The following is a 72089-nucleotide window of genomic DNA, read 5'->3' on the forward strand; positions in this document are numbered from 1 at the left end:
TCTTTAACGACAAATTGTCCGCCCCAGTAGCTGAGTGGTCAGCGTGACGGATTGCCGTCCTCCGGGCCCGGGTTCGATTCCCGGCTGGGTCGGAGATTTTCTCCGCTCAGGGACTGGGTGTTGTGTTGTGTTCATCATCATTTCATCCCCATCCGGCGTGCAGGTCGCCCAATGTGGCGCCGAATGTAATAAGACCTGCGCCAAGGCGGCCGGACCTGCCCCGCGAGGGGCCTCCCGGCCAATGACGCCAAACGCTCATTTCCAACGACAAATTAACTTCGGTGACGATTGCTTTTCCGAAATTTCCATTAGGTACACGCGGATTAATTTTTCACTGTCATTAAGGTCGATAAGTGAGTGGGAGGTTACAACGTGTTCGATCGTGTTCAGACCTGGCGAGTTGGGTGGCCAGCTCGTCAATTGGCTCTCGCCACTGAATTCCTCAAACCACTCAATCACGCTCCTCGCCTTGTGACACGGCGCACTGTCTTGTCGAAAATTGTCAGTGCCGTCAGGAAACGTGAACCTCACGAAGGGGTGTACGTGGTCTGCAACTAGTATAAAATACTCCTGGACGGTCCTGGTGCCTCGCAACAGCTCCACTGGACCCATGGATGCCCAAGCGAATGTTTCCCACAGCATAATGGAACCGCGACCAGCTTGTCTCCGTCCCACACTACAGGTGTCAAGGAGCTGTTCCCCTGGAAGGCGACGAGTTCGCGCCATCCCATGGGCACGATGAGAAAGATATCGGGATTCATCAAACCGTGCAACCCTCTGCCACTGCACCAACGTCTAGTACGGATGGTTACGGGCCAGCTACACTCGTAATTGCCGATGTCGTTGTGTTAACATTGGCATACGTATGCCAATTTATTTATTTACAGACGAATGGAAAAACTAGTAGAAGCCGACCTCGGGGAAGATCAGTTTGGATTCCGCAGAAATACTGGAACACGTGAGGCAATACTGACCTTACGACTTATCTTAGAAGAAAGATTAAGGAAAGGCAAACCTACGTTTCTAGCATTTGTAGACTTAGAGAAAGCTTTTGACAATGTTGACTGGAATACTCTCTTTCAAATTCTAAAGTTGGCAGGGATAAAATACAGGGAGCGAAAGGCTATTTACAATTTGTATAGAAACCAGATGGCAGTTATAAGAGTCGTGGGACATGAAAGGGAAGCAGTGGTTCGGAAGGGAGTAAGACAGGGTTGTAGCCTATCCCCGATGTTATTCAATCTGTACATTGAGCAAGCAGTAAAGGAAACAAAAGAAAAATTCGGAGTAGGTATTAAAATCCATGGAGAAGAAATAAAAACTTTGAGGTTCGCCGATGACATTGTAATTCTGTCAGAGACAGCAAAGGACTTGGAAGGTCAGTTGAACGGAATGGACAGTGTCTTGAAAGGAGGATATAAGATGAACATCAACAAAAGTAAAACGAGGAAAATGGAATGTAGTCGAATTAAGTCGGGTGATGCTGAGGGAATTAGATTAGGAAATGAGAAACTTAAAGTAGTAAAGGAGTTTTGCTATTTGCGGAGCAAAATAACTGATGATGGTCGAAGTAGAGAGGATATAAAATGTAGATTGGCAATGGCAAGGAAAGCGTTTCTGAAGAAGAGAAATTTGTTAACAACGAGTGTAGATTTAAGTGTCAGGAAGTCATTTCTGAAAGTATTTGTATGGAGTGTAGCCATGTATGGAAGTGAAACATGGACGGTAAATAGTTTGGACAAGAAGAGAATAGAAGCTTTCGAAATGTGGTGCTACAGAAGAATGCTGAAGATTAGATGGGTAGATTACATAACTAATGAGGAAGTATTGAATAGGATTGGGGAGAAGAGAAGTTTGTGGCACAACTTGACCAGAAGAAGGGATCGGCTGGTAGGACATGTTCTGAGGCATCAAGGGATCACAAATCTACGTAGTATTGGAGGGCAGCGTGGAGGGTAAAAATCATAGAGGGAGATCAAGAGATGAATACACTAAGCAGATTCAGAAGGATGTAGGTTGCAGTAGGTACTGGGAGATGAAGAAGCTTGCACAGGACAGAGTAGCATGGAGAGCTGCATCAAACCAGTCTGAGGACTGAATACCACAACAACACACAACAACGTATTCGGGGGCCCATCGTTAGCAGTGTTTCGTGCACTTCTTCTTCCGCTCATCATTACTGATGTTAGTTTTGCTACAGTTCGCCGCAGTTTACCAGTCTCCCGTCCCTACGGCGTCCGACATCTGTAATGAGGGCTGCCCGCTCAACACCAACACGTCCGGACGTGGTTTAACCTTGGTTTCGCCGCGTGTTGAAGACATTCACCATTGCATTCCTCGTACATCCGAGAAGTAGCGCAGTTTTAAAAATGCTCTTACAGAGCCTCCGAGCCATCACATTGTGCCCTCGGTCAAAATAAGACAGATAACTCGCCTTTCCTATTCTACACATGGACAGCACGTTCACTGTTACTACATGCACTGTGCGGGTGTCTGATTCGCATTCACTCCTTTCGAGGTGCCACTGCTATCCCCTGGACGTGGTAATATGGATAGTAGCTCTGTGGTCATTATGTTTTGGCTATGTACACACGTGATCATAAATTAAGGATAATTGCAGAATGTGGTGCCACACAAAGTGGCACTACACAAAACTGGCGCTAATAGCATAGGCACATACGGAATACACACGACACAGATGTGTTAAGTTCACGGTATTGGTGATAAGTTGAGAAAACTGTCCCGAACACATGTGCTACAAAACGCCACTGTTTCATGCGCATGTACCCCGACATCAGTATGGGATATGATCACCATGCACACGTACACAGGCCGCACAACGGGTTGGCGTACTCTGGATCAGGTGGTCGAGCAGCTGCTGGGGTATAGCCTCCCATTCCTGCACCAGTGCCTGTCGGAGCTCCTGAAGTGTCGTAGGGGTTTGAAGACGTGCAGCGATACGTCGACTGAGAGCATTCCAGACGTGCTCGATAAGGTTTAGGTCTGGAGAACAGGCAAACCACATTCGCCTGATATATTCAGTTTCAAGGTACTCCTGCACGATGGCACCTCTGTGGGGCCGTGCGTTATCATCCATCTGGAGGGAGGTTGGACCCACTGCACCCCTGAAAAGGTGGACATACTGGTGCAAAATGACGTCCCGATACACCTGACCTGTTCATCTGTCAGAGACATGCAGTGGTGTTCGTGCACCAATCATAATCCCACATCACACCATCAAACCACCGCCAACATCAGGTCCCTTTCAAGGACATTAAGTGGTTGGTATCTGGTTCCTGGTTCACCACAGATGAAAAAACGGCGAGAATCACTGTTCAGACTATACCTGGTCTCGTCCATGAACCTAACCTGGGACCACTGTTGCAACGAACATGTACTGTGTTCTTGACACCAGGCCTTACGCGCTCGCCTGTGACCAGGGGTCAGTGGGATGCACCTTGCAGGTCTCAGGGCGAATAAACCATGTCTGTTCAGTCGTCTGTAGACTGTGTGTCTGGGGACAACTGTTCCAGTGGCTGCGGTAAGGTCCCGAACAACGCTACCTGCAATACTCCGTGGCCGTCTGTGGGCACTGATGATGAGATATCGGTGTTCTTGTGGTGTTGTTCACTGCGGAAGTCCCGTACTGTAGCACCTGGACACGTTTCCTGTCTGCTGGAATCGTTGCCATGATCTTGAGATCACACTTCATGGCACACGGAGGGCCGTGCTACGACCAGCTGTTTTTGACCAGCCTCCAGTCGCCCTAGTATTCTACCCCTCATAGCGTCATCAGTATGTGATCTTTGAGCCATTTTCAACACACAGTCACCATTAAAACATCTGAAAACCTCTGCTCACTTACTCGCTGCACCGTGCTCTGACATGCACTAACACCCCTCTGCGTATGTGGACTGCTGCCAGCGCCACCGTGCGACGACCGCAGGTCAAATGCACCGCATGGTCATACCCCGAGGTGATTAAAACCCGCAAAGCACCCACCAGAGCGTTGTTTCACCATGTATCATCATTATCCTTAATTTATGAGTGTATACTGATTGTATGATTAGCGAACTTGTGCATTACTTGTAGAGATGATTTCTGTCGTTCATGTGGGACTACCACGTATGTACTAGTACACCGAACAATATAACGTTCATATCTCATACTTTTTCGTAAGTTTGTTGTTGTTGTGGTCTTCAGTCCTGAAACTGGTTTGATGCAGCTCTCCATGCTACTCTGTCCTGTGCAAGCTTCTTCATCTCCCAGTACCTACTGCAACCTACATCCTTCTGAATCTGCTTAGTGTATTCATCTCTTGGTCTCCCTCTACTATTTTTACCCTCCACGCTGCCCTCCAATACTAAACTGGTGATCCCTTGATGCCTCAGAACATGTCATACCAACCGATCCCTTCTTCTGGTCAGGTTGTGCCACAAACTTCTCTTCTCCCCAATCCTATTCAATACTTCCTCATTAGTTATGTGATCTACCCATCTAATCTTCAACATTCTTCTGTAGCACCACATTTCGAAAGCTTCTATTCTCTTCTTGTCCAAACTATTTATCGTCCATGTTTCACTTCCATACATGGCTACACTCCATACAAATACTTTCAGAAATGACTTCCTGACATTTAAATCTATACTTGATGTTAACAAATTTCTCTTCTTCAGAAACGCTTTCCTTGCCATTGCCAGTCTACATTTTATATCCTCTCTACTTTGACCATCATTAGTTAATTTGATCCCCAAATAGCAAAACTCCTTTCCTACTTTAAGTTTCTCATTTCCTAATCTAATTCCCTCAGCATCACCCGACTTAATCCGACTACTTTCCATTATCCTCGTTTTGCTTTTGTTGATGTTCATCTTATATCCTCCTTTCAAGACACTGTCCATTCCGTTCAACTGCTCATCCAAGTCCTTTGCTGTCTCGTAAGTATATGTAGTGAATTAGAGCATTTTCGTCGTCTTTGTACTCGGCCACTTGGCTTGGTCTGTTCATATCTATGCTAGAAGGATGGCCACATGAAACCTAGCCCCATTTTGCCGTGTGTTTCTTTTGAAAGCAAAGCACCGATTCGCCTTGAAATGCATGCTCTAGCTAAATTTCTTAGCATTTTTCAGTGATCAGAAAAGGACGCCGTGGTACACTTGTGGAAACGCAGTTAGGAACAGTAGCTTGATTTCAGATCCACCTCAGCTCATTGGTTATTAAGTTTTCCATTGACAAATACAGGTTGAACATAAATAAAACCGACACATTGCAGCGACGGAAGTGGAGGAAAATGTCCCATGAACATGTGTCCGGAGGTTCATCGTTGCCGCAGTAGATGGCGCTGACGAATGAGAACTGCACTTTCACTTGCACCATATTGGCGGGCCACTTACTAGAATTGTTGTAGGGTTCGCCTCAATGTCCTGTAGAACCTGGTCCTTCAGACCTGGTGTTCGCACAGTGCGCCCCCTCCCTGCACGTTCGTCTGTGTAAAAGGACCCACGATCGCACAAACGCCCAAAAAGAGCTTGAAATGTTGTGTGATGTGGTTTGTGTCTGTGAGGGTACTTGTTTTTTTTTATCGACATTCTGCCTCTCAACCGCTTCCATATGCTTGGTCGTACACAAACACAATCTCGGCTTGTTCCAGACACGAATACGGGGTCAGTCTACTGCTTACATTACGCTACAGCCCGAAACATACATGGAACGCAAAGCACATTGTCACAGAAACTGTCATTCGTCAGCGTCATCTACCGTGGCAACGATGCATTTCCGGACACATGTTCATAGCACCTTTTTTAGTCCATTTCCATTCAGGAATCAGTCCTCGCAGTTTGTCGGTTTTATTAATGTTCATCGTGTACAAAAGATGGGTAGCACATTTGCCCTGCACGAACAGAGCCCATAAGGAAAAGATCATCACACATTTATTCTTTGTTTAGGCGATGTGTGTATCAAATATTCAATGTATGCTTGATAAATAATCCCTGTTGCGCTTTCGAAGGATCTGCCGCGTCAGTATCATATTTTCTGGGTTGGGTGGCCTTTGTCAGGTTTTCATATTTGAAAATGCGGTATAAAATTAGGTTGAAAGTTGTTCAAAACTCATTTTGAACTTTCGCTTGAAGTTTTACAAGAATTGTTATTTTCTGATACTGTGATAAACAGACACAAATGATTAGAACGCTAGCATCACAAAAAAAAGTGTCCGAAATGTAAGTACATAGCTGTTACGTTTCATTTGTTAATTTTTGTGACCATACTTTTGCACAGCACGAATTTTATGATGCTTAGATTATTCATTTGTGTACTTTCTTTTCGAGTGTGTGCCATCTATTTCTACTTTTACTAACGTCTGTTCCATTTATCAGTTGCCTCAGAACAATGCGAAGATGAACGTGGGAAAAAAATCTGTTTTATACAAACACGTCGATTTAGTCGCAACACCACCGTCGTACCTGGTACAGCACTGCGAGCAGACACGACAGCACACTTAGTACCCTGCTAAATACTGGGCGGAATGGGGATAAGAGGTGCTGGGCGTAACCAATATTATTCAGCTGTGCTGTTTTTGTTTAGTATTGGATGGTTGACTAGGAATTCTTCTATTTTGCTATGATATTTATCATCTGGACTAGGCCTGGACTGGACCTGGACTCTGGCCGAAATACTAAATGTCTTTTTCCAAAGTTGTTTCACAGAGGAAGATTGCACTGTAGTTCCTTCTCTAGATTGTCGCACAGATGAAAAAATGGTAGATATCGAAATAGACGACAGAGGGATAGAGAAACAATTAAAATCGCTCAAAAGAGGAAAGGCCTCTGGACCTGGTGGGATACCAGTTCAATTTTACACAGAGTACGCGAAGGAACTTGCCCCCATTCTTGCAGCGGTGTACCGTAGGTCTCTAGAAGAGCGTAGCGTTCCAAAGGATTGGAAAAGGGCACAGGTCATCCCCGTTTTCAAGAAGGGACGTCGAACAGATGTGCAGAACTATAGACCTATATCTCTAACGTCGATCAGTTGTAGAATTTCGGAACACGTGTTGTGTTCGAGTATAATGACTTTTCTGGAGACTAGAAATCTACTCTGTAGGAATCAGCATGGCTTTCGAAAAAGACGGTCGTGTGAAACCCAGCTCGCGCTATTCGTCCACGAGACTCACAGGGCCATAGACACGGGTTCACAGGTAGATGCCGTGTTTCTTGACTTCCGCAAGGCGTACGATACAGTTCCCCACAATCGTTTAATGAACGAAGTAAGAGCATATGGACTATCAGACCAATTGTCTGATTGGATTGAGGAGTTCCTAGATAACAGGACGCAGCATGTCATTCTCAATGGAGAGAAGTCTTCCGAAGTAAGAGTGATTTCAGGTGTGCCGCAGGGGAGTGTCATAGGACCGTTGCTATTCACAATATACATAAATGACCTGGTGGATGACATCGGAAGTTCACTGAGGCTTTTTGCAGATGATGCTGTGGTGTATCGAGAGGTTGTAACAATGGAAAATTGTACTGAAATGCAGGAGGATCTGCAGCGAATTGACACATGGTGCAGGGAATGGCAATTGAATCTCAATGTAGACAAGTGTAATGTGCTGAGAATACACAGAAAGATAGATCCTTTATCATTTAGCTACAAAATAGCAGGTCAGCAACTGGAAGCAGTTAATACCATAAATTATCTGGGAGTACGCATTAGGAGTGATTTAAAATGGAATGATCATATAATGTTGATCGTCGGTAAAGCAGATGCCAGACTGAGATTCATTGGAAGAATCCTAAGGAAATGCAATCCGAAAACAATGGAAGTAGGTTACAGTACGCTTGTTCGTCCACTGCTTGAATACTGCTCAGCAGTGTGGGATCCGTACCTGATAGGGTTGATAGAAGATATAGAGAAGATCCAACGGAGAGCAGCGCGCTTCGTTACAGGATCATTTAGTAATCGCTCAGTAGCTCGGTACGGGCTTTTGTCAAAGTTTCGAGAAAATACCTTCACCGAAGAGTCAAGCAGTACATTGCTCCCTCCTACGTATATCTCGCGAAGAGACCATGAGGATAAAATCAGAGAGATTAGAGCCCACACAGAGGCATACAGACAATCCTTCTTTCTACGAACAATACGAGACTGGAATAGAAGGGAGAACCGATAGAGGTACTCAAGGTACCCTCCGCCACACACCGTCAGGTGGCTTGCGGAGTATGGATGTAGATGTAGATGTAGACCTCGAAACTGGACATTGTTTTTCACTGAGAGTGAGCCTGCCGCAGTTAAAACCGCCGAGCATCCTTCACGGACCGTTTGAAAGCTTCGGCCTGTCACTGACTGAAGAGAAAGGCCCAGAGAGAACTCAGTGGAAAGCTGTAGGGTTCTTCAGTTCAACGAACACTGTCTTTGAAGGGCTGGTTTCCCCGTTAGTCCTGGCCCGGGGCTGTAAATTGTCAAAAATGATTAGTACACGGTCATTTAAAGATGATGCTATGGTATCGTGTGCTGTCGATAACGCGTGGTGCCAGCCGACATCTGGGTGGGTATTGGCAGTAACAGTTGTGACTGCACTGCTAATCTACGACAACTCTGCGACACATCCTCTTCACCTGGCCCGACCAGCGCCAATATGGAGCCGACTTGAAAGGATGCCACACCGACCTATATGGCGTCTTATAGTTTCTCTCTGCCTTAGTAGTCGAAGCCTTATAATTCAACCTCCGTTGTTTATTGTGGATATCGAACCGGCCTACCGCAAGGATTCACCTTGGATTGTGCTCTGGACGTGCTGTAATTCGAGCTAAGTAAAAGAAGTTTATGAAAACTTCCGGGCAGATTAAAATTGTGTGCCGGACCGAGACTCGAACTAGAGACCCTTGTCTTTCGCGGGCAAGTGCTCTACCATCTGAGCTACCCAAGGACGACATCCCCCAGGTTGTGGCTAAGCCATGTCTCCGCAATATCCTTTCTTTCAGAAGTGCTAGTTCTGCAAGGTCTGCAGGAGAGCTTCTGTAAAGTCTGGAAGGTAGGAGACAAGGTACTGGCAGAAGTAAAGCTGTGAGGACGGGGTACTGGCAGAAGTAAAGCTGTGAGGACGGGGCGTTGGTCGTGCTTGGGTAGCTCAGTTGGTAGAGCACTTGCCCGCGAAAGGAAAAGGTCCCGAGTTCGAGTCTCGGTCCGGCACACAGTTTTAATCTGCCACACTCCGCTGCAGAATGAAAATCTCATTTTAAAAGAAGTTTATTATACACTGCATGTGTATCTCATTATTATGAGAATGGTGCAGCCTATATGAGCCAATGTCTGGTGCAGTTGTTACATCGGTTGCTGCTGATACAATGGCAGGTTATTAAGATTTTAGTGAGTCCGAACGTGATGCTATAGTCGGCGCACGAGCGATGGGACACAGCATCTCCGAGGTACGAATAATGCGAGGATTTTTCCGCACGAGCATTTCACGAGTGTAGCGTGAACACTAGGAATCAGGTAAAACATCAGATCTCCGACCGGGAAAATATCATGCAAGAACGGGACCAACGACGTCTGAAGTCTATCGTCAACGTGACAGAAGTGCAACGCATCCGCAGATTGCTGCAGATTTCAATTCTGGGCCATCAACAAGTGTCAACTTGCGAGCCATTAAACGAAACATCATCGATATGGACTTTTGGAGCCGAAGGCCCACTCGTGTATCCTTGATGACTGCACGACACAAAGCTTTACGCCTCGCATGGGTCCATCAACACCGAAACTCGACTGTTGATGACTGGAAATATGATCATACAATGTAAGCTTTCACGGCCGGTATTGTCTTCATTTAAAACTTCCGGGCTGACAGGCCGTGGTCGAAGTATAAAACTGTCTCCTGACGCTTCGTCTCCAACTGCGGGAGACATCCTCGGAGGTAAAACGGCGTTTTACCTCCGAGGATGTCTCCCGCAGTTGGAGACGAAACGTCAGGAGACAGTTTTATACTTCGACCACGGCCTGTCAGCCCGGAAGTTTTAAGTGAAGACTCGAAATATGTTGCCTGGTCGGACGAGTCTCGTTTCAAATTGTATCGTGAGGATGAACGTATACTGGTATGGAGACAACGTCATGAATCAGTGGACCGTGCATGTCAGTAAGGAACTGTACAAGCTGGTGGGGCTCTGTAATGGTGTTGGGCGTGTTCAGTTGGAGTGATTTGGGAGCCCCCATACGTCTGGATACGACTATGACCGGTGAAACGTACGTAAGCTTCATGTCTGATTACCTGCATCCATTCATGTCCATTGTGCATTCCGATGGACTTGGGCTATTGGAGCAGGACAATGCGAGACTCTGCATGTCCAGCGTGGTTCCAGGAACACTCTTCAGAGTTTTCTCTTCCACTTGCCACCAGACTCCCCCGACATTAACATTATTGAGCATATCTGGGATGCCTTGCAAACGAGCTGTTCAGAAGAGATCTCCAACCCCTCGTATTCTTACGGATTTATGGACAGCCATCCAGCACTACTTCAGACTTTAGTCGAGTTCAAGCGACGTAGAGTTGCTGCACTTCGTTTGCGGGTGCCCTACACGATATTAGGCAGGTGTACCAGTTTCTTTGTCTCTTCAGTGTATACCTGTTACAAAACTATAAAAGCGTCTTGTCTGTATGTCTGTTTGAACGCGCTCGTCTCCAAAACTACTAGCCCAATTTTCATTTGACTTTCACAGGTAACTTAAGTACAGCTGAGGGAAATGTACAGCTTGGGGACAATGTTTCATCAAAATCTGACCACGAAAAAAGAAAAAATATAATGATTTAAAGTTCTATCCGTACTAACATTATAAATGTCAAAGTAACTCTGTCTGTGACATTTTCACAACTAAACCACAGAACCGATTTCCATTAAATTCGTCATAGGGATAGCTTGAATCCTAAGGAAAGACATAGCCTATTCTATACGGTAAAAAATGGTGATACATCAGTGAACATAAACGATGTTAAGAACTATTAAATTTTGCTGTAAAACGTACATGTTTTACGATGTGCAGCAACTTCAGTAGCACAGATCATAGGTGTACGCTCCTGTCCATGCCCCTATGTACGCAATGCTCGGCACCGACGCTGCACACGTCACCGCATCGTGCGTTGACACAACGTGGAAGGGCGGGGGGTGCGGAACACACCACGAGCATTGCTTAGCCAAACCGGCAACACGTGAAGGCAGCTCACTTTATTATACACCCGACGAATTAGGTGCTCACCAGCTCTCACCGTAACGAAACTACTGATGCACAAGAGTAGCTGCAGGTGACAGATGGTCTTACATAAACATTTCCACTGCGCTATTGTTAAACGGGGTAATGTTGGAGCGTCATAAGAAGAAATTAAAAAAAATGGACAGTATCCATGCTACATAAACATAGCAACGGTGCTTGTAAGACTCAAAAGTCAGAATATTTAAAGATAGATATGTGCGCTCTGGCCGGCCGCGGTGGTCTCGCGGTTCTAGGCGCGCAGTCCGGAACCGTGCGATTACTACGGTCGCAGGTTCGAATCCTGCCTCGGGCATGGATGTGTGTGATGTCCTTAGGTTAGTTAGGTTTAAGTAGTTCTAAGTTCTAGGGGACTGATGACCACAGCTGTTAAGTCCCATAGTGCTCAGAGCCATTTTTTTTTGTGCGCTCTGCACATGATAGGTTAAGATATGTCATACAGTGAAGGTGTGTGCGAAAGAGACAGTTGTTTGTAGGCGCTGTGGCAGTGATGGGTCGTGTGTGACAACAATCTCAGTTTCACGAAGCAGGCGGGCTGTTTAACTACGTTTTATTATCCGGTAAATATGTGGAAACACCTGGACTTGGTAAAAGTTAACAGAAAATGGTTCAAATGGCTCTGAGCACTATGGGACTTAACATTAGTCCCCTAGAACGTAGAACTACTTAAACCTAAGTAACCTAAGGACATCACACACATCCATGCCCGAGGCAGGATTCGAACCTGCGACCGTAGCAGTCGCGCGGTTCCGGACTGAGCGCCTACAACCGCTAGACTACTGCGGCCGGCGAAAGTTAACTTCAAAGTGACGGCAAACGTTTAAACAAACACTGGACTTCGGAGACGTCTTCTGATAGAACGGCGTCACGGAAATACCTACTGCTCGTCTGCCTCAACATCTGCTAGTGAGGAAAAGAATAAAAGAAAATCGTTACCTCCCAGGTTTTCTTGGCATGGGTGGTCATAGTGAGCTTCCGGAAGTTCCACAGAGCTATTGTTTCCATATCGTGCAGACTATTTCGACGGCCGACTCAGCCGTCTTCTTCAGATGTTGCGACTTTTGCTGTTGTGTGCAATGGCTGCATAGCCCCAATTAGGCTGTGAAGTACTGTTGGTAACAGGCAGCATAATTTCGATAGGAAGGCCGTACTACTGTGAGAAATGGAAGCTGTGACGTCAGCGAGAAGCGGCGAATGTCAATATGTGTCTCGTGTTGTATCAGCAAAATGTTGTATATATATAAAACAAAATTGGTTTTGCTTTGACGTCGTTAAGAGCTTTGTATTTAAGTACACTGAAATCTTATTATGTTTTACTAACAAGGGAACCTCCCCATCGCACCCCCCTCAGATTTAGTTATATGTTGGCACAGTGGATAGGCCTTGAAAAACTGAACACAGATCAATCAAGAAAATAGGAAGAAGTTGTGTGGAACTATGAAAAAAATAAGCAAAATATACAAACTGAGTAGTCCACGCGCAAGATATGCAACATCAAGGATAGGGTAGACACAGGGTAGCCGTGGTGCCGTGGTTACCGTGAGCTGCTGTGAAACGAAAGGTCCTTGGTTCAAGTTTCCCTCGAATGAAAACTTTAATTTTTTTTATTTTCAGACAATTATTATCTGTCCGTCATCACTTTTTTGGCAGTGATTATCACATCCACAAGAAACCTAAATCGGGCAAGGTAAAAAAATCTTTTTACCCATTCGCTAAGTGTACAACTTAGGTGCGTCGACAACATATTCCTGTCATGTGACGCACATGGCGTCACCAGTATCTTACAGAATATATCATACGTGTTTTCCTGTGGAGGAATCAGTGGACCTATGACCTTGCGATCAAATGTTTTCGGTTCCCATTGGAGAGGCACGTCCTTTCGTCTACTAATCGCACGGTTTTGCGGTGCGGTCGCAAAACATAGATACTAAACTTATTACAGTGAACAGAGACGTCAATGAACGAATGGAGAGATCATAACTTTGCGATAATAAAGAAAGTAAACTCTTCACCCGAGGGAATACTTGAACCTAGGACCTCTCATTCCGCAGCTACCTACGCTAACCACGGGACCACGGTGCTCTTGGGCTTATACTCTCCTTGATGTTGCCTATGCTGCGAATGGAGTACTCAGTTTGTATATTTTGCTTATTTTTTTCATAGTTCCACACAACTTCTTCCTGTTTTCTTGATTGGTCTGTGTTCAGTTTTTCAAGGCCTATCCATTATGCCAACTTGTAACTAAATCTGAGGGGGGTGTGATGGGGAGGTTCCCTTGTAAGTCTTTTTTTGAGTGAGTTCGAAGCAAGATACTATAGTTTATTGTTTCATATTCATTATGATTATGAAGCGTTGTGTACCGAAAGGTAATGAGAATCACACGTCAGGAAACAGGGTTCATTTGCTCAAGTTTCCTCAAGACGACGTAATGAGCCAGAAATGGCTCCATTCAATTCCAAGGCAGGATTTCACACTTACTTATTACACTCCTGGAAATTGAAATAAGAACACCGTGAATTCATTGTCCCAGGAAGGGGAAACTTTATTAACACATTCCTGGGGTCAGATACATCACATGATCACACTGACAGAACCACAGGCACATAGACACAGGCAACAGAGCATGCACAACGTCGGCACTAGTACAGTGTATATCCACCTTTCGCAGCAATGCAGGCTGCTATTGTCCCATGGAGACGATCGTAGAGATGCTGGATGCAGTCCTGTGGAACGGCTTGCCATGCCATTTCCACCTGGCGCCTCCGTTGGACCAGAGTTCGTAGTGGACGTGCAGACCGCGTGAGACGACGCTTCATCCAGTCCCAAACATGCTCAATGGGGGACAGATCCGGAGATCTTGCTGGCCAGGGTAGTTGACTTACACCTTCTAGAGCACGTTGGGTGGCACGGGATACATGCGGACGTGCATTGTCCTGTTGGAACAGCAAATTCCCTTGCCGGTCTAGGAATGGTAGAACGATGGGTTCGATGACGGTTTGGATGTACCGTGCACTATTCAGTGTCCCCTCGACGATCACCAGTGGTGTACGGCCAGTGTAGGAGATCGCTCCCCACACCATGATGCCGGGTGTAGGCCCTGTGTGCCTCGGTCGTATGCAGTCCTGATTGTGGCGCTCACCTGCACGGCCCCAAACACGCATACGACCATCATTGGCACCAAGGCAGAAGCGACTCTCATCGCTGAAGACGACACGTCTCCATTCGTCCCTCCATTCACGCCTGTCGCGACACCACTGGAGGCGGGCTGCACGATGTTGGGGCGTGAGCGGAAGACGGCCTAACGGTGTGCGGGACCGTAGCCCAGCTTCATGGAGACGATTGCGAATGGTCCTCGCCGATACCCCAGGAGCAACAGTGTCCCTAATTTGCTGGGAAGTGGCGGTGCGGTCCCCTACGGCACTGCGTAGGATCCTACGGTCTTGGCGTGCATCCGTGCGTCGCTGCGGTCCGGTCCCAGGTCGACGGGCACGTGCACCTTCCGCCGACCACTGGCGACAATATCGATGTACTGTGGAGACCTCACGCCCCACGTGTTGAGCAATTCGGCGGTACGTCCACCCGGCCTCCCGCATGCCCACTATACGCCCTCGCTCAAAGTCCGTCAACTGCACTTACGGTTCACGTCCACGCTGTCGCGGCATGCTACTAGTGTTAAAGACTGCGATGGAGCTCCGTGTGCCACGGCAAACTGGCTGACACTGACGGCGGCGGTGCACAAATGCTGCGCAGCTAGCGCCATTCGACGGCCAACACCGCGGTTCCTGGTGTGTCCGCTGTGCCGTGCGTGTGATCATTGCTTGTACAGCCCTCTCGCAGTGTCCGGAGCAAGTATGGTGGGTCTGACACACCGGTGTCAATGTGTTCTTTTTTCCATTTCCAGGATTGTATATTGGTCAGTTCCGCAAAAAATAAGGATATCCGGATACAAGAACCACTCGATACAACGACAGGCACGTTCGTTGCACCAGAATGTGATTTGATATATACGCGATCAAAAATACACCTGAAACACGGATAGTTGTTTTAGTCTCATCGATGACCTTTGTAACAGCTCTCCCTGTACGAGGTCTCGCAAATAAGTCCTCACATAAGCAGATACGCAAATAGCTAATGGAGGCAAACTCGCGTAGTCCTCTTCCACTTGGGAGTAACAACTGGAGTGATGAATCTCCTTCGTTACTTTGTGTAAATAATCTCTGGCTTCTCTGCCTTAAATCAGAGATTAACTTAGACAAATGTAATGTATTGCGATTACATAGAAAGAAGAATCCTTTATTGTATGATAATATGATAGTGGAACAAACACTGGCAGCAGTTACTTCTGTAAAATATCAGGGAGCATGGGTACGGAACGATTTGAAGTCGAATGATCATATAAAATTAATTGTTGGTAAGGCGGGTGCCAGGTTGAGATTCATTCGTCCACCAACAAAGGAGGTGGCTTATAAAACACTCGTTTGACCTATACTTGAGTATTGCTCATCACTGTGGGATCCGTACTAGGTCGGGTTAACAGAGGAGATAGACAAGATCCTAAGAAGAGCGGCGTGTTTCGTCACAGGGTTACCATAAGCGTGATAGCGTTACGGAGATGTTTAGCAAACTCAAGTGGCAGACTTTGCAAGAGAGGCGCTCTGCATTGCGATGTAGCTTGCTGTCCAGGTTTCGAGAGGGTGCGTTCCTGGATGAGGTATCGAATATATTGCTTCCCCCTACTTATACCTCCAGAGGAGGTCACGAATGTAAAATTAGAGAGATTAGAGCGCGCACGGAGGCTTTATGGCAGTCGTTCTTCCCGCGAACCATACGCGACTGGAACAGGAAAGGGAGGTAATGCAGTGGCACGTAAAGTGCCCTCCGCCACTCACCGTTTGGTGGCTTGTGCAGTATAAATGTAGGTGTAGATGTAGATGTAGATGTAGAGCAGGAACTCGAGCTTAAGCTCCATCCTCAAGAGCTTATGACCGTCGTAGCTACTGTTATGATGAGTTTATATGACGACTACCCTGCGTACGAATGATCGACCAACGTTATAACGTCATGGGACTAGTATCATATCGATTATACCGACCCTAATAGCGTCACAAGTTCCTTGAAGAGATTGACGCAGTTCTCTCAATGCCAAAAGCTAGCTTCCATGCAACAGCAAAATTGTAGCCAATGTCTAGGTTAAAGTTATTGTTGCACACTCTGATCGCTATGGAACCTTTAGGTTGATTCGTGGGACAAGATTATATGTGACTCTTTACTTAGCAAATCACGAATTATAGTTGCCGTTGTTATTCTCTACAACGTTCGCAAGTGGTACTTGCAGTTTGTCCGTTATTATTATCGCGATGTTTACCTTCCAAAAGACGTGGTCTTAACATCGCAGCCATTGCCTCGATCTTTGGCGACATATAGTTACCATGACGTAGATGGACAGGCCGATTATTCGTTTCGTCATACACAAGACGGGTAATATACAGCCGGCCGCGGTGGCCGAGCGGTTCTACGCGCTTCAGTCCGGATGTCGTTAGGTCAGTTAGGTTTAAGTAGTTCTAAGTTCTAGGGGACTGATGACCTCAGATGTTAAGTCCCATAATGCTCAGAGCCATTTAAACCATTTGGTAATATACAGTATGCAAAGTAACCAAGCAGAAAGAATGTAAAACCAGGAGCGAAGAGCCCGGACTATGAAGGATGTAAGATAAGGATACAGGCTTACCCGTTTGCTGTCCAACTTGTATATCGAAGAAACATCGACAGAATAAGAATATACGATCAAAAGTGGGATTAAAATTGATGGTGAAGGAATATCAACGATAAGATTCTCTGATGACGTTGCTATCCTCAGTGCGGGAGAGAAAGAGCTACAGGACATACTGAGCGAAAGGAGTAACTTACTGATCACAGAATTCGGACTGAAAGAAGACAGACGTAAGCAAAATTTAATGAGGAATAGTATTTATGAGATTAGTGGTAAAATTAGTGTCAAAATTGCAGACCGAGTTCGAAGTGAAGGAATTCTGCTACCTTGGGAGGAAAACAACGTGCGATGGACTAAGCAACGAAGACATAAGAAGCAGACTATCACAGGCAAATTGCCGGCCGAAGTGGCCGCGCGGTTCTGGCGCTGCAGTCTGGAACCGCGAGACCTCTACGGTCACAAGTTCGAATCCTGCCTCGGGCATGGATGTGTGTGATGTTCTTAGGTTAGTTAGGTTTTACTAGTTCTAAGTTCTAGGGGACTAATGACCTAAGCAGTTGAGTCCCATAGTCCTCAGAGCCATTTGAACCATTTTGAACAGGCAAATTGTACATTCCTAGAATGGTACGAAACATTTCTCTCAGTCTGAGGAAAAAATCTCCAAGAATGAACATCAGGCGCACAGCCACGTATGGAAGTGTATCATGGACTTTGGGCGGAAACTGAGAAGAAGAAATCAAAGCGTTTCAGATGTGGTGCTGTAGAAGAGTGCTGAAAATTTGCCGGACTGATAAAATAAGGAACGAGTAGTTTATCCGTAGGATCTACGACGAAGCATTGACAAAAAGAAGGGACGGAATGATAGGACATGCTTTAAGACATCGGGGTAAAACCTGTATGGGAATTTTAAGATAGGAATATGTCCAACAAGCAACTGAAGGATGTCGAATGTAGACGCTTTTCTGAAGATGAAAGGTTGGCGCAGGAAAGGAATTCGTGGTGGATCACGTAAAACCAGTCAGATGACTGGGGGGTCAAGAAAAGGTCTAAAAAATAGTAACTACGAGACATCCGAGGTTTGGAACGGGACATTTGCACACGAAGTGACTAGTCAGGCTTACTCTCAGAGCCATTTTCGCTCTTGCGTAAAACTACCTCGCCGGCCAAGCATAACTAAAATCAGTGCTGCAACGCAGCGTTTGTCGTCACCCCAAAAGCCGTCAACGCCTGTCATTTTGGATCTGGCGCCTTCTCCAACTCCTTCGCTTCAAATTCGATGTCCGCCGCTAATATCGCCAGTGATACACATTCGAAATCTTCGCTTGCTGCCGCCACTCGTTCTCTCGACGCCTCCCACGTCTATCTCTGATCGACAGAAATCGGTTTCTCTGCTAACACCGCATCAAAAGTTATCTACACCTCCTGTCTACCATATTAACAGAAACCTACACTTTCATTCAAAATTCATTATCCACATCTATATCTTCCTCGTTTACGATGTACCCCACCATCACGGCAGTTCTCCTTAACATCTTCACATTCTTCAAGACCACCAAACACATATGTTTCTGCGTCTGACATTTCCTAATACGCAGTAGCTCCACTGCCAACGCTGGTATCGTATGCAAAGGGCCAACATCAACAGCAGCTCCATCAGCTTCATCATATCATCCGAGAGACGGAGACATCATGCTGCAGTAAATCCAGTTTCTCAGACCGACCAAATGACGTCAGTAGCCATGTCACATAAGAATCTCATAGGATTTAGCGCGAACGCTCTAGTCGGCCCAGAAGCAAAAATTATCTTGGACAGACCTGATGTCACTCAACCAGTGGACTATAATTCCTTCTCACAAACATTCCACTCCTTTATGATATTGCAATGGCTGTGTTATTTCGATTACAATGCTAAGTCCCTTTGTACATGCATGCATGCCCAAAGGAACTTTGCATCGTAATTTAGAATAACAAAGGCACTGCAATATCATATTTATCTGCCGATACCGGGCAACCGACTTTCCAGTACAGCGTCTTACCTGTACAGGAATATACATAATGGGTGTACGAGTACAGGTCATAACGCATGGATGAGACATATGGAAGTTTTGGGGAGGCCGTGAGTCGTGTACGGAGAGCTAAATGGTTTGCCAGCATGGTAGCTCAGTGTGTTCCATCAGATGGTAGAAAAAAGTGGTAAGGCGACCGCTCGCGATAAGTGGATGATCCGGGTTCGAGTCCCGGTGCAGCACAAATTTTCACTGTCGTCATTCCATTCTACAGATGATGGTTATCCTTATTAGCAATTTCAAATTCATTTAATGTATTTCATAACGGCTGCAGTCGCCTCAGTGCCTGTTTCTTTGGACATGGGTGCATGTCCAAAGAAACTTTGCATCGTAATCAGAATAACACAATATCGTCGTTTATTGAAACAAGGGCATACAAGAAACTGATGACACATAGTCTGTACTTTGGGTACTAACTTATCATAGCCTGAATTGGAAAACCTGGGCTGTAAAATAATGAAGTGCCTTAATTCGAGCCGGCCGCTGTGGCCGAGCCGTTCTAGGAGTTTCAGTCCGGAACCACACTGCTGCTACGGTCGCAGGTTCAAAACCTGCCTTGAGCATAGATGTGTGTAATGTCCTTGGGTTAGTTAGGTTTAAGTAGTTCTAAGTCTAGGGCACTGATGATCTGAGATGTTAAGTCCTATAGTGCTTAGAGCCAGCCCTTTTTGCCGGCCGTGATGGCCGTGAGGTTCTAGGCGCTGCAGTCCGGAACCGCAGGACTGCTACGGTCGCACGTTCGAATCCCGCCTCGGGCATGAATGTGTGTGATGTCCTTAGGTCAGTTAGGTTTAAGTAGTTCTAAGTTCTAGGGGACTGATGACCACTGAAGTTAAGTCCCATAGTGCTCAGATCCATTTGAACCATTTTGAAAGAAACTTAAAGAGGAAAGTATGAAAGCCCACAACCAACTCTACGACAACAGCGAAACGTCTTACAAAAAAATATTCCATTACGTGGCGCTTGAGCGAGGGGGGAACTTGCAGCGCCATTAACAAAAACTGGAGCGACCGCCCTAAATATGATCCGCTTAGCGTATTAATTACGGCTGCCTCTAGGCCGCCTGTTCTGGACATAGTTTTAAGGCGGTTTTCCGGATCAACGCCAGTAAATACCAGATTCGTTCCCAAGTTCCACCTTAATTACACTATGGGCGAATACTTTGAAAAACGATGTCACATTTGACCATGCAATTACACTAGAAATACACGAAAGGGGTACACAGATTAGTGCCCTGGAGTGTGGCAGCTGCTTAAAAATACCTTCAAGAAAGGCGCTCTCATCGTAATAATAGCCTATATGCAGATACGACCGGGTATCCGCGCAACTGGAGAAGTACCACAACGGTACTGACCCGACATTGCCTGGTAAAAGGTGTCGGACAGGAAGGAAGGAATCCATTTTATGAATAGGCATCGCCATTTTCTTTTGGCTGGTGTGGTGCCGGTCTGTGGCGCAGACACACAGAAGTGCAGACTTGTAGCTGGAAACACCCGAAGATCTTGTTTCGCAGAGGTCATAATTAAAGGTTTATGAATTCTTCGCATTGTCCATTTGGACTATCTGTTTTTACTGTCATTTTTAATAAAGATTGGACATCTTAATCGATCACTTTTTGTTCATTGTAGGGATGTGTACCTCAGAATTATGTTGCTGCTTAATTTGCAGCAGGAAGTTGCGAAGTTTAACAATCAATATCCTGTTCAGTAAAACACCGCCTGCAGAATTCATTTGGTGAGAGATGGGGGGGGGGGGGGGTGGAAGAAAAAACGAAGCGCACAGCACGTAAGGCACTTGTGTCTGAGAGGGCGCGCCGTAAAAATTCCTGCGTGCGCTGCGCCGCAGACGTCGTCGCTGTCATCCGACGTGGAGGTTCGTGACCGGCGGGCGCAAAAATGGCGCAAAGAAAAGAACGCGGCGAGCGGCGGGCAGCGGCCAGCGGGCGGTCATTGCGGATGCAGGCGACGCGGCCGCCCGCCCCCCCTGCCGGTCCAGCTTCCAGCTTCCAGCTCCAGCGCCACCGCCGCGCCGGGCTCCAGTTGCAGCGGCCGCCTGCGTTATGGAGGCGGCGCCGAGGCAGCAGCGAGCGACCTTAACAAGCCGGCAGCGGGCCATACATTTATTCATCAGCCCGCCGTCCGCAGCTCGCAGTTTCTGCTCTCTCTCTCCTGCACCTCCTCCTCCAGGCGCCTCTCTCCCTTCCTTCTTCCTCCTCCTCCGTCGCTTCCGCCATTTTCGTCGCCGTCCGCCATGGCTCGCAGTTTCTTGCGGCGCCCCCCGCGCGGACGCAGCCGGCGTTCCGCGCATTCTTCATCCACTCACTGCCCCCCCCCCTCCCCCGCACCGCCCCTGAGCGACAGCGAATCTTGCGCGTACAGCACGCCATTCATGCCGTACCAGCTTCCGCTGAATCGCTTAACAATTACGCCCAATAATTCATTCACCGCCCGTTGTCCCGCGCGGAAAAAGAGAGAAATCCGAATCCCGTCTTGTCCCGTCCTTTTATGGAGCGAAGAACACAATATTTTACCGGCGCGTTGTTTCCTGTCTCCTCAGAACAAAGAAACTATAGGAAAACAAAGAAAATTAAGGAGAAAGGAATACACTCCTTCGTTGTGGAGCTGTCGTGAAATGAAGCTTCTAGTGACGTAAGAACAACTTGACGGTCAAAACTCCAGATTCACGAAAGTAAATAGCTGCATATTTTATTACAGTAATAAAGGGTGGCCCTAGGGAAATTGATTATTTGCAAATATCCGAGAAATGCGGACACGGAGGTATGCATTTAGCAGGGTAACTCGGAGATTTGCGTACGCCACCAGTGCAAGGTTGTTCGACACCCCTCCTCTCCTTCCCCACATCGCTTTCCTCATCCGTAACTTTCCCGACACTGTCACTACGTCACGGGTCTCCACATGTTCATTATTTACATAAAAATATGGCATTTCAGTCATTGATCGCTATTTTTTATTTTTAATGACAGGTTTCAGGCTAGCTGCCCATCTTCAGATCATATATTGCAGTTACAGAGTAACCTGTCAGTACAGAACTATTGTCATAACAGCGAACCAATACTTCTGTACTGACAGGTTACTCTGAAACTGCAATATACGATCTGAAGATGGGCAGCTAGCCTGAAACCGGTCACTGAAAATAGAAAGTAGCGATCAAAGCCTGAAATGCCATATTTCTATTCAAAGAACGATCGCGGCAATCCCAATAAGAAAATCATGTCTAGTTTTGTTCATTATTTGTTGTTTGTTGTTGTGGTCTTCAGTCCTGAGACTGGTTTGATGCAGCTCTCCATGCTACTCTATCCTGTGCAAACTTCTTCATCTCCCAGTACCTACTGCAGCCTACATCCTTCTGAATCTGCTTAGTGTATTCATTTCTTGGTCTCCCTCTACGATTTTTACCCTCCACGCTGCCCTCCAGTACTAAATTGGTGATCCCTTGATGCCTCAAAACATGTCCTACCAACCGATCCCTTCTTCTAGTCAAGTTGTGCCACAAACTTCTCTTCTCCCCAATCCTATTCAATACCTCCTCATTTCTTATGTGATCTACATATCTAATCTTCAGCATTCTTCTGTAGCACCACATTTCGAACACTTCTATTCTCTTCTTGTCTAAACTATTTATCATCCATGTTTCACTTCCATACATGGCTACACTCCACACAAATACTTTCAGAAACGACTTCCTGACACTTAAATCAATGCTCCATGTTAACAAATTTCTCTTCTTCAGAAACGCTTCCCTTGCCATTGCCAGTCTACATTTTATATGCTCTCTACGTCGACCATCATCAGTTATTTTGCTCCCCAAATAGCAAAACTCATTTACTACTTTAAGTGTCTCATTTCCTAATCTAATTCCCTCAACATCACTCTACTTAATTCGACTACATTCCATTATCCTCGTTTTGCTTTTGTTGATGTTCGTCTTATATCCTCCTTTCAAGACAATGTCCATTCCGTTCAACTGCTCTTCCAAGTCCTTTGCTGTCTTTGACAGAATTACAATGTTATCGGCGAACCTCAAAGTTTTTATTTCTTCTCCGTGGATTTTAATACCTATTCCTTTTTTTGTTTCCTTTTGTTTGTTAACAATACTGTATTGTCAGTTCTTGAATATACTGAAGATACCGTCAGTAATCATGTGATTACTTTCATTTGAAAATGCGGTTTGAAGAAGTCAAGAAGACTTTGACCATACACGAGTGGCTTTGAATAAGTAATGCTTTTCTGAAAGTAGGCTGCTTTTATTGAGGATTGCAATACATCGTATTATTCCCCACTCTTTTGATCACAAAACCGTACCTTTCAACATAATGTTTGTTCATTAGGATGGCCGTACGCTACCTTACCGGGAGGACCTATATGCCTCATGTTACCACTCTACTGGTCGCCGTCAGGACCAGCGTTTTGTTGCATTAATGATCTCCCCATCACCCATTACTGTTTCCCGCATTGTGCAGCCCTCATTGCGCCAAACAGATGGAATTCGACAGGTGCATAGGCAGCGAGGAATCCAGGGGATACACATCTCCGAGTTGCCCAACTGATCGTCGATTACGTCAGCACTATCAGCAGAGTTGCCAAGTTGTGCAACGAGGAGCTTGGTTGTAATTCGTTGATCACTTCGCACGTTCCAACACTACAGGAGTCACAGCGGGGTGCGGTCGGCCGGTATGCGTGAGATCCGACAGGTTTTCGCCCCCTGGTTGCGATGATGACAAATACCTCGCCCAACGAATCACCGTGCTTTTGTTCACTGTCAGGTCTTCGTAGAAGTTCCGAAAGCACCCATGGAATATCTGCGATGCTGAAACTCAATGACAGCTCTCTGCTTGGAACGCACCTACGCTACAGACGCCATTTTGAAGGCTACGAAATGGTTCAAATGGCTCTGAGCACTATGGGACTTAACTTCTGAGGTCATCAGTCCCCTAGAACTTAGAACTACTTAAACCTAACTAACCTAAGGACATCACACACATCAATGCCTGAGGCAGGATGCGAACCTGCGACCGTAGCGGTCACGCGGTTCCAGACTGAAGCGCCTAGAACCACACGGCCACACCGGCCGGCTGAAGGCTACGTATAGTTCCGCCACGTATCAGAACGTCATAAGCTACAGGGAATGAAGCGGCAATATTCCACGACGTCCCACCACAGATTATTCATTTAGTAAACTGCCACTGGAAAAAGGTCAGTAGTTCAAAATGGTTCAAATGACTCTGAGCACTATGGGACTTAACTTCTGAGGACATCGGTCCTCTATAACTTAGAACTACTTAAACCTAACTACCCTACGGACATCACACACATCCATGCCCGAGGCAGGATTCGAACCTGCGACCGTAGTAGTCGCGCGGTTCCGGACTGAAGCGCCTAGAACCGCTCGGACACTCTGGCCGGCAAGGTCAGTAGTAAATGAAATTTCTGGCGATAGGATTCCCATTTGAGTCATGTCTATTGTTGCTGTATCAACAAACACCAGCACTTTAACTGTCACAAAAAGGTGCAAAACAATTATATCTGCCGTGCAACAATGTTAACTGAAGAAAAGTAAATAATTTTTTTTAATGTTTTGTGATTATGATCGCATACGGCATGAAGATCAGTGTAACTGTAGAGCAATGCCCAAGTTTTAACAAATAGGGATAAAAATCTTATATATAGACAAATTTAGCTTTTCATTAGAACGTGTATAAGTATTGCTACAGCTGGATGTCAAGATTGGAGCAGTTGTCTTGTCCAACAATAACAGAGAACTGGGCGACAGTCGACGCCACTTTGCTGCTGACTATTATGAGAGTGTCTATTCACAAGCTCAAAACGTTTATAGAATATTTAATACTTCTGTTCACGGTTTTGATCGATAAAGATAGCTAACAGCAGATCATTTGCTACCATCGTTGCATCTACCCAACGAGAAGATTCAGAGTGGCACATTCCTTGCGCCTCAAAGTACTATATTTCGTGATCTCGTACGCTCATCGTTGTCGTCTTCTAGCGCTACCTGGTTCACTGACTTAAGAAGGGTGACTCACGAGTCATTTCCTCAACTACGTTGCCTGTACTGGGCCCTCTGTTCATCTATTTCTCTAAATATATATTAGAGTTTAAACTGTTGTCTCAACGATGGTAATACAATATGTTACATTACTTTCTCGGGTGCGGAAGCGAAAATTTCAGGAGTGGTGTCATTTTTGTAATGAGTTTATTACCAGTTAAACACAGCTTGATGTTTGAGTCACTATTAACTATTATGACCACGCGCCTTGGCATCACTGTGTCATCTTCACCTGTAGTATTTTTGTTACATATATGTTTCGTATCCAAATTTCACCTGTTTCATACATCTTGCTCACCAGATGGTAGAGTTTTGTCAGGACTGGCTCTCCCAAGGCCGTCAGTAGTTCCAATGGAATGTTGTCTACTCCGGGGGACTTGTTTCGACTCAGGGCTTTCAGTGCTCTGTCAAACTCTTCACGCAGTATCGTATCTCCCATTTCATCTTCATCTACATCCTCTTCCATTTCCATAATATTGTCCTCAAGTGCATAGCCCTTGTATAGACCCTCTATATACTCCTTCCACCTTTCTGCTTTCCCTTCTTTGCTTAGAACTGGGTTTCCATCTGAGCTCTTGACGTTCATACAAGTGGTTCTCTTATCTCCAAAAGTCTCTTTAATTTTCCTGTAGGCAGTATCTATCTTATCCCTAGTGAGATACGCCTCTACATCCTTACATTTGTCCTCTAGCCATCCCTGCTTAGCCATTTTGCACTTCCTGTCGATCTCATTTTTGAGACGTTTGTATTCCTTTTTGCCTGCTTCATTTACTGCATTTTTATATTTTCTCCTTTCATCAACTAAATTCAATATTTCTTCTGTTACCCAAGTATTTCTACTAGCCCTCGTCTTTTTACCTACTTTATCCTCTGCTGCCTTCACTACTTCATCCCTCAAAGCTACCCATTCTTCTTCTACTGTATTTCTTTCCCCCATTCCTGTCAATTGTTCCCTTATGCTCTCCCTAAAACTCTGTACAACCTCTGGTTCTTTCAGTTTATCCAGGTCCCATCTCCTTAAGTTCCCACCTTTTTGCAGTTTCTTCAGTTTTAATCTACAGGTCATAACCAATAGATTGTGGTCAGAGTCCACATCTGCCCCTGGAAATGTCTTACAATTTAAAACCTGGTTCCTAAATCTCTGTCTTACCATTATATAATCTATCTGATACCTTTTAGTGTCTCCAGGGTTCTTCCGTGTATACAACCTTCTATCATGATTCTTAAACCAAGTGTTAGCTATGATTAAGTTGTGCTCTGTGCAAAATTCTACCAGGTGGCTTCCTCTTTCATTTCTTAGCCCCAATCCATATTCACCTACTACGTTTCCTTCTCTCCCTTTTCCTACACTCGAATTCCAGTCACCAATGACTATTAAATTTTCGTCTCCCTTCACTGTCTGAATAATTTCTTTTATTTCATCATACATTTCTTCAATTTCTTCGTCATCTGCAGAGCTAGTTGGCATATAAACTTGTACTACTGTAGTAGGTGTGGGCCTCGTATCTATCTTGGCCACAATAATGCGTTCACTATGCTGTTTGTAGTAGCTTACCCGCATTCCTATTTTCCTATTCATTATTAAACCTACTCCTGCATACAGGGAGCGAAAGGCTATTTACAATTTGTACAGAAACCAGATGGCAGTTATAAGAGTCGAGGGACAAGAAAGGGAAGCAGTGGTTGGGAAGGGAGTAAGACAGGGTTGTAGCCTCTCCCCGATGTTATTCAATCTGTATATTGAGCAAGCAGTAAAGGAAACAAAAGAAAAATTCGGGGTAGGTATTAAAATCCATGGAGAAGAAATAAAAACTTTGAGGTTCGCCGATGACATTGTAATTCTGTCAGAGACAGCAAAGGACTTGGAAGAGCAGTTGAACGGAATGGATGGTGTCTTGAAGGGAGGATATAAGATGAACATCAACGAAAGCAAAACGAGGATAATGGAATGTAGTCAGATTAAGTCGGGTGATGTTGAGGGTATTAGATTAGGAAATGAGACACTTAAAGTAGTAAAGGAGTTTTGCTATTTGGGGAGAAAAATAACTGATGATGGTCGAAGTAGAGAGGATATAAAATGTAGACTGGCAATGGCAAGGAAATCGTTTCTGAAGAAGAGAAATTTGTTAACATCGAGTATAGATTTAAGTGTCAGGAAGTCATTTCTGAAAGTATTTGTATGGAGTGTAGGCATGTATGGAAGTGAAACATGGACGGTAAATAGTTTGGACAAGAAGAGAATAGAAGCTTTCGAAATGTGGTGCTACAGAAGAATGCTGAAGATTAGATGGGTAGATCACATAACTAATGAGGAAGTATTGAATAGGATTGGGGAGAAGAGAAGTTTGTGGCACAACTTGACAAGAAGAAGGGATCGGTTGGCAGGACATGTTCTGAGGCATCAAGGGATCACCAATTTAGTATTGGAGGGCAGCGTGGAGGGTAAAAATCGTAGGGGGAGACCAAGAGATGAATACACTAAGCAGATTCAGAAGGATGTAGGTTGCAGTAGGTACTGGGAGATGAAGAAGCTTGCACAGGATAGAGTAGCATGGAGAGCTGCATCAAACCAGTCTCAGGACTGAAGACCACAACAACAACAACATATGTTTCGTTGTGTAACAGTAAAAAAAAACCATGATGAAAGCACATTACGGAAATGAGTCACGTTAGTTTGATTGCCTAGAAAAGACTGAAATAGTACACAGTATTTACTTTGTTGTTTTTAAATGTACACCTGTTCCGTTTTTTGACACAGATCGGAAAGTCGTGTTCATTTAAGCCGAAAACGTCAAGCACTTGCAGCGATGAAATATTGTGTGACGTGCACGAGTGAAAAACCATCTACTCAGTAGATCCATCGGGAAAGCCTGGAATGTCGAATATAATCTCTCTCTCTAGAATCGTTTACTATCCACATTTCCCTCCACTGACAATTCTATTGTTATTCAGATGCATCGGCAGATGTTATTATATTGGATACAGTTACTGTTGTCATTAAAAGGAAATGTGGGAGACACATCACGACGTATGTAAAGCCCTCTAGTGGTTACGTTCTTACGATCGGTGCGCGCCTACATAATGTCCTGGCGGCCGACCCAACAGAGGGCGCTGATCATTGAGCTATCTTTTGTTTAGCTGTCATATAGACATTTTATCTTTCATCGGTAATTTATAGGTTGCTACAGGCAATGTAAAATGTATACTAATTTTTGACCGGTAATTCACTATAAAAGGGTCAGATCCATTACCTTCATACATTTCGTTTTAATAATTTTATATGGGTAACTGTATTCGTCTTTTACTGTATCACAATTGGTTTCTATAATAGTTACCAATATTTAAAAGTCTGCTACATGTATTTTAGCTAATGTCTTTTATCATATTATGTTTCTTACGTAAATATTGACTACATCTAAGCCCACAGTAGAGACATCTATGTAAGATGTAGGCAAACATATTTCTGGTAGCTACTGTACATCAGTAGCAAGTTGCAAAAATGACTGTGTGGACGAATTGGTCTATTCTTCACCTTATTTTAGATCTATGTGACGATGCTGTGCTGAGTATACATATATGTTTCGACGAAGCCATTACGGCCTTGTCACTTTAGGACATATTGCAGAAAAGGTACTTTTTACCGTATTTTATCTGTACATTTCCCTTGTTGTATGATAACATATTGTGATACGTAATCCTGTAATGTATTGAAAGACACACTGCTCACTAGGTGTATATATTTTTACTTTGTAGATCTGAAGATGGTCCTTACTGACTGAAACTGGGCATCGTCAGAAGAATTGATATTGTGATCAAAGACTGGAATAAAAAACATTTGACCATTACAGTTTATTGATTCCACGTTTATTTGCCTCTTTCATGTACCTCGCCACATAATATGGGATGGCGACTCCATATGTACCTTCAGCTACAACACAACCCTCCCTCCACAGCTGCATTCCTTTAGCGGAAAATTTAGTCGCCAAACAACGCCTCCGTCATCCGTGAAGCAAGAAATATGGAAAAAACTTATTGTATTGTCTGCTCCGTCAATCAATCAAAAAAAGAAAACCTCATATTTTATTTTATTTGTAATCCACTCATGTTATTTATGACTGACACTACTGCGAAGGTGAAAGACAAGAAAACTGTAGTCGTGAATTTTAAAAGAAGAAAAAAAAAGCTTTACATGAATCAAACAAGTAGTGTAATCGCAACTTTCCCGCTACTGAAAATCCTAAACCAACAAAATATTTTTGAGGTATATTGTATCGATGTATGTTAACCACTATTGGAATTCGTTTCCATGATTTCACCAAAATTGATTTTGTACACACTTAAATGAAATGTAAAGTCTTTAGAAACTCTACAGTCCAAACCACCGTTTTTGAAAACATTCAATCAAATTCAAACTATGTATATGTTGACGTAACGAAAAATTTCAAGCGGTTATAGGTCTATCCCACGGTTTTCACCTGGGTTTTCCTTCGAACCATGCCCTAATGAGAAGGCCAATAAAGAAACTTATCCAGGGTCATTCAAGAAAGATCCAACCTTATGAACAGTAAAAGGACCAAATGATTAGCAAGCTCATAAATAACGACTACTGTTATTATGTGAAACACTGAAAAATAATATAGCTCACAACTATGTATTGTGTGAAGTGACGAAAAAAGTGACTCTATCTTTGTTACTACCTTTAATGTAAAAGGAGCATTTTTAATGAAAGCTTTTGTGCTACAAGAAAATGAATACTGTCACGTTTATGAAGAAATTCCAAATGTCATATGCTGTTATAGAACATATTGTAGGAAACAATGGTTAAATGGCTCTAAGCACTATGGGACTTAACTTCTGAGGTCATCAGCCACGTAGAACTTAGAACTACTTAAACCTAACTAATCTAAGGACATCACACACATCCATGCTCGAGGCAGGATTCGATCCTGCGACCGTAGCGGTCGCGAGGTTCCAGACTGAAGCGCCTAGAACCGCTGGGCTACTCCGGCTGGCATTATTGTAGGAAACACAAACTAATTATTGTATGCAAATGAAACATCTCTGTAGTACGGTGTAAAAGCAAGAAAATATATCGAGTCATACTGAAAATAATTTATAACTGAAAACCTGAAAATTGGTAAGTAAAGACACCATTTTTATGTAATCACAGGTGGCTCAGAAGGGCTCGATACCAGTAGTATGAATTATGACATATACCTCACCGTTGGGGGCATATGTAACAGATGGTACACGAACAAGTGAAACGTAGTTACATACCGATTACTGTGCTGGCCAGCAACTGTATTATGTTGAGAGCTATATTGAACAGACGTGGAAAATCACCTGTGAACACTTTTGTCCACTCGTTGTTTACACTAAATATTAAAACGAAGTAACTTGTGTTCCCCTTCTCATTTCGACTTTTCGATATGGTACAGTCTATTCTGATGTTTGATGTATTTTAGATTTGTGGCTGGAGATATGACACGGTGCTCCAATGAAATAAAGGTGTCGTCTTTGGATCTCTCTTACGTCATTTATAAAGAACCCAGTTTTAACCTAGGTCTTTGGAAGTAGGAGTAATTCATCATAAACAGTATACCTCCAGTGCAGAATAATATTTCAGACTAGAAGAGTGAAGTAAACTGCAATAGGATTTTGCTTTGAAATGCTATCTGGCTGGATTTGTATTAAGCCTGTAAATTTGGTGCCTTATAATTTTCAACACACGTAAAGATAGAGCCTGTAACCTTTAGCAATCAGTATTATTCCCTATTTATTTGGTCAGTCATTACACATCCATACATGTCAGTTACTAATTGTACCAGATAGACCGCAGCAATTTATCCATCACACGTCGTTGGTTCGGTAAATGCAAAAAAGACTAACAAAGGTCTACTATTGAGTGATAAATTTGCGAACATAAAACGAAAAACAGGTGAAATTCTTGATTGTCATCTCAAGCAAAAGTCGAGCATATGTGATGAACCTATGTTCGCACGTCCAAGGAACGCTGGGGAGTCCTTTCTCCAGAGAATCGTTACTTCACTGGCTGTGATGCAGTTTTTAGAAGCCCTCTACATTTGCCGACTTCCTTGAACACTTAATTTAGGACTTGATATTTTCATCACTTTCCTACTCTGTAGCCCCAACACATTTCTAAAACTATCGCAGAATAACACTACATAAAATAGGCATTATGAGAAAGGAGGTTATGGTTGTGAAAGTCTGTTTTGGAAAGAGCTCCACCGTTTTCCATTTTCACGGACGAAGACTCGTAGGAAAGGACTCGGAGCATCCACTTGCCGAAGAGAATGGACGAGTCCGTCGCAGTTACGCGAAGCAATTACGGACCCGTTCCATCGTAGAACCCAATTAGGAGCTACCAGTTCCGGCGAAGAGCGTGTTAAGATCCTGTGTCGTAGAGTCGTCTCCGCGCAGCCCGGGGTAGCAAGCAGCTTCTTACAGAGGCGGAATTCCTCACGCCGCCAGAAGGTGCTTGCATGGCAATCTGAAAGCAATTGACGCGGTAGCGCGAATTTGCTGTGTATTTTTTGTCTCCTTAGTTTCATAAATCTCGGCAGCGAAAGCAAATGGGAATTAAATCGCCTCTTCTGCGTCTTGTCCTTACATTCGTTCGCACTGAAATGTTATACGACGTAAGAGGACGAGACGCCATTCGTAATAACATAGTCGTTTGCAAAATCATGAAACCATGATGGATAATTACGTATCGTTTGAATCGGCGCGATCTTTTATACCTTCTGCAGATAGATAACTGCCAACCAGTGAAATTTCATCTGTTTTTATCTTTAATTGTATGCAGACCAAAAAGAAAGTTTCTACCTAATGTGGCTAAACATTTCTGAAAATATCTTGTGAAGTCATCGTCTGTCGTATGGTCAATTTAATAACGTATGTATCAGAATCAAAATATGTAACCAAGTTCCATATTTGTTTTATATAAGTTTCCTTGGAAGCTTGTTTCTCATTGCTACTGAACAGTTGACTTTACTAAACGAGAAGCGTAAGTAAACATTATGCCTATATTTACGATAATTACACACTAATGTTGCTTCGTAACTTCCTCAAATCTGCAGTAAGTTAACTAACAAAGGTAGTGTTTTTTTTTTGTAATTTTAAAAAAAATACACCGGAAGCTATTCTTTCGAAGTTTTGAAGAAATTCGCTACCTGAAGTTATTTATATTTTCCGAATAAATTAAATATCACACATACTTTATGACATTTTGAGATAGCTCGGCAACTGTCTAACAAAGAACATTCTGCTATATTATTGACATATGTGTAATCATTAGAAATGTTTTCTCAACGATCACTGAATAGTGAAATGTAAATGCTCTTCCGTACGAATACTATCGTCTCTGCTGACCAACTATAAAAAATGAGGGAATCATCACACAGTTTCTTACATAATCCTTATGCCTTGAGTTATCTCCGGGCCGTGAGATAAATTTGTCAGCCACTTTTCTTAATTTTGCAAGTATTCATATTTGCGAAAAATGATGTCATTAAAGGCGGTAAAAGCCACTTATATAAACATAACAGCGTTCCATGTAGTTTACCGTTAACAGAAATATGGTTATTTATTTCAGTGGCAATGCCATCTATCGTTCGAATTTCAATTTTCAGCTGCTATAGTACCGTACTCGTCTTGAAACTACCGGCATTGCTCAATTCTTCACTATTTTATGCGAATAAGAAACGTTCCTAAAGATGTCGCTAGTGTGGTGTCATTGAGGATTTTGTGTGCCGTATGGTAAGGGAGGACTGGAAGAAATTAAACACAGCGGATGCAGCAACATTAGATAAAGATGAAAAATGTCGATGATGTTACATAAATTAATATTTTCTCAGTAGCACCAACAAAAGCGGGGAAAATGGGAGAAAGTGTTCACCTAGGAAGCAATGGTACATAAAGAACGGAGAAATTTGTTACTAAATACTACTGATTTCTAGTAACGGGACAGCCTAACAAATGTGAAGTATATCAAGATAGTGAGCTACTGAGCATTACTGACGTGTCGATTGTGATCACACATACTATCGTCCAAGATAAAGAGGTGCCTATCGATTGATTCGAATAACATAAATGAATGAAGCGACTTCTTACGCAGTTGATACGTTGGAAATTTAAAATAACATGTAATTTGAGTTAAAATTAAATGGTACACTTGTGTAAACGTCGATGCTGCAACAACAACCTTGGAGGACCGTTATTGTACCACTCCCATCTGCTTTCAAAATATGAACGCAGAGAATTTTTTTTCTTTCTCTTCTAGTTAGAGTTTGTGACTCCTTGCAAGGACCACTAACGACTGGTAATCGCCGTGTTGTACGTAAATAATTTTCTTTTGAATACATTATGGGAAAGGCACTGATCAATGTCTTGCAAATATTTACTATTAAAAACAGTCTTGATCACGATTTATTTATCAAGGTGACCGGTTTCGACCACTACTGTGGTCATCTTCAGACCATTGACTAGGAACCTCTTTTTGTTGGAGAATCAGTAGTGGTCGAAACCGGTCACCTTGATAAATAAATCGTGATCAAGACTTTTTTTAATGGTAAATAAATCATTTTCGTTTGCTGATTTCAAATTTTACTCTAAAGTGCTTTGATCAACATTAAAAAAATCCTTTGAACTAAACCAACTTTTCACGTTCGATACCATTAAAAACCATCACCACATGAATTAGATCCCCAAGTTGAACATAATAAACGTAGTCATATCAATTACGCGTTTTTAAATGTTCGTTTATGTTGCACAGTGTACATAAAGCGTTGACTTCTTACGAATGTTTCATGGATTCTTTTGTGTGTGTAGATTTTAAATGGACAGATTGCTATAATTTGGAGAAGATTTGGCATGCACTTACAACACTTGAGAAATACCGGGCCATATTACTCTTAATCGGCTCTCCACAACTGCAACCATACATACAAACATCGGCAGTCACTCCAGTGGCGCATCGTTTGTGGCGACACGATGAGCACAAAGTGATTCGGACAGTAATAACTTTTCTCATGCCTTAAATGTTATTGATAGATTATTATCGTTAGTACCTCCTAATGATTACATTCATAAGAGCACTTTATACAGAATCCCTATTTTACGTTTTTTTTAACAAATAATGAGTAATAAATTTGTACGTTTCGGCAGGCGTACATCTCCTCAGCAGCCAAGCAGGATATAGAATGGCGCCACAGTTGCGGCGTCAGTTAAATAAAGGAACGATCGAACTACTGTACTGTGGCAAATGACACCTGTCGCGTTCATTGGTCTCATAAGACGATGAATAATCTCTGATGTCGGCTGCAGCTAGTAGTATTGTTTTGATAATCGTAGCCGCAAAAAAGGACACATAAAGTAGGAAGTTCATATGTTGTAAGGACCTTCACAAAAAATGCCTGTCTAAAAATGCAAAACTAAGGCGTAATAATAGAGCAGTGTAGCCAGAAAGTCTATTTGCAAGCGAATATCTAGATAAAACCATAATTTATATAAATTAGAAATACTACACAGTCGAATCATAAGGAAAATACAAGAGCTGGACAAAATGTGGAAACACCGCGAGAAATATAAGCTTGAAAATAAATGCAAATGGTTCAAATGGCTCTGAGTACTATGGGATTTAACATATGAGGTCATCAGAACTTAGAACTACTTAAACCCAACTAACCTAAGGACATCACACACATCCATGCCCAAGGCAGGATTCGAACCTGCGACCGTAGCAGCAGCGCGGTTCCGGACTGAAGGACCTAGAACCTCTCGACCACACTGGCCGGCAAAATAAATGCATATAATAGACAAATCTACAGGTACTGTTCTGTTTCACCATGAACGAAACATGTGCAGTGTACTCATTAGGTTTCAAGTGTTCGTCGTGGTAAGAACAGTTTTCTGTGTGGTGATGAATGCATTACGTCGGGGCTAGATGAATTCGAATGTGGACAAATTGTTGGTGTTCGTATGGTGGGTGTGCTTCCATAAACACCGTAGCCAAAGTGTTTAATGCCTCAAGAAGCACCGTATCGAAGATTTATACAGCATAAAGGGAAAACAGAAAAACATCACCTTCCAAGTCACCCCAGGTGGTTCCAGAAGCTGGAAACTGCAGGACGAGCTAGAGTTCCAAAACCACTCACCAGCGGTGCTAATGCCCCTAACAGGAAAACGTAATACCAAATCCACAAAAACTGGGCTATTGAGCAATGGAAGAATGTCATCTGGTCGGATGAATCTTGTTTCATACTCTTTCCAACTTATTGTTGAGTATAGGTCACAAGAGTGAACAATGGTGGAGGTTTGGTGGTGGTTTGGACAGCCATGTCGTGGTACTCCATGGCTACCCTGCAAAGTTGCTTTACTGCCTTGGATTATGTGAGCATTTTGGCTGATCAAGTCCACCCCATAGTACAGTGTTCGTTCCCGAATGGAGCAGCAGTGTTCCAAGACGATAGGGCTCCTGTTTACAATATAGTGAACAGATGAAACAGTACTGGAAGGAAAGGAAAGAAGAACGAGCAAGGAACCGAAATTGGCACGTGATTCTCAGTTGGCCCAGACGAGGAAAAAGATCCTCTTTATCAATGGGCTGCGCTGTTTTTCCTGCCCAACAATATCTCTGTTCGTTAGTTGCTAACGAACAGAGGTACTTTTGGGCAGGAAAAATCACAGGCAGTAATGCACGACGTGAAACAAAGTATGTATGTATAACAGGTGGAGTGGTATATTTATAACGAACAATGGCACGGATTCCACCACATGAGAACGCAGGGTAACAGACATAAATAACGTTCGTGTTTGGCACAGGTCCCAACATGAAGGTCGATATCGGACTCTTAGTAAGGGGTAATCCCTCCTCGGAAACGATTGCACTTTTTGCTCCTGTTATTCATGGTGGCTACCAAACTGGTGAGGACTCCTTGGTGCATATTGTCCCACCCGTCTCTTACGACTGTTTTCAGATATTTCACAGTTCGGAGAGGGAGTGTTCGTTGAGAAACACGTCTGCAAAGAGCATCCCAGGAGTGGTCTATGGGAGTATCCAGGCCATTCCACGCGTTCAATATCTTCGCTTTCCAGTGTGTCTGGAGGGTGGGCACTGTAGTCCGCAAAGAGAAAATCAGGAAGTACAACACCCCTAAACAAGCGGACATGATCCAGAGTAATCTTCCTGCAACACAGCTGTACTGTAAAGGTACCTTTCGTTAATACGGCGTGTTCAAAAAGTCTCTCCGCAGTGTCGTATGATTGTTAGCAGCGCGTGCCGTGTGATTGTTCGCCTGCCTGGGTTACTTCCCTTCAAGTGGACTCTCCCAACATTCCACTGTTTCGTTTATCTCAGCCAGCATCTGTAGTATCGTTGGTGTGTGTCGTTACGTCTTGACATGAACGTTTATGTTTAGTTCCTTTGTTCATTTGTTTCGTTTTTGTCACTGTTAAAATGCTAACCTTTAAAGAACGTGTGTTCTTAGCCGAACAAGTGTTCAAAGCTGGCGGTAAATACGAAGTTTCAGTTCGTCAAACATTTAATTCAGTTTTCCCGGAGACAACACTCCAACATCGCGATACTGTGCGAGATTTGATTAACAAATTTCGAAGTACGGGTTCAGTGACAGATGCAGCGAGAAGTGGTGGTCCTAGCGTTTTGTCTGAGGATAAACTGCTGATATTTCCGATAAAATGTCCATGAGTCCGAACAAGTCGGTAAGAAAACTCGCCCAGGAAATCAATGTTAGTTCAAATGGCTCTGAGCACTATGGGACTTAACATCTGAGGTCATCAGTCCCTTACAACTTAGAACTACTTAAAACCTAACTAACCTATGGACATCACACACATCCATGCCCGAGGCAGGATTCGAACCTGCCACAGTAGCGGTTTCGCGGTTCCAGACTGAAGCGCCTAGAACCGCTCGGCCACAACGGCCGGCAAATCGATGTTAGTGTCGGAATGGCCCACACAGCTGTAAGGAAAAATTAGAAATTTTCCCATACAAAGTGACAGTCGTGCAAGAACTGAAAAATACTGATCATTGCAAGAGACTGCATTATTGTCAATGGTTCAAAAATTTCGTTCAACAAAATGGAAGGGATATTCTGAATGAAACGTTTTTCACTGATGAGGCGTGGGTACATGAACTCGCAAATTCTCGTATGTGGAGTACTGTAAATCCACTGTGTGTTCATGAGGAACCACTTCATTCTGTGAAAATAGGAGTTTGGATTGCAATTTGTAGACGTCGGATTGTGGGTCCCATGTTTTTCAACGAAACAATAAACGCACAACGATACTGCAGTGATATTCTGTACCCATTCACTTGTGTTAAGTGAGATACTGAACGGTTATTTTCAACAAGATGGTGCAACCGCGCATGTAGCCCGCGTTTCAATGTCAGTGCTTGCTGTTGCTTTTGGTGATAGCATCATTTCACAGGGACTTTGGCCTCCACGATCGCCTGACCTAACACCGCCTGACTTTTTCTTCTGGGGTGCAGCGAAAGCAAATGCCTATAAAAACCCTACAAAATCCATCGACGAATTGAAAACTGCAATATCCACATTCAATGCTTCTGTTTCAGAAGAAATGTTACAGCTTGTGTTTGGAAAGATGATTAGACAAATTGAATTGCGTATTCAACAACAGGGGGGACACTTTCAACATTTACTGTGAAAATTTGTAAGTAAAACTGAATATTCAATAAATTAATAACTTGTATTTCACTGAGTTTCATTTCGGTATATTCACTTACGGTACTGCGGAGAAACTTTTTGAACACCCCTTACATGTAGCGGAGTTCAGCCATTGTACATAATGCCTGGTCACACCATAACGCCTACGCAATTCTGATGAAGCTAATGAACACTGTTTGGTGCGTAACGTGTTCCCCTCCATCTCCATACTGTCTGGTGGCCAGAATAGCTTGCCACATTGAAGCAGGATTCACCAGAGAACACCACTCTGTACCACCGTCTCTGACCCCAACCAAAATGCTCCCTTCATCTACGAACTCCTTCTCGACGATGTTGCGGTTGAAGTGGGATTCAGTTAACAGGTCACTGAGGATACAAATTAATCTGATTTAATCGTTACGAGATGATTCTGACAGACACACCAGAACCAGTAGCAGTTGCCATGATTGCAGCGATGTACCTAGAAGTGAAATGTTTGCATCTGTCCACCACTAGGGATACGAATCGATCTTCTTGTTGTATGTGGCGGTACGTCTACAATCACCGGCATGCTTTCGTATAGAGTTTCCACCTTCAGCGGTCATTTTTAATGGCGAAATGACACTTTTGGACACACTCTTTACTGGGGCCACAGCAGTGACGCTTTGACCGGCTTCGAGGCGACCAGCTGCTCTTCCACGACCGTAAGCACTCAAATTACGTCTTGCACACATGTTGCCGTACTTCGCAGAACGTCAAACTAATCGGTTTGTAACCTCCCCCTCACTTATCGACCTTAATGACAGTAAAAATGAAATCACGTGTACCTAATGGAAATTTGGGAAAAGCAATCGTCACCGAGGTTAATCTGTCGGTAAAGAGGGAGGAAGGGTTACATCTAAATGAAAGGAAAAATGCAAATGAAATTGGTGGAAAATAATTTTGAGAAAAGTGTAAAATTAATAAAGAAAGTAAATGTGCTGTCGTTACATTAACAATTAATTGGCGTTAATTAGATATTTGAGATTTGGGGAAAATTACGGTCGCCATCCTATGGACAACTACTATAATAACTGAAAAAGAAAGGTTATTGCACATATAATTAGCACTAAAAGCGTGGCAACTGAAGGTTGGCACATGTTGTGTGAAAACTGAATGTTTGACAGAAGTAATAAATTTCGCTACACTCTGACTTAATTTAGCAAAATAACACCGGAAAATTGAAAGTTAATTTAGTGACTGAAATTAATAGTGAACTTTGGTTCTGAAGCACTAGGAAATCAAATAAAGTAAGGTTAGTCTTGGGCTACCTCAACAATCATTTCAAAAGCTACTTGAATCTACGCAGTTAAGAAACAAGATATTTAACTTTGAACTTGAATTAAATGATTCTGAAGAATTAACAATAGTAAAATTTAGTATGTACCAAGCTGAGCTGCAGTCACAGGTAAGCTAAAATATGGTAACAAAACTCGCACTCTTAATTTGTGCTTGTGTAATCTAAATATTGTAGCCAGCTATGAATACTTTAACTGAACTTTGAAGTTGAAGCAGTGAAATGTAATGATATTACTTTAATGCTGGCGTTTGAATTTCCACGACACTCGGGTTCATTCCGGAAAAGGAAGGGACCCTGCTTGGTAATGCAATTGGGACAATGAGGAACAAAGGTTCATGCTAAGTTGCTGTATTTTTGTGAGGCAAATGGAACAGTTTGAAAAGCTGAGGTCTGCCATACAGTTCTAAAACTTCTCGTGCTTTCAGTCTTCCTTGTTGGTTGATTGAAGGTTTGAAGTCGTCGATCGAGGAGGTGGCGACAGTCACTCATTGTCGGCCGTCGCTGTTGCAGAAGCTGGATGTTGGCGTGCCTTCTTCTCGACACGGTCACCAGGCGAAACGGGCTCTTGATGTGTGCCAGCTAATGTTTCCCGTCCGCGACACCGTGCCAGGAACTATCATAGCAAGTCGAGCGCAATTACATGCTGCCAAACCCCGAAAGCGCGGCAACTCGCGGGAGATTCACACAACACACCTGCTCCACTGCACCACCCCAGCCAGACTCCCCCTCTGCCCGCGCTCCACGCGACAGAGTTAACACTACCAAAGATCCTAAACACTTTGGTTCTCCACACGACCTATCGATGTAATCGTTCGATAGCATAGTTTTCCCTAGGCCAGACGCAGCGTAAAAATATAAATAATATTATTTACAAAACAAACCTATTATATATATATATATATATATATATATATATATATATATATATATATATATATATACAGGGTGTTTCAAAAATGACCGGTATATTTGAAATGGCAATAAAAACTAAACGAGCAGCGATAGAAATACACCGTTTGTTGCGATATACTTGGGACAACAGTACATTCTCAGGCGGACAAACTTTCGAAATTACAGTAGTTACAATTTTCAACAACAGATGGCGCTGCAAGTGATGTGAAAGATATGGAAGACCACGCAGTCTGTGGGTGCGCCATGCTGTACGTCGTCTTTCTGCTGTAAGCGTGTGCTGTTCACAACGTGCAAGTGTGCTGTGGACAACATGGTTTATTCCTTTGAACAGAGGATTTTTCTGGTGTTGGAATTCCACCGCCTAGAACACAGTGTTGTTGCAACAAGACGAAGTTTTCAACGGAGGTTTAATGTAACCAAAGGACCGAAAAGCGATACAATAAAGGATCTGTTTGAACAATTTCAACGGACTGGGAACGTGACGGATGAACGTGCTGGAAAGGTAGGGCGACCGTGTACGGCAACCACAGAGGGCAACGCGCAGCTAGTGCAGCAGGTGATCCGACAGCTGCCTCGGGTTTCCGTTCGCCGTGTTGCAGCTGCGGTCCAAATGACGCCAACGTCCACGTATCGTCTCATGCGCCAGAGTTTACACCTCTATCCATACAAAATTCAAATGCGGCAACCCCTCAACGCCGCTACCATTGCTGCACGAGAGACATTCGCTAACGATATAGTGCACAGGATTGATGACGGCGATATGCATGTGGGCAGCATTTGGTTTACTGACGAAGCTTATTTTTACCTGAACGGCTTCGTCAATAAACAGAACTGGCGCATATGGGGAACCGAAAAGCCCCATGTTGCAGTCCCATCGTCCCTGCATCCTCAAAAAGTACTGGTCTGGGCCGCCATTTCTTCCAAAGGAATCATTGGCCCATTTTTCAGATCCGAAACGATTACTGCATCACGCTATCTGGACATTCTTCGTGAATTTGTGGCGGTACAAACTGCCTTAGACGACACTGCTAACACCTCGTGGTTTATGCAAGATGGTGCCCGGCCACATCGCATGGCCGGTGTCTTTAATTTCCTGAATGAATATTTCGATGATCGTGTGATTGCTTTGGGCTATCCGAAACATACAGGAGGCGGCGTGGATTGGCCTCCCTATTCGCCAGACATGAACGCCTGTGACTTCTTTCTGTGGGGACACTTGAAAGACCAGGTGTACCGCCAGAATGCAGAAACAATTGAACAGCTGAAGCAGTACATCTCATCTGCATGTGAAGCCATTCCGCCAGACACGTTGTCAAAGGTTTCGGGTAATTTCATTCAGAGACTACGCCATATTATTGCTACGCATGGTGGATATGTGGAAAATATCGTACTATAGAGTTTCCCAGACCGCAGCGCCATCTGTTGTTGAAAATTGTAACTACTGTAATTTCGAAAGTTTGTCTGCCTGAAAATGTACTGTTGTCCCAAGCATATTGCAACAAACGGTGTATTTCTATCGCTGCTCGTTTAGTTTTTATTACCGTTTCAAATATACTGGTCATTTTTTAAACACCCTGTATATATATATATATATATATATATATATATATATATATATATATATATATATATGGTAAAACAATTACAATATAAAAGACCCAGAAATGTCATATCTTAAGGTAACAAAATAAGGAAAAACTTTATAGTACAATAGATGGAAATAGGAGGATATGCATTTTGGGCGTTACAGGTTCCACAATAACCTTCGTCAAACAACGTACTGCATGATGTATTAAATGCATACAGGGCGTTGGTACACAGGCTTTGCTGCTCTACATTTTCTTTAACTTTCATTGGCCAAGTATTCTGCAGCAACTGTCAGTTGTTCTGTAACAACTGGCAGATGTTCCTTAGTCAGTACCAGTTATTACTTAGCAACTGTGAAGCGTAAGAGATTAGTTTCAGTTGGAGTAAATCTTTGATTAGAGCTTGCAGTGTGCATTTCAGTCACAACATCGTCAGATTCCCACGCCTTGCTTCTTAGTACAGGCGGTGTAGAAGGCTGACGCATGAAGCAGCCTGGCACAGTGCTAAATTACGATCCCCGCAGCGTTGTCTGTGGCTGGAGGTGGCCGGTGCTGGCGTATCAGCGGAGTGGACGGGTAAGGCGAGGTGAAGACAGGGCCGCGGCTCGCACGGGAAGGCAGGGCAGGGCGTCCAGGGAGCAGGGCCGACTCGAGTGGAGTGGATGTACAGTAGATGCCGGCTGGGCGCTCGCTGAATGCCGGTTGATTGCGGCCGTTTGAAGAGGCCGCCGGCTGATAAATGGCCGCCGGGCGCTACCTGCTGGCTCCCGGCTTTTAATATCAAAGGGCTGCTGCCTCATCACGGGCCCATTATCAATCAGGCGCCCCGGGCCGCGTGACCCGGCCGCCTAATGCCGCTTATCTGCACGCCCTGTCGCCGCCGCCGGCGCGGACCCGGCCTGCGCCGGGCAACATCTACATCTACATCTGCATCTGCATCTCCCCTCGTCATCCCCTCCTCTAGACCACTGCCGCGGCTGTCTCGTCGCCACGCGGCGGCGAGGGTGATACGCGCCTATTGTACATTCATTACAAACCACGGATCGTGTGAAGCCATCCCCCACTCCACGCAGAGTCTCTGCTAACCTACAATAGGCAAGGTTCTGCTTACCCCTGTTAACGTGAACCCACGTCCATCGCGGCAGATTAGAGGAAATGGTCGAAATTTCCGCTGGGGTCTAAATTTGGACTCGCTTGGAGGGTCAGCAGCCTAATGGAAACAATGTAAAACAGGGCTTCAGGCTAGATTAGTTCTTCTGTAAAATGCGAAGTCAGTTCAAACCCCCATGTAATTGTAATCAACTCCAACTAAATTTTGACCATCTTAAAACCATCGCGCTCATGCATTCATGATTTTTTCACACAGTTCCTTTGTAGTATTTCGCGTTAAGGGGGGTAGGACGTCAAACTGGACGACTTGGAGCAGGAGAGGCACCACAGGACAATTTAATTTTCTCTGTCCATACGTTTACAAATAAATTCATAAAACTATATCAGCATGACCTGGAAGAGTTCCGAATTCACGCTCATAGCAGTATAAGTTCAAAAATATAACAAAATATATTTTTTTACATGTGAAATATCATTTTTTTCACTTTCTGTTGGCTGCATTCGTTGCTATAGGTACACTTTCCTTCATAAGTAATTGAGATTCTTCGATGAATTTTGCACAGCATACAAACCATACTTACAGGTGTAGGAAACTTTAGAATTTTCCAAATCTATTAAAAACTGTGCTAAAAATTGAGATAATTAACCATAAAATTTGGGTTTTTTCGAAAGATAAAGTTTAAAATGTAACAGCTCATTCATTTTTTCATTAATTAAACGAATTCTAGAGTTTCATGCACCTGTAAGTATGGTTTGTGTGCTGTGCAAAATTCATCGAATAATATCTCTCACTTGTGAAGAAAAGTGTTCCTATAGCAACAAATGCAGCCAATAGTAAGTGAAAAAATAATGAAATTTCACACGTAAAAAAAATTTATTTTGTTTTACTTTTGAACTTACATTCCTATGAGCCTGAATCCTGAATCCTTCCTGGTCGTGTTGACAAAGTTTTATCAATTTATTTGTAAAAGTGTAGACAGTGGAAATTAAAATGTCGTGTGGTGCCTCTCCTGCTCCAAGTCGGCCCGTTTGACATCCTACCCCCCTTAAAGGTAATCTCAGATTTGGAATATCTTTAATTTTAATTTTCACCAGCTGCGACATAGTCGCGAATACGAACAGTGATCCAGTACTGTCAAATGTTGCAAAATGACTGTGTGGACGATGTGGCCTATTTTACACCATTTTTTAAATCTATGTGACGATGCTGTGCTGAGTATATTTATATTTTTTGACGATGCCATTACGGCCATATCACATTAGGACATGGTGTAGAACAGATCTGAAGATGGCCATTACTGACTGAAACCGGTCATCGTCAAAGGAATTGATGTTGTGATCAAAGACTGGAACAGAAAACATTTAATTTTAATAACTACTCGTTCTGTCTTCCGTTTTTTGTAATAAACTTAATAATTATGTACTAATAGTGGTGTAAATTTGGACGATAGATAGATTTTGGACTATTTTGTGAATACGACTAACCTCCGTCGTTTTCGTTCTGAATGTACAAAGAGAAGAAATTGCTGTCAATGGTTTCACAGTCATAGGGATATATCCTCTCAATAAAAATATTTTAACCGAAGCCCAGTACTTGGAGTCCAAGAACGAAGCAGCAAAAAGTTGTAGCTTATTGTCCATACCGCAGGAAAACGACAAGAACAACCTTTTTTCACAAGCTGCGGCATCGTCGCGAAAAAACACAATGACCCTTATAAGTAATAAGTTTCTTTAATTTACGTCTATGGTCACAATCTTTTTTGTTTAACAGATTTCCGGTTTCGGTCTTTAATGACCATCATCAGATCTGTTTCATAAAAACAAAGTCCTAATATACTGCAGCCATAGTGGCATCGTCAAATGTTAAATGCGGAATCAGCACCAGCATCGTCAAATGTATATGCTGGTGCTGATTCCGCATTTAACATTTGACGATGCCACTATGGCTGCAGTATATTAGGACTTTGTTTTTATGAAACAGATCTGATGATGGTCATTAAAGACCGAAACCGGTAATCTGTTAAACAAAAAAGATTGTGACCATAGACGTAAATTAAAGAAACTTAAGAACAATCTTCTCAAGGCTTCTAAGCTACTTCCTAGAGACCTACATCGGGAACATTTGACTTTCCACCCTCTTGAATTCGGGACCCTCAGCCAAACAAGCCTACCTCATTGGCTGTCAGTCTTTACAACAACATTGATGCTGTTCCTACGGCAAACAAAGTAAAAAGCAACAAAAGGCGCAAAGCCGTACGATCTGTTTTGATAGCTGGAACTCCTTGCAAAACAGTTACAGAAAGGTGGAACAGAAGAAAAGAATTTATACTAATTCTCCCAAAAGGAACACTATGAAGAAAAGCAGAAATTTGAAAAACAGTTTGAAATCTTATACAAAAAAGTGAAGATTCAGAAAAATACAAGAGAAACTCATGATGCGGAGTGCATTTAGTATCTGAACACACAGTGGATGTGCTGGGGCTTATTAAGACGTTTGTATTTGTGGCTTTCGTCAATAGAATACAATCTTTTACGTTATGTGATCACATATTTTGAAGAAACATAATCATTTAAAAATAAAAATGTCATACTGTTATTTAAATATTTCATAAAACGCTTCTAACTTCTTTCTTCAAACAAATTGTTTTTCGCTTATTTTACTGAGTTTTTTCAGAAATAGCCAAAATTTGGACCATACGTGCAACTTGTGCCAACTTGCCAATATATTTTTAAAATCCAAAATAAGAAAAAAATAATGAGAGTATGCTATTTTTCACCATAGCGGTTCAAAGCTGGACACTTCAAAGTACTGTTAACTGCAATACTCTTTACTTCATTTTCAACAAAATATGAGTTAGATCTCAGAACGGAAATGGTAGCCGAAATTTAGACCAGTTCCTCTACTAAAAGCAGCAAAGCACTTTTTTTTTCTTTTAAGAGGAGGGTGGAGGGGGAGGGGCTGTCCTGCTGAAAACCAGCTGCCTGTACATTTGTTATTTCATTTGCTGCCTCTTAATTCTGACCTGACACCCAGTGACTGAGTGTACGTTTATGCTACAGCCTCGCTGCTGCCACCTCGCCGCTGGCACATCTCACCTCCCTACTCTCCGGGAGCCTTCTTAGATTTTGCGGTGCAGCCTCCCTGCTGCCACATCGCTGGTCACGCAGACATCACGCTTCTCCAGGAGCTTCTACCTGCATTTGTTCCCACCGCTAGTAGAGTTTGTGTAGACGGTCCGCAATGCAGATACTTTCACCAGTTCTACCTACAACTCGAAAATGATTCAGAGCTCATTTAAAGACACTTACGAGCATCACTACATATTTTCCAGTTTGTTTCAATTACTACTGAACCATAATATCAAGATTCGAACCAATATTATTAATGTAACCTCCCCTGAGGTAATATATCGTCAATTTTTTATTCGCATGTGCTACAATTAACACTAGCAGGTATTTGTGCTGATTTTCTATACAAAAATAAGACAGTAAATTAGGGGAAACACAGGAAGTAATTTATAAAAATTATTATAGCTTATATCATCTGTCACGAAGCAGTTATGATGACATGTATGGCCCCATTCCCAGATACCAGTGCAGCCAAAATACGCCTGAAATACACGGCCCAGTCAAGCTAATGTGACCAGCACCAATGTTCGACGTCAACTTGCAACAATCACTCACAGACGGCAGGTGGCAGCACTAGCAGTGGAGGGTGTATAAACCGTGTCGACGGGACGCGGAAAACAGTGCAGTCGTTCTTTCCATGCGAAAACGGAGCAATTTATCTAACGTACAAAAGAGCATGATTATTGACTCTGTAAGGTGGCTATAATTTCGCACATTACAAGCACTCATCCACATTCTTTGCTGTGAACTACAAGCACAATTGGGTATCATTTGGTAGGTTCTACATCGTATATATGACTAATTAAAGGAGACTGACATTTTCACGTACGCCTGGTCAATATTTGTTAACGCAAATCGCATGAAAGGTGACGGAGTGTCTTTGTTAACAGAACGCCGTAATGAATGATTGCCTATACTAGTAGAGGCTGGAACGCCAGTAGAGATGAAACGCCAGGCAGAACTCAAGCTCTGGGTGGAAGGCCCGCACATGTGTTGGTCCTGCTTAAATACAGGAAGAAGCTAGACAGACGTCGTGGCACCTGAACTGTGGGGCACAATAGGGTGACGGCTGGCCGCTATTGTATTAGGGCTGGAAGGATAACCGGATAATACTTCCGAACTCTGCAAATCTTGGACGCAGGTGAGAGGAACGAAGAAGTGGCACCTCTGAAACCATGCAGGGAGGGTTATTTCCAAGGATTTTTACTCAGAAGCGTACCATTGTACGAGTATAGGTTTTTTCCTCTCAAACTTTTCGCACTGGACGACAAAGGAGTAAAATATGGTTGGTCGGCGTTCGGAAGAATCGGTAGAGAGGGAGGATATTCCGTGGTTTCGGGAATATGATTCGTTTTCGGAATTACCGGGTTGGAAGTCATCATTGAGTACGCAGCGTTCAGTAATTGAGAGCACTTCTTCTACCTACACTTACGTTGAGACGTTATCTGAACTCCATCGTTGTGGCTTGGAGTTCGCGTTTCTCCTCTGAAGAACACAGAGAGGAGAAGACAGTATTAGAGTATATTAGTCGGAGGACCGCCTTCTGCCGTCCTAGTGTCTGAAAGCGTTTATTTGTGGCTGGAGTTCTTCCATCGTCGCAGACGAGTACGAGAACCATCACTTCGACACACCGGACGCAGTACATACGGTGATATCGCAAATTGCTTCGGCTTATTAGGGCTATAAAGCTAAACAGCTGTGATCACGTTTATTTCCACTGAGGTTCCACACCACCGTAGATCGTCTTTGACAGTTGTGTCTTCTAGTGCTTGGTACGTAGATGATGTCAGTCATTTCGCGTTATTGATATTAGTTCGCGCAGGGGCAGAGTTAGGCAATTGATCAATAATTTTAGTTAGGAAATATAGACAATTGTACTTAAAGGGTTGATTTTAATTTATAATAAATATATATTGAACAACAACGTTTATCATTTAGTAGTATTAGTTGCCTTCATCATTCATTTATGTTTAGAATGTAATCTACAGGGTTATTACAAATGATTGAAGCGATTTCACAGCTCTACAATAACTTTATTATTTGAGATATTTTCACAATGCTTTGCACACACATACAAAAACTCAAAAAGTTTTTTTAGGCATTCACAAATGTTCGATATGTGCCCCTTTAGTGATTCGGCAGACATCAAGCCGATAGTCAAGTTCCTCCCACACTCGGCGCAGCATGTCCCCATCAATGAGTTCGAAAGCATCGTTCATGCGAGCTCGCAGTTCTGGCACGTTTCTTGGTAGAGGAGGTTTAAACACTGAATCTTTCACATAACCCCACAGAAAGAAATCGCATGGGGTTAAGTCGGGAGAGCGTGGAGGCGATGACATGAATTGCTGATCATGATCTCCACCACGACCGATCCATCGGTTTTCCAATCTCCTGTTTAAGAAATGCCGAACACCATGATGGAAGTGCGGTGGAGCACCATCCTGTTGAAAGATGAAGTCGGCGCTGTCGGTCTCCAGTTGTGGCATGAGCCAATTTTCCAGCATGTTCAGATACACGTGTCCTGTTTTTCGCAGAAGAAAAAGGGGCCATAAACTTTAAACCGTGAGATTGCACAAAACACGTTAACTTTTGGTGAATTGCGAATTTGCTGCACGAATGCGTGAGGATTCTCTACCGCCCAGATTCGCACATTGTGTGTGTTCACTTCACCATTAAGAAAAAATGTTGCTTCATCACTGAAAACAAGTTTCGCATTGAACGCATCCTCTTCCATGAGCTGTTGCAACCGCGCCGAAAATTCAAAGCGTTTGACTTTGTCATCGGGTGTCAGGGCTTGTAGCAATTGTAAACGGTAAGGCTTCTGCTTTAGCCTTTTCCGTAAGATTTTCGAAACCGTCGGCTGTGGTACGTTTAGCGCCCTGCTTGCTTTATTCGACTTCCGCGGGCTACGCGTGAAACTTGCCCGCACGCGTTCAACCGTTTCTTCGCTCACTGCAGGCCGACCCGTTGATTTCCCCTTACAGAGGCATCCAGAAGCTTTAAACTGCGCATACCATCGCCGAATGGAGTTAGCAGTTGGTGGATCTTTGTTGAACTTCGCCCTGAAGTGTCGTTGCACTGTTATGACTGACTGATGTGAGTGCATTTCAGCACGACATACGCTTTCTTGGCTCCTGTCGCCATTTTGTCTCACTGCGCTCTCGAGCGCTCTGGCCGCAGAAACCTGAAGTGCAGCTTCAGCCGAACAAAATTTTATGAGTTTTTCTACGTATCTGTAGTGTGTCGTGATCGTATGTCAATGAATGGAGCTACAGTGAATTTATGAAATCGCTTCAATCATGTGTAATAGCCCTGTAAATGTTAAAAAAGAGCATTAAGAGATCCTAAGATGTGCTTGAGGGGGATAGTCAGACAGGGCCAAATTATCATTTTAGAGTTCATTATTTTCCGTTGCCCACATTCATTTTACACCCGCCTGGGGTAACATCTTGGAACTTTCTGGCCAAAGATGTGAGCATTTTCAAAATGGTTAAGTTCGTAAATTGTTCGCGTGAGCCATGGTGAAAGTATACCGTGCATGGCAAAATGTCGCTATCAAAAATCGGTGCCAAAACAAGTGTGGTGCACCATCGGCCATAGAGGACAGGGGTGAACGGTGGCTGCGGAGATGTGTACGGGCGAATAAATGTGCAGCTGTTGAGCATGCGACAGCCCAGATGAACCAAGGGGCCCCCAACACGGTCTCCTCACCGACCATTCAGCGAACACTGCTGCCTGAGGGCCTGTGCAGCTGGCGCGTCGTTCGTGCGCTAATACTGACTGCTCTTTATCGCCGATTAAAGCCGGAATTCGCGCGCCAGTGCCGCAAATCGACATCCAATGAGTGACGACAGGTGACCTTTTCAGACAAGTCGCTTTTTATGCTCCGTCTTATACACTCCTGGAAATGGAAAAAAGAACACATTGACACCGGTGTGTCAGACCCACCATACTTGCTCCGGACACTGAGAGAGGGCTGTACAACCAATGATCACACGCACGGCACAGCGGACACACCAGGAACCGCGGTGTTGGCCGTCGAATGGCGCTAGCTGCGCAGCATTTGTGCACCGCCGCCGTCAGTGTCAGCCAGTCTGCCGTGGCATACGGAGCTCCATCGCAGTCTTTAACACTGGTAGCATGCCGCGACAGCGTGGACGTGAACCGTATGTGCAGTTGACGGACTTTGAGCGAGGGCGTATAGTGGGCATGCGGGAGGCCGGGTGGACGTACCGCCGAATTGCTCAACACTTGGGGCGTGAGGTCTCCACAGTACATCGATGTTGTCGCCAGTGGTCGGCGGAAGGTGCACGTGCCCGTCGACCTGGGACCGGACCGCAGCGACGCACGGATGCACGCCAAGACCGTAGGATCCTACGCAGTGCCGTAGGGGACCGCACCGCCACTTCCCAGCAAATTAGGGACACTGTTGCTCCTGGGGTATCGGCGAGGACCATTCGCAACCGTCTCCATGAAGCTGGGCTACGGTCCCGCACACCGTTAGGCCGTCTTCCGCTCACGCCCCAACATCGTGCAGCCCGCCTCCAGTGGTGTCGCGACAGGCGTGAGTGGAGGGACGAATGGAGACGTGTCGTCTTCAGCGATGAGAGTCGCTTCTGCCTTGGTGCCAATGATGGTCGTATGCGTGTTTGGCGCCGTGCAGGTGAGCGCCACAATCAGGACTGCATACGACCGAGACACACAGGGCCAACACCCGGCATCATAGTGTGGGGAGCGATCTCCTACACTGGCCGTACACCACTGGTGATCGTCGAGGGGACACTGAATAGTGCACGGTACATCCAAACCGTCATCGAACCCATCGTTCTACCATTCCTAGACCGGCAAGGGAACTTGCTGTTCCAACAGGACAATGCACGTCCGCATGTATCCCGTGCCACCAAACGTGCTCTAGAAGGTGTAAGTCAACTACCCTGGCCAGCAAGATCTCCGTATCTGTCCCCCATTGAGCATGTTTGGGACTGGATGAAGCGTCGTCTCACGCGGTCTGCACGTCCAGCACGAACGCTGGTCCAACTGAGGCGCCAGGTGGAAACGGCACGGCAAGCCGTTCCACAGGACTACATCCAGCATCTCTACGATCGTCTCCATGGGAGAATAGCAGCCTGCATTGCTGCGAAAGGTGGATATACACTGTACTAGTGCCGACATTGTGCATGCTCTGTTGCCTGTGTCTATGTGCCTGTGGTTCTGTCAGTGTGATCATGTGATGTATCTGACCCCAGGAATGTGTCAATAAAGTTTCCCCTTCCTGGGACAATGAATTCACGGTGTTCTTATTTCAGTTTCCAGGAGTGTAGATGGAGCGTGGAACATCTTGAAAGCCAACACTCAGCAGCAGTTACTGGAAGGGTCCGGATCGGACTGCTTGCCTTGGGTGATTTCGTCATTCTGGAAGGCATACTGGATGAATATAATTATCCATCTATCCTTGGGGACCATGTCCACCCTCACATGCAGTTCGTCTTCCGTCGGAACGATGACATCTACAAGCCGGACAGTGTAATCAGTCGTACAGCTCACAGATGCTTTTAATAGTTTCCACAATGAAACATTGTGTCAAGATATGGTAGAAAACCAAAGGAGATTCTGGTCGTATGTAAGGTACACCAGTGGCAAAAAAACAGTCAATACCATCACTGCGTGGTAGCGATGGAAATGTTGCCGATGATGGTGCCACTAAAGCGGAGTTACTAAATACAGTTTTCCGAAATTCCTTCACGAAAAAAGACGAAGTAAATATTCCAGAATTCGAAACCAGAACAGCTGTTAGCATGAGTGACATGAAAGTAGATATCTCAGGTGTTGCGAAACAACTCAAATCACTTAAGAAAGGCAAGTCTCCCGGTCCAGATGGTATACCAATCAGGTTCCTTGCAGAGTCTGCAGAAACAATAACGCCTTTCTTAGCAATCATATACAACCGCTCACTTGACGAAAGGTCTGTTCCTAAAGACTGGAAAGTAGCACAGGTCACACCAATATTCAAGAAAGGAAATAGGAGTAACGCATTGAATTACAGACCCATATCACTGACCTCAATTTGCAGTAGGATTCTGGAGCATATACTCTAGTCGAACATTATGAAACACCTTGAACAACATGACTTATTGATACATACCCAACACGGATTCAGAAAATATCGTTCTTGTGCAGCACAGCTAGCTCTTTATTCCCATGAAGTAATGAGTGCTGTCGACAAGGGATCTCAGATCGATTCCATATTCCTAGATTTCCAGAAGGCTTTTGATACCGTTCCTCACAAGCGACTTTTAATCAAACTGCGTGCATATGGAGTATCATCTCAGTTGTGTGACTGTATTCATGATTTTCTCTCAGAGAGGTCACAGTTCGTAGTGATTGACGGTAAACCATCGAGCAGAACAGAAGTCATATCTGGCGTTCCGCAAGGCAGTGTCATACGCCCTTTGCTGTTCCTGATTTTCATAAATGATGTAGTTGATAATCTGAGCAGCCCCCTTGGATTGTTCGCAGATGACGCTGTGATTTACCGCCTAGTAAAATCATCAGACGATCAATTCCAATTACAAAATGATCTAGAGAGAATTTCTGTATGGCGCGAGAAATGGCAATTGGCACTAAACAAAGAAAAGTGGGAGGTCATCCACATGGGTACTAAAAGAAATCCGACAAATTTTGGGTGTACGATAAATATCACAATTCTAAGGGCTGTCAATTCTACTAAATACCTAGGAATTACAATTACGAGCGACTTAAATTGGAAAGACCACATAGATAATGTTGTGGGGAAGGCTAAACAAAGGCTGCGCTTTGTTGCCAGAACACTTAGAAGATGCGACAAACCCGCTACAAAGACAGCCTACATTACACTTGTCCGCCGCTCGTGGTCTCGCGGTAGCGTTCTCGCTTCCCGAGCACGGGGTCCCGGGTTCGATTCCCGGCGGGTTCAGGGATTTTCGCCTGCCTCGAGATGACTGGGTGTTTGTGTTGTCCTCATCATTTCATCATCATCCCGGAAAGTGACGAAATTGGACTGAGCAAAGATTGGATAATTGTACGGGCGCTGATAACCACGCAGTTGAGCGCCCCACAAACCAAACATCATCATCATCATACATTACACTTGTCCGTACTCTGCTGCAATTTTGCTGCGCGGTATGGGAACCTTACCAGGTAGGATTGACGGAGGACATCGAAAAAGTGCAAACACGGGCAGCTCGTTTCGTGTTATCGCCCAATAGGGGTGAGAGTGTCACTGATATGATACGCGAGTTGGGGTGGCAGTCACTGAAACAAAGGCGGTTTTGTTTGCTGCGGGATCTGTTTAAAAAATTTCAATCACCACCTTTCTCTTCCGAATGCGAAAATATTTTGTTGACGCCCACCTACGTTGGGTGAAATGATCATCATAATAAAATAAGAGAAATCAGAGTTCGAACGGAAAGATTTAGGTGTTCCTTTTTCCCACGCGCCATTCGAGAGTGGAATGGTAGAGAAGTAGTATGAAAATAGTTCGATGAACCCTCTGCCAGGCACTTAAGTGTGAATTGCAGAGTAACCATGTAGATGTAGACGTAGATGTAACTGTGTATGTGAGTCGTTCGAAGAACAGCAGAATGAGTTTACCATACTCCTGTGGTCACCGAACTGCCCGGATTTAAACCCAGTAAATAATTTAGGAACCATCTCGATTGGGCTGTTTGCGTCATAGATCGTCAACTGAGATACCTAGCACAGATGGCCACTACACTGGAGTTAGAATGGCTCCACATCCGTGTCAGTACCTTACAGAAACTCATTGACTCTCCTCCTGCACATCACGCAGTTGCCCGAGCTGCGGAAGGTGGTTATTCAGGCTTTCCGCAGGTGGTCACGTTAATGTGAGCGGACTGTGTAAGTGTCTGTCAAAAATAGCCACTTGTTCTTATTTTTGAAATTATCTACTACATTCACAGCAACCGTTTCTGTTTGCGTACAGTGGTAAAATAAATTCTATTGGGTTTCTTACTGTTTCAACAAACTTTTAGCTTTATACACTTACAAACATAAAACTAATTACGAAATGAAAATATTTATAACCAACAATTTTTTATTAAGAAGATAGGGAAGTCGGTAGATAGGAAGGAGTATAGATTTATAAAATACGACCGCCGCTGCGATCCAGGAGGGAGTACCACAGAAATACGTTGAACCACTCGCTCCTGGGCATCCATCGCTCGATCTACTACTGCTCGCCATCCGAAGACGACGACCTCAGCAATACTTGGAGCGTTTCGCCGTCGGATGACGGGGTCCTACATATAGGTTACCTTATGTTTTTCCTCTACTCCGCATGGCAGCGCGTACTGTCGTCTGATTTCACACATGTTCTACAATCTAATATTACTGTCCACTGTACACTTGTTTTCCTGGCAGTTCGGATGGGATCACCAGTCACTGTTGATTATGATCCTATTTTTAATTTCACTTGTTCTCCACCATGAATCAGTTTGTTGTGTCGCATATGTTGAAGTGTCGCTATTGTTCCATGCATAGGGATATAGGATTCAACTGCGTTTGTAGCTACAAATTCTAGTGTCTCGCCTACTACATACAATAATAATCTCCCATTATTGTAAGATTTATAGTAAGACTAAATATGTACTTTTTATTTGCACTACCACCTTCCTTAACAACTGTTGTAAGGAATTATAGGACCGAATGAGGTGGCGCAGTGGCTAGTACACTGGACTCGCATTCGGGAGGGCGAAGTTTAATACCGAGTCCCGTCATTCTGATTTAGGTTTTTCCTGATCACCCTAAATCACTCCAGGCAAATGCTGGGATGGTTCCTTTGAAAGGGCACGGCCGTCTTCCATCCCAGTCCTTCCCTAATCTGACGAGACCGATGACCTCGCTGTTTGGTCTTCTCCCCCAACCCAAGGAATTATTATTCGTTTTTCCATCTTAAGCTTACTGCAATTAAACAGCGTTTTTCACCAGATGCTTCTCGCCTTTATTTATAAACCCTTTCTGGTGTTAATTCGTGGTGTTGCTTCTTCTTTACAAATTTTTCCAACCACTGCTGTTACTATCGTTCTTAGCGAAGGCTGAAGTCCAAAGAAACTTGATTACACGTCCAATGTTGGCAATTTTTCACCTTTTTTGGATCAATTCTTTCTTAAGCTGCGTTGCTCCTTTTTCTCCTTTATCTCAGTTTTGTAAAACTTCACAAGAGAAACAGCACCGTGGGTTTTGCGTGTTCTTCTCCAAGCACAGTCTCTGCTGTGAGTGAGATGAAGGAGCAAGAAAAACCAGTCCAGCGTAAGGAAAAAGGTGAAAAATTACATTGACTTATGCTTTCTCTTAAGGATTGGCCAACTCTGGTTATAACTTTACTGCTGCGGCTTCTACTCTGTTTCCTTTTCTCACTGCATCCTTACGTTGCAGATACGCTTTTGACAGCCATTTCTTTCGCTGTTTTATTTCATGACTGAATTTTACAGTTGCGCGCTGGGGCACCTGCGTGCGTGTGTGTGTGTGTGTGTGTGTGTGTGTGTGTGTGTGTGTGTGTGTGTGTGTGTACTTGTGTGTGTGTGTGTGTGTGTGTGTGTGTGTGTGCTCTACCAAAAAAAAATAAAAATTAAAGAAAAGTTCAAATGTGTTTTAAATCTTATGGGACTTAACTGCTAAGGTCATCAGTCCCTAAGCTTACACACTACTTAAATTATCCTAAGGACAAACACACACACCCATGCCCGAGGGAGGACTCGAACCTCCGCCGGGACCAGCCGCACAGTCCATGACTGCAGCGCCGGAGACCGCTTGGCTAATCTCGCGCGGCGCTCTACCAAAAATATGGTTTTTTGCACAATATGTAAATGACGCAGTAAATGGATTGCAGGTAGTACTGGTAGGGAAAGAAATGTAAATTAATAGGTGACAGAGAAACTGGGAGCCGACGACTACTCTCTGTTTATTGTTTGTTTGTTTGTTTGGCACAGTGTTTCCACTGTTAGGCCACTGAGAAGTTCATACGAGTAAAAAAATTAAATTATATCTTATAGGTATAAAAATTGTATGATTTCGTAACCAATGACTTTTTATGTAACTAAAGCAATTACTTTTGACGCAAGTACAGATTTTTTTGACGCAAGTACAGATTACATGCACAAACGTAAAATAATCTACAGTTATTATTGTTCTCATTTTGTACTCAATAGAACGTTCGTAATCAATGACAAGAGGTTCTTGTTATTACTGATAAATGCGAATATTGTTCATGAATAACAGAAAAGTGTTTTACATAAGCTCGACGAAGTACTAAAGAGATGTCTGATATGTTCTTTTTATGCAGTTCCTTTTTGTTTTACCTTTTCTTTGAGTAAAATGTGTTTTCTAACGCTATGTGATGAATTTGTATTTTTTTTTTTTTTTTTTTTTTAGTTTTCACTACAACACCCCTCTTCTCCAAGGCACAAGTCAACTATTTTCGAATAAAACTAGAATTATACTTCAACAATTGTACTTTTGCTATACATACTCATTATTTTTAAGTAAGAAACCGGAGGATAACTATACAGAACAAAACTTTTCTGTAAGTTACGCGGGCGTTTACATATCATCGCTCAGTTTCTACACTGTTCACCACTGCCAGTTTCTAGGGGAACCTAGTAAGAGAATGCACCACAGAAATTAAAACAAGAATAGCAATGGCAAAAGAGGCGTTTTATAAGAAAAGGAGAATTTTCTGCAGCGGTCTGGACAGAGAACTCAGGAAGAGACTTATAAAATGTCTTGTAAGGAGTGTTCTTCTATATGGCGCTGAAACATGGACTATGAAGAAGAGAGACAGAGAATGGCTGGAGGCTTTTGAGATCTGGACATGGCGGAGGATGGAATGAATAAGTTGGATGGACAGAGTAAAAAATGAAGAGGTACTGACAAGAGTGGGAGAGAAAAGATAGTTACTAGATGTAATAAAGAGAAGAAAAAGAAATTGGATCGGTCATATATTAAGAACGAATGACGGGCTGATAACAACAGTTTTAGAAGGTTATGTAGAAGGGAAAAGGAGGCGAGGAAGGAAGAGATCCCAGATACTGGATGGCATGATGGACGGCACAACATACAGCAGCCTTAAGAAGGAAGCAATGGATCGCAGAAAATGGAGAGATAAAGGACCTGCTAATATAGCAGATAACTGATGATGATGATGATGAGGAGTAAGAGAGTGACAACATACACAGACAAGGCTGCCGAAATTAGGTAACGCCCGAGACGCATGCAACACTCCTTATGTACAGATAACACGTTTAAGGTCATAACTGACCACAGATACTAGGAAAGCTACTATTTTTGTGTTAGCTGAAGAGCCAACACCGTGTTACGAGTGGAGGACGAAATGTATGCGTTTTAGCTCACGCAGGCTGGCGTGAGTAGGGAAGAACTATACTGACGCGAGGTCTGGAACATGACAAGGAATGAGGATTCAGAAAGCGGACGTAAGTAGTTTAATACTTAACTTTAATCCATTAATTATGAACGTCGCTCTTGACGGTACATGATTCACAGTATTATCTGTTCAGAATACATTCTTGAAGATAGTAATTATAGTAACTGAATATGGCGCCATGCTAGGTCGTAGCAAATGACGTAGCTGAAGGCTATGCTAAACAGTCGTCTCTGCAAATGAGAGCGTATGTAGACTGTGAACCATCGCTAGAAAAGTCGGCTGTACAACTGGGGCGAGTGCTAGGGAGTCTCTCTAGACTAGACCTGCCGTGTGGTCGCGCTCGGTCTACAATCACTGATAGTGGCGACTCGCGGGTCCGACGTATACTAACGGACCGCTGCCGATTTAAAGGCTACCACCTAGCAAGTGTGGTGTCTGGCGGTGACACCACAACTATAGTGTATGCCGACTTAACGATAGTCTACGGTAGGCTACGGCAGTTGCACAGCTCTAGTGTTGTTTGATAGCTCCCTTAAGAGTGCTGAATACCTAACTCTAAGCCGTCGTCCTCCTCCCTATCTAGCCGTGTCTGAGGTGTGGGGTTGATCTGTTATTCTGCGCAACGGATTAATCTGAGATGTACCCTTTACCCTGTGCTCCTGCAAGATGCAATTTCCACCCGCACACTACTACAGAAGTCAGACACACGCTCCTAACGTTCTAAAGAGAAATGCCTGAAAAACTTTCAGCAATAAATATCTTCTGGAGTCATCCGCTGTAAGTAAATGACACAAAAATTCACAAAATTTCTTACGTAACTAGTGGGATACTTGGGTACTAGAGTAGTGCTAGTTAGCGTAAGAAAAACATGGAACTAACGAAAGTTATTATTTACTTTTCAAAAACTCTGAGAAATCATAATGACACTTTTAGTTATGAATTGAACAAGTTATATCCTGGTTCTTTTCAGAGCGTGAAGTTACTTTTCAAGGATAGGATTCGCTAATGAAATTTGTACACAAAGTTTAAGATCGTAGTTAACTTGGCAGAATGACTGAGAGGCGCGCCTACTCAACTTGAATAATTATCCTTTAGAATGTTGTTAGGTACGGTCGAGGCTGTCGCGTGTGAAATGCAGTGAAGTGCAGTGTTGTGGAGGAAATATGGGGCTCGCAATAGCTGTAGCGCCCAATACCATAAGCTGCGATGAATGCTGTCTGCGCCGCTCGTTGCTGACAAATAAGATAACTCTCGTTCTATCTGCATTGACCTTCGCCAATCAAACTCTCCCTACACCTTGATGAAGTCAAGGACTCCTATTCGCCCCTAGTCTAACTATTGGCGTGGTACACCAGTCAGATAACAAGTCCACCGCAATGCCACTCAAAAATTTGCTTGCAGGCGTTTAACTATAACTCTGTCCATTCACACCACACAATAAGTGTGGCAGCCAACACAGTGAACAACGCTTAATCACAAGGACTCATTATAGAGTCGCACTTCGATTTGCTCTCGACAGAGGTGCTCTCCCAGTGAAGTACTGAGAAGAGACTTGTTCTTTGCTGTTTCGAGTACACGTACGAGCGCGCACGCTTTTGTTACGTGTTCTCGCTCCAAGAGCGACAACGAAATGGCCTCTCCACACCAGACGTGAAGGGGTATATCTTTCGGTCTCTTCCATTATTCCTTCAGCTTAAGGCGTCAGAAATATCGTCTGCGAATCAGCATTGCTCTTCTAAAATGGGAGAATGACATTACGTTTAAGGCGACCAATCCTGAAACTTGTAGCTTTGGCGTTTGGCGTTTGCTGTCTCCCTGTGAAAATCTCTGAAACTGCATGCTATGTGTAAAGAATGCGTAGGCTGGCCACTGCCACAGAAGGTAGCGGAATTTGCTTTTAAGCCGAACACGGGGTTGTTCGCGCCTTTCCACTCGGGCCCACGCTGTCCGCTACGAGCAGTCACCAGGCGACATGGGCTGGGTCGTCCTCTGAAGGGACCGGCGTCCCGTTGTGCGGCCTCTCTCCCGAACTAAAAGCTCCTGTGACCGTCGTGTGTGGAATGTATGTGTGTGCACGCCAGCCTCGAGTATTTCAACCACGGTGCGCTCACTTGTCAATTGCACATAGTTTACATGAATTCATACAACACTGACTTTATCTTATCGAGTTTGGGTTCGAATGAAGCGTCTTGATGTGCGGAACATGATTGTGAGGGCGGAACATGTAAGCAATGAAGGTCAGGAGACCGCGACGTCTTACACGTGGAAGCTTGCAATAAACGCTATTTAATTTGACCTTTCTGGATTGCGAAAAGAATGGCAAATGCCGGATGCGAGTGGTGCGGTAGGACGCACGCTGCATGAGAACGCCTGCCGCCGGTAGGTTGGGCCCGGCCGGCGCGGAACTGCCTCCGCGGTGGCCGCTCGCGGTCCATCGCTTAGCCAGATGAAGGAGCTGCCCGCCGTCCCCTGTGTTTATGTAAAGCAGCGGCCGCCGCTGATGACGGAGGCGGCGCGCAGGTTCCCATGCGCGCCCGGGCGCCGCTACCTGCCGCCGGTGACGCAACCCCGTGCAGCGCTATCCGGGACGCCGGCTGTCCGCAATGGGCATGGCATTCGCCCCACGGAGGGAATTGCAGTTTCCTTGTGAAGCGCCGCTGACCCGCGTCGAATCGAGGGCGCGCCAGCTCTCTCGCAGCATATCGCCGCCTCCCGATCGCGCGCGGAACGAAAGGCCGAACCTCCACACGCCAACATTTCAGATTCGATTGCCGACTGTTCGTTTATTTCTACTGTGGTCCGCCTTCTCTGCGATTGCGTACTCGGATTTCACTGCACGATGTCAATTTATGGTCTGAAACGAAGCAGTTTTTTCTATTCCTTTTTTATGTCGACACTCACAGCACACGCGACCGAGCGGCATCCGATTCCATATTCGTCACGGAGCACTGTCGCTGTCGTGCAGCACGATTTCTCCTTTTGTTTCTGAAACAAATTGTCATCGATATCTCACACAATCGACAGGAATCTGCCGAAGTCTGATGTTTCCCGGAATCCAGCCCAGCTGTTAGCGACAGGTCGAACTATTTGAAACAGTTAACGCAGAACAGGGAATCAGCGATCATAAAGCGGTTACTGCATCGATGATTTCAGACGTAAATACAAATATTAAAAAGGTAGGAAGATTTTTCTGTTTAGCAAAAGTGACAACAAGCAGATTTCAGAGTACTTGACGCCTCAACACAAAAGTTTTGTCTCAAGTACATATAGTGTTGAGGATCACTGGACAAAGTTCAAAACCATCGTACAATATGCATTAGATGAGTATGTGCCAAGCAAGATCGTAAGAGATGGAAATGGAAAAGAGCCACCGTGGTTCAACAACCGAGTTAGAAAACTGCTGCGGAATCAAAGGGAACTTCACAGCAAACATAAACATGTCCAAAGCCTTGGGGAAAAAAAAAAAAAACGCGAGAGGCGTTCAATGAATTCGAAGGTAAAGTTCTACGTACTGACTTGGTAGAAAATCCTAAGAAATTGTGGTCTTACGTGAAAGCGGTAGGTGGATGAAAACAAAATGTCCAGAAACACTGTGACCAAAATGGTACTGAAACAGAGCATGACAGACTAAAGGCCGAAATACTAAATGTCTTTTTCCAAAGCTGTTTCACAGAGGAAGACTGCACTGTAGTTCCTTCTCTAGATTGTCGCACAGATGACAAAATGGTAGACAGAGGGATAGAGAAACAATTAAAATCGCACAAAAGAGGAAAGGCCGCTGGACCTGATGGGATACCAGTTCGATTTTACACAAAGTACGCGAAGGAACTTGCCCCCCTTCTTGCAGTGGTGTACCGTAGGTCTTTAGAAGAGCGTAGCGTTCCAAAGGATTGGAAAAGAGCACAGGTCATCCCCGTTTTCAAGAAGAGACGTCGAACAGATGTGCAGAACTATAGACCTATATCTCTAACGTCGATCAGTTGTAGAATTTTGAATCACGTATTATGTTCGAGTATAATGACTTTTCTGGAGACTAGAAATCTACTCTGTAGGAATTAGCATGGATTTCAAAAAAGACGATCGTGTGAAACCCAACTCGTGCTATTCGTCCACAAGACTCAGAGGGCCATAGACACGGGTTCCCAGGTAGATGCCGTGTTTCTTAATTTCCGCAAGGCGTTTCATACAGTATCCCACAATCGTTTGATGAATAAAGTAAGAGCATATGGACTATCAGACCAGTTGTGTGATTCGATTGGAGAGTTCCTAGATAACAGAAAGCAGCATGTCATTCTCAATGGAAAGTAGTCTTCCGAAGTAAGAATGATTTCAAGTGTGCCGCAGGGGAGTGTCGTAGGCCGTTGCTGTTCACTATATATATAAATGACCTTGTGGATAACATCGGAAGTTCACTGAGCATTTTTGCGGATGATGCTGTGGTATATCGAGAGGTTGTAACAATAGAAAATGCAGGAGGATCTGCAACGAATTGGCGCATGGTGCAGGGAATGGCAATTGAATCTCAATGTAGACAAGTGTAATGTGCTGATAATACATAGAAAGAAAAATCCTTTATCATTTAGCTACAATATAGCAAGTCAGCAACTGGAAACAGTTAATTACATAAATTATCTGGGAGTAGGCATTAGGAGTGATTTAAAATGGAATGACCATATAAAGCTGATCGTCGGTAAAGCAGATGCCAGACTGAGATTCTTTGGAAGAATCCTAAGGAAATGCAATCCGAAAACAAAGGAAGTAGGTTACAGTACCCTTGTTCGCCCACTGCTTGAATACTGCTCAGCAGTGTGGGATCCGTACTAGACAGGGTTAATAGAAGAGATAGAGAAGATCCAACGGAGAGCAGCGCGATTCGTTACAGGATCATTTAGTAATCGCGAAAGCGTTACGGAGATGATAGATAAACTCCAGTGGAAGACTCTACAGGAGAGACGCTCAGTAGCTCGGTACGGGCTTTTGTTGAAGTTTCGAGAACATACCTTCACCGAGGAGTCAAGCAGTACATTGCTCCCTCCTACGTATATCTCGCGAAGAGACCATGAGGATAAAATCAGAGAGATTAGAGCCCACACAGAGGCTTAGCGACAATCTTTCTTTCCACGAACAATACGAGACTGGAATAGAAGGGAGAGCCGATAGAGGTACTCAAGGTACTCTCCGCCACACACCGTCAGGTGGCTTGCGGAGTATGGATATAAATGTAGATGTAGACTGTACAGTAGTTAAACCACTCGACTCGTGTTCAGGAGGAGTGGGGTTCAAATCCCCATTCGACCAACCCGGTTCTTATTTGCCGTTCTCCAAATCGGTGAAGGTAAATTGACTTTTTTTTATATGCGGCCGATTCCTTTCCGCATACTTATCTCATCCGAGCATGATATCCTTTTCTAATTACCTTGTCGGCGGCACCCTTTTGCTGGGAGGAGGCACGTCGTGAAACGAACTATTGTTACAGTCCCATGAATCGTAAGGAATCACGGGGACGGATATTTCTGTAGTTGCACACAATTAGCATCACACGTAACTTCCTAACCATTCTGAAACGTTTGCTATCGATCTCATTACACACACTAGATGTGTCACACTTTAGAGAAAAAAAAAATCTCCGCAGACAAACAGAAGATTTCAGTTCCAGAAAAACTGGATGATTAACCAATTTTTATTCCATAAGCAACTGTTGTGCACAGTGAGCACAGACTGTAAGGAAGGATAGGCATAAAGCAATCAGTGCGACTGGATGTCCTCCTGAGGGATACGTGCCAAATTCGATGTAATTGGCTCGTTATATCGTCAGAATCCGGAACTGGTTGGAGGATCCTGCCCATAATTCTTCGCACGTTCCCACTGCAGAGAGATCCGGAGATCTTGGTGGCCAAGGTGGAGTTTGGCTAGCATGAAGACAAGCAGTAGAAACTCTCGCACTGTGCAGGCGGACATCATCTTGCTGAAATGTCATGCCGTGGTACGCAACAAAACGTGGTGTAGAATGTCGTCGACGTCCCGCTGTGCCGTAAGCATGTCCTGGATAACAACCAATGGGCTCCTGCCGTGACGATAAATATCACCCCAGACTATTACTGCTGATTGTCGGGCGTACGGCGAGCTACAGTCAGGTTGGTACCCCACAGCTGTCCAGGCCGTCTCCAGACATGTCTACAGTCTGTAATCTCGTTGAGTGCAGAAAAATTGTCCTCAATGATGGGTCACGCTTTGTACTGGTTCCCGACGACTATTGAAGTCATGTTTGCAGTCGGCCCAGGTAGCAATGGGATACCAACCTGACGGTCACCTGTCGTAACGCCCCGAAAGCCAGAAGTCATGGTCTGGGGTGTCATTTCTCTTCACAACAGGACCTCATTGGTTGTCGTTCGCAGCACCCTTACAACGCAGCGGTTCGACGACGATATTCTACGCCTCGTTTTGTTGACTTCGTGACAGGCCAGCCAGGGCTTCATTTAAGCAAGATGACAGCCGCTTGCATACGTGGAGAGCTTCTACTGCTTGTTTTCGTGCCTCCCGAACACTACCTTGGCCACATAGGTCGCCAGATCTCTCCCCAGTTGAGAACATTTGGAGGAGTATGGACAGGATCCACCAAAGAATTCGTGATTTGACGATTTAGAAGAATTTGGCATGATATACTTCAGGAGGCCGTCCAAACTCTATCAGTCAGCGCCAAGTCTAACAACTGCTTGCATAGAGGCCACAGGTGGACCAACGTGCTATTTACTTGCTCAATTTGTGAAGTTATTCCCCTTGAATGAATCATCCCATTCTTCTGAAATTATAATAATCTGTTTGTCTGTACATGTTCATCATATCTACCGACTTCCGTCACATTCAGATAATTCCTCTGTGGTGCGTCTTTTTGTTCTTTTTTTGTCTTAGAATGTATCATCGTCATCATCAGCAGCAGCGATTTCATCACAGACTGGCGAGATGTTTTCAAGTGAGCGGTTGTTTCTAACCAGTGCGATCTTCAGCCGTTCTGGATCAGATGTTCGCAGCAGCTTTGTCGACGTCATTGATCAGGCTGTCTAAGATCCTTATCTTCGGACCTCCCTTTGTTTCTGGCGTTCCACTTCTTTTTTTTTTTTGGTCATCAGTCTACTGACTGGTTTGATGCGGCCCGCCACGAATTCCTTTCCTGTGCTAACCTCTTCATCTCAGAGTAGCACTTGCAACCTACGTCCTCAATTATTTGCTTGACGTATTCCAATCTCTGTCTTCCTCTACAGTTTTTGCCCTCTACAGCTCCTTCTAGTACCATGGAAGTCATTCCCTCATGTCTTAGCAGATGTCCTATCATCCTGTCCCTTCTCCTTATCAGTGTTTTCCACATATTCCTTTCCTCTCCGATTCTGCGTAGAACCTCTTCATTCGTTACCTTATCAGTCCACCTAATTTTCAACATTCGTCTATAGCACCACATCTCAAATGCTTCGATTCTCTTCTGTTCCGGTTTTCCCACAGTCCGTGTTTCACTACCATACAATGCTGTACTCCAGACGTACATCCTCAGAAATTTCTTCCTCAAATTAAGGCCGGTATTTGATATTAATAGACTTCCCTTGGCCAGAAATGCCTTGTTTGCCAAAGCGAGTCTGCTTTTGATGTCCTCCTTGCTCCGTCCGTCATTGGTTATTTTACTGCCTAGGTAGCAGAATTCCTTAACTTCATTGACTTCGTGACCATCAATCCTTATGTTAAGTTTCTCGCTGTTCTCATTTCTATTACTTCTCATTACCTTCGTCTTACTCCGATTTACTCTCAAACCATACTGTGTACTCATTAGACTGTTCATTCCATTCAGCATATCATTTAATTCTTCTTCACTTTCACTCAGGATAGCAATGTCATCAGCGAATCGTATCACTGATATCCTTTCACCTTGTATTTTAATTCCACTCCTGAACCTTTCTTTTATTTCCATCATTGCTTCCTCGATGTACAGATTGAAGAGTAGGGGCGAAAGGCTACAGCCTTGTCTTACACCCTTCTTAATACGAGCACTTCGTTCTTGATCGTCCACTCTTATTATTCCCTCTTGGTTGTTGTACATATTGTATATGACCCGTCTCTCCCTATAGCTTACCCCTACTTTTTTCAGAATCTCGAACAGCTTGCACCATTTTATATTGTCGAACGCTTTTTCCAGATCGACAAATCCTATGAAAGTGTCTTGATTTTTTTTTAGCCTTGCTTCCATTATTAGGCGTAACGTCAGAATTGCCTCTCTCGTCCCTTTGTTTTCCTACAGCCAAACTGATCGTCACCTAGCGCATTCTCAATTTTCTTTTCCATTATTCTGTATATTATTCTTGTAAGCAGCTTCGATGCATGAGCTGTTAAGCTGATTGTGCGATAATATTCGCACTTGTCAGCTCTTGCCGTCTTCGGAATTGTGTGGATGATGCTTTTCCGAAAGTCAGATGGTACATCGCCAGACTCATATATTCTATACACCAACGTGAATAGTCGTTTTGTTGCCACTTCCCCCAATGATTTTAGAAATTCTGATGGAATGTTATCTATCCCTTCTGCCTTATTTGACCGTAAGTCTTCCAAAGCTCTTTTAAATTCCGATTCTAATACTGGATACCCTATCTCTTCTACTCTAGTGCCATGATTGCACATAACTTGTTTCTGACTACGTTGCCAGCCCGATACTCTTGCCTGTTCAAGAATGTCACGGACGTTAGTAATGTACATACCTCTTCCCCTGAACCTGCCTTTTCTTTTCTATTTTCGGGCTTACACTAACTTTTCCATAGCTCTTTGGGCTGTTCTGAGAATTCTTTTAGTTCACTGAATGTCCAAAGGTATGCACTGGTAAGACACACTGCTCGAAAACAGTTACTTTTTTTAAAATCTCTTTGCAATTTTCATCTTAAAGCCACAGAAAATAGGCCAAACGCTTGCCATCCATGTTAGATACGACGCTAAATTTCAGATCTTACATCACTCTTCATATGACAAAGCGTACTGTCATTTCCAGTTTATAAAATATAAATAATATTTAGAGCACTATAGAAAGAATAGTTTTGTCATCTAAATGGCGCACATGAGGCAAACCATTTAAAACACACTTAACTGCTGGCCAGAAGAGTTGAAGCCGTCTCTGCTAAAGAGGCGACCATTGACTCATGAATCGAGCAGAGTGTAAGAATCATTCCCAAAACAGTCACAGAGTGTTCTGTACTGCGGGCGCATACCACACAGTTGGCAGTTGGCAAGCTTTACAATTGCACTTTCATGACTGGAAACCACGTAAATGAGGTTCATCGTCTTCATTTCTTGATTTTCAAGCTTATCTTTAACGACACTTCTTACGAACTATCTTGCATAATCTCTCTCTAATGGCCTTGCTTATATAAAGATGATCAGTGAAGGACTTACGTAAAGCAAAAGACGGGGTCCCTTTAGAGAGGCGTCATAGGACGGGTGAAAGGGGCTGCGAGGAGTAGATGATAATGTAGTCCGTGGGGTGGCACGTGACAAAGAGCGAGTGACGCACGATGTTATTTGAGTTTAGGGTAACTAAGATGGGGAAAGAAAGTTGGGGTAGTGTTAGGTAACGATCAGTTTGGCTTTAGGAAAGGTGAAGTTACCACAGAGGCAGTTGAGACGTTGTGCTTGCTGCCATTAGGAACTACAGCTTAAGAAAAATCACGTCACCTTCATAGGACTTGTCGATAAATAAAAATCAAGTGTTTTGGTCTTCTCGTGGAAAATTTCTTATTTGCCAAGATACAACGATTACTAGTTTCGACCAGCTGAATGGCCATTGAAAGCAGTGTCTACTTCGGTAATTAAAGCGAAACACTTTGTCACAATGATTATTCAATGGAAAACTCAAAAATTGTAGCTAAATTACAGTACATACAATACACTCTATGCACCATTTAATAGCATATATTTATTGTACATAGAATTTTAGATTTTGGAATTGAAAACGTGATTGTGACAAAAGTTCTCGCTTTATTACCGATGTAGACACTGCTTACTATTATGTGGTCTGAAGATGGCCATTCAACTGGTCGAAAATGATAATGGTTCTATTGTTTATTAGGATCCTGGCAAATAAAAAGTTTTCCAAAATAAGACCACAACAGTATATTTAAAGATCACCTCCTACAACAGTGAAAAATCAGGTAATTACCATAAAAATAATCTGATGGTATAAAATGATGCAACATATTCGAAATTCTCAGAAAAATAGACATTTGCTGCAGGAAGTTCTCGGATTAGAAAGGGTTCAAATAGCTCTGAGCACTATGGGACTTAACTTCTGAGGTCATCAGTCCCCTAACTAACCTAAGCACATCACACACACCCATGCCCGAGGCAGGATTCGAAGCTGCGACCGTAGCAGTCGTGCGGATCCGGACTGAAGAGCCTAGAACCGCTCGGCCACAGCGGCCTGCGATTAGAAAGGGTGTAAGGCGATGATGCAGTCTTGTTCCCCTACTGTTCGAATTTTACATCGAAGAAGAAATGTGGGTGAACGTGTATCAGCTATAAGATTCGCAGTTAACTGAATGAAACGAACAGTCTATTGACCACAGACTGTGGACTGAATGGCGGAAGACGAAGGCGATGAACAGTAGTAGAAATGAGATTAGTGATGAAATTAACATCGAAAGTGGGGACCATGAAGTGGAACTCTGCTACCTTAAAAACAGAACAGTGTATGACAAAAGAGCGAATTTTTGACCAAATTAAATCTACTAATATCAAACACAGGCCTCGAGGAAGAAATTTCTGTACATCTGCAGTACAGGATTGTATGTAAGTGAGCCATATATACAGAGGAAGGCGAGAAAAGGAAGAGTTTCTTCGCAGGATCGGCAAAGACACAAGTACGAGGAAATTATTAACAACAAGAAGCAGCATGACGGTAGGACATGTGGGAAGACATCAAGGAATAAATTCCGTTCTACTAGAGAGAACTGTAGAAGGTATAAACTGTAGGGGAAGACCGAGATTGGAATATACCCATAAAATTTGAGGACGTGGAGCGTAAGTGAGATGAATTGAATCTAGATGAATAGTTCTGAAATGTTTTAATCTGGGCCTCTATTCACGAGAAAAAATAGTATCAGCCCCGCCACAACCTTGTGGGGCGGCGGGTGGAAATTTTTTGGTTTATAAATGTAGAATGTTATGTAGAAAAGATGCATTTCCCGGCCGATTAACCATATGTGGGGCGGCGGGTGGAATTAATTGTTGTTAAATGTTCCTATGCAGTCTTTTGCCGTTCTCAACACTGGCTCTCTAACTACAATATTGGCAACCAGAAAGTGATTAACATAACGTGAAGCCTGTAATTAAAATTCCTAGTGCTCACTTCATCTGAGAAATACATTTATAGCTACAGCTTATAGCTCTGAGGAATTAGGAGATTGTCTGGGATTGATAATCGAAAACGACCGTGAAAAAAACTTCGTTATATTCTGAAAGTCACAGATGAAAAAAAATAGAATCCACACAATCTGACTACCAGAGCAGTTCAGAGTCTAATGCGCTGATGCAACTATAATTGTCCAAATTAAATGTTTAAATGAATGCTCGCCATAATCTGATGACAATGTTCATCAAACGCCACGCTAAATAATGGTAGAATGTCTGTCCCTCGGCGGCACGTGAAAATACGAAATACGCAAACTGAAGATAGATAATTAAAGTCATCCCAGAATTAACACTTCACTCGAAAATGATTTCATGGTTACGTGTATCCCGAGTAACTTAATACGGCATCCGAGGCTGTTTATAGCAATGATACCGACGCGACGCGACTCCCGGCACAGGTGGTGTGCTAATCTGCGTCTGGAGAGAACTGGGGCCTTGCTTCTTCGCGCAGCGTTCTTATATATAAAGCCGCGGTGCGGACGGCTAAGGGAGCGCCTGATCAAATCGGCTCTCCCGACTAGCCGCCGGGCTAGTAATGCACCACCTTAAGTTATAGATTAAATCATCGCTTCCTTTGCTGATGGCCGATGAAGCTCTCAATTTAAATGTGCATTCAGCACACAGGTAAGTAATCATAATAAACGTCTGACGTGGCTAAGTCAAATATTTTAGGCGAGAGAATTAATTTAATTACACTACACGCAGTAGACGAGCTCTGAACTTGCCCTTTGGAGATACGCTATAGCTATAGTTTTATAGTTGTTCTGTTGAAACTTCTCACATCTTTATGATTATAGCGGATCTCCCTTCTACTTAAATTTAAACATCCTAGCCTTATTTATTAGCCTACTTAATCTATCTTGCTTCCTTAATTTCTAAGTCAAAAACCAGAAGATCATGAATTTCAATAAAAATTTTAATTTGTGAGATCCAGAATACAGTTTTTACTAAATTATTATGAAAAAGGAAGCTAAATATAAATTTTTAAGTTTCTAGCTCTTTTCTGTTGCGTCAATGATTTTTACAGAAAAACGTCCAAATTTCGAAAATGGTTAAAGTTATTGAACTGATATTCAACACATATTGATTTAGTATTACTCCTGACATTCTAGAAACGTTTCAGGTTATTTACTTGATTTTTAATGTATTGCGCGACATTTATGACGTCAGAGCTAGTTACAGCGGACTAGGCTGGCACACAATGGAAAGACTGATGTGAATTTTATACGGCGTGAGTAGGCTGCTTCCCTACAACCTAGTTTATTAATAAAAATAGTAATTTTTAAATATTTCCTTTGCCTTAGTCTCTCATTTAAGAGATTCAGTTTAGAAGGATTCTACGCAATAGAAACCAAAACTATATGAATTATTATAACGAAAACATAGAACAAACTGTTTCTCTTCATCACATTTTCCTTTATTCAAAAATATGAAATGAACAATATTTACAATTCAGAAAACAAGTGTAACTGGAACACCGAAAATTTAAATTACGAAGTTTCAATTTTTTGTTTGTTTGTTTTTGAAATCACCCTTCTTCTCACTATTCGCCGCGATGTCATTAGCGAGTTCGGATTGGAGTCTCTGGTCGCAGCATATTTTTGGCGAGTTGGCTTCCCGCGCGCCATGAGGCGACTGAACAAGGAAGAACGGGGTTGCTGGGAGTTCGTTCTGGACTGTGCTTGAGCAGCGACGTCGGTGTCGGAGGGAAAGGCCACTTGGTCGGTGGGCCCCACGGAAGAAGTCGGTCGGGGACGAAACGCCGTGGGCTCGAAGATCCTAGAGTAGAGGGCCGGTGTTGTCCTGATGGCGATCGTCATTCTAGGACAGAAGTGATTTCTTGGTCCTGCCCTTGGATTCCGACGAAGAATCACGGCAAATTTGGTGTATGAGGTGAACATAAGAATTCTAAAAAGGTACACGTTGGTGACGCTTATATCAGACCTGTGAGTGGTGTAAGCTTTGCTTCGGTACTGCTGTCTCCAGGTAGAGCGCTGCTTGGGAGGAGGGCGTTGGTATCGGCATTGTCATCTATTTAGCTGCTTTTAAGTGAATGACTGTTTTGGATCGAGGGTGGATCCAAGTGAGGGACCGAATCCTTGCTTGTCTTATTAAGGGACCTAAGTCGGTCCCCAGCGTGTTAAACTCTGTTAGCTACTGTTACAACGAGTAATTGTCCACGATTTAACTTTCATCTACATCTACATCTACATCCATACTCCGCAAGCCACCTGACGGTGTGTGGCGGAGGGTACCCTGAGTACCTCTATCGGTTCTCCCTTCTATTCCAGTCTCGTATTGTTCGTGGAAAGAAAGATTGTCGATATGCCTCCGTGTGGGCTCTAATCTCTCTGATTTTATCCTCATGGTCTCTTCGCGAGATATATGTAGGAGGGAGAAATATACTGCTAGACTCTTCGGTGAAGGTATGTTCTCGAAACTTTAACAAAAACCCGTACCGAGTTACTGAACGTCTGTCCTGTAGAGTCTTCCACTGGAGATTATCTATTATCTCCGTAACGCTTTCGCGATTACCAAACGATCCTGTAACGTAGCGCGCCGCTCTCTGTTGGATCTTCTCTATCTCTTCTATCAACCCCATCTGGTACGGATCCCACACCGCTGAGCAGTATTCAAGCAGTGGGCGAACGAGTGTACTGTAACTTACTTCCTTTGTTTTCGGATTGCATTTCAGTGGGATTCTTCCAACGAATCTCAGTCTGGCATCTGCTTTACCGACGATCAACTTTATATGATCATTCCATTTTAAATCACTCCTAATGCGTACTCCCAGATAATTTATGGAATTAACTGCTTCCAGTTGCTGACCTGCTATTTTGTAGCTAAATGATAATTTCTATGTATTCGCAGCACATTACACTTGTCTACATTGAGATTCAATTGCTATTCCCTGCACCATGCGTCAATTCGCTGCAGATCCTCCTGCATTTCAGTACAACCTCTCGATACACCACAGCATCATTTGAAAAAAGCCTCAGTGAACTTCCGATGTCATCCACCAGGTCATTTATGTATATTGTGAACAGCAAGGGCCCCATGACACTCCCCTGTGGCACACCTGAAATCACACTTACTTCGGAAGACTTCTCTCCATTGAGAATGACATGCTGCGTTCTGTTATCTAGGAACTCCTCAATCCAATCACACCTTTGGTCTGATAGTCCATATGCTCTTACTTTGTTCATTAACTTTGGAGGTACTGTTAAGTGTTTGTAGCTCAAATGGTTCAAATGACTCTGAGCACTATGCGATTTAACATCTGAGGTCATCAGTCCCCTAGAACTTAAAACTACTTAAACTAACCTAAGGAAATC

Source organism: Schistocerca cancellata, chromosome 5 (assembly GCF_023864275.1).
Source record: "Schistocerca cancellata isolate TAMUIC-IGC-003103 chromosome 5, iqSchCanc2.1, whole genome shotgun sequence".
Classification (NCBI taxonomy): Eukaryota; Metazoa; Arthropoda; class Insecta; order Orthoptera; family Acrididae; genus Schistocerca; species Schistocerca cancellata.